This window comes from Chenopodium album, chromosome 20 (genome assembly GCF_948465745.1).
Source record: "Chenopodium album chromosome 20, dcCheAlbu1.1, whole genome shotgun sequence".
NCBI classification, from domain to species: Eukaryota; Viridiplantae; Streptophyta; class Magnoliopsida; order Caryophyllales; family Amaranthaceae; genus Chenopodium; species Chenopodium album.
Window position 1 is genome coordinate 31,752,421 of NC_137853.1, and position 67,440 is coordinate 31,819,860.

General features: G+C 35.0%; 3 protein-coding genes across 3 annotated transcripts; all 3 read right to left on the bottom strand.

The window, feature by feature from the left end:
- Nucleotides 1–20,788: 20,788 nt before the first annotated feature.
- Nucleotides 20,789–22,903, bottom strand: LOC145597031 (uncharacterized). The gene has a single exon (XM_081653212.1). It carries the CDS (start codon nt 22,901–22,903, stop codon nt 20,789–20,791), a length of 2,115 nt encoding a protein of 704 aa, XP_081509338.1.
- Nucleotides 22,904–26,323: 3,420 nt separating this feature from the next.
- On the bottom strand, nt 26,324–28,192 carry LOC145597032 (mitochondrial phosphate carrier protein 3, mitochondrial-like). Its single transcript, XM_081653213.1, has 6 exons — nt 27,857–28,192; nt 27,315–27,676; nt 27,156–27,199; nt 26,720–26,934; nt 26,477–26,601; nt 26,324–26,369 (listed from the first exon to the last, which is right to left on the bottom strand). Exons 1-6 carry the CDS (start codon nt 28,190–28,192, stop codon nt 26,324–26,326), a joined length of 1,128 nt encoding a protein of 375 aa, XP_081509339.1.
- A 1,256-nt stretch (nt 28,193–29,448) lies between these two features.
- Nucleotides 29,449–31,787, bottom strand: LOC145598014 (mitochondrial phosphate carrier protein 3, mitochondrial-like). Its single transcript, XM_081654300.1, has 6 exons — nt 31,452–31,787; nt 30,619–30,980; nt 30,479–30,522; nt 30,112–30,326; nt 29,851–29,975; nt 29,449–29,748 (listed from the first exon to the last, which is right to left on the bottom strand). The coding sequence occupies exons 1-6, from the start codon at nt 31,773–31,775 to the stop codon at nt 29,703–29,705; spliced, it is 1,116 nt and encodes a 371-aa protein (XP_081510426.1). The 5' UTR covers nt 31,776–31,787; the 3' UTR covers nt 29,449–29,702.
- Between the last annotated feature and the right edge of the window lie 35,653 nt (nt 31,788–67,440).

The following is a 67,440-nucleotide window of genomic DNA, read 5'->3' on the forward strand; positions in this document are numbered from 1 at the left end:
TTCACTGTTTTTACGATGTTATAATCCGTACTCTTTTGTATGTTTTAGTACTCCTTCCGTGTTTTTTTAAGTGATACACTTTTCATTTTCGGCCGTATTTTTTTAAGTTATACATTTCCTTTTTTGGCAAAACAATACATTAAAATATTATATCTCTCTCCTCTTATGCTACTTTTTTATTATATCTTTCCTCTTACATTCATTACTTTTCAATAAACTATTAACCCCACTATCTTTCTTTAACAATTTTTTAATACTCCACTACCCCACTTACCTCTTATTTTATTTAAGTCAATTAAATTGCCTAAAACTATGTGCCGGTCAAGATGTATCACTTAAAAAAACACGGAGGGAGTATATATTAATTATGAGCACACAATGAATTTATTAGCTCCATGCGTGAAAAGAAATGGGAATGTCGTTACTCATCATCTTGTTAGATTAGTGTCATTTAATATTAAACGAATATAGAGTAATTATTGTCCCCCCAACATTTTCCTATAGATACTTATGGAAAATTTGTTTGTAAATTTATATAAGCATTGATCAATTTCTTCAATAGAAAAAAATGTAGTTGCATAATTGAAAAACGAAAACTACTTATAAAAGTTACATATTTGAAAGTATTACATCATACGAATAAACTAATTCATATCTCAATTGTAACAACTTTTTATTTTTTATCGCATGCGTTAGTATGGATGGAGGGCTAAGGAGTATATAGGTGAGTTACTTGTAAAATGGGAAAGTAGAACGTCAAAGATAATAGAATAATTTATTTACCACCTAGTCTCCACTAAATAATTAAATATCCGTAGAAATTTCTAAAAAAGTTATTATTCCTATTATTAACCAAACAATTTTAGAAAAAATCTCATACTACCTTCGATTTCTTTTATATGCAACTTTGGAGTATTATTCAAGAGATATAAAATATTTCAAAGTTGCATATAAAAGAAATCGGAGGTAGTATATTTAATCATGCAACACAATTCCTATAAGTCAAAAAGTTTATGCATGGAAATTTCTACTTCTTTTGTAAACCAAATAAGCCCTCAAAGTGTAACAAGAACAGTCCATAAGAGAATGCATGAGAATGCATTATGAATTTATGATTGGATAGAATAAGTTCTAGGAAATTCTAGATTTACTTACAAGTCATACAATTCTAATTATGTACTCCTTAGGGAAAAAAAAAAAATCAAATCATGTATGCTAATCATATAGCATGGTGTCAAGTCACACGTACTGTCACAGTTTATTGACTGCACAGTTGTTATACACCTTTATTTTTAACATATTTGCACTAACAGTCAAATTTAAATAATGTCACTTTTTAATTTTTAATTTTGTCTTAACTTATCATCTTTTCTTAACTAATACGAATTAGTACTAATTAATGATTACATTAGAGGATAAAACAATAAAGTGTTCTCATCTAATCAAGTTATCACAACCATCTAATCTTGTATGGTATAAAACGATGAAACGATTAAGGTGACAAGTTCTAAATTTAATGAAGATTTTTTGTCCTGGATTATGTCACTGTTATATGTCACTGGGGTTAAGACTGGTAACTTGTATTTTGCGCAAGTTTATTAGTACGAGTAGTTAATAATGACATATCATAAAAGATCATCTTTGGAGTTGTGAGAGTAATTAAGAAGACCTCTGTTTTTTTTTTTTTTTTTTTTTAATATTTTTTATTTATTTATTTATTTTTTTTTATTTATTAAGTTTTTGGTTTAGTTTATGCTCTAACATGGTATTAAGAGCTAACGTCACACAAAGGTTATGAGTTCAAAACTCATGCATCCCTCCTTTCAAAGTGGAATGTTAAGCCATGGGTATGAAACATTCCCATTTCGAGCCTATTGGATTCTCATATGAGGGGCGTGATAGAATATATAAACCGATTTTGGATTTCAACCATCAACTTAGCATCATTTTGACTTATAAAGTATTTATATACTCTTTTGACTTAGTTTTTTCACATACTATTATTTAATGAATAAATGTTATTATTTATAAAATAAGTAAATACTACGAGTATTATATAATATTTCATTGGATTGGTTACAATGTCTATTTCTATTTTTATTTTTAGTGTTATTATTTTTACATTAATATATGTAAATTTTAACTTAATAGACAATAGAGATATTAATGATACGGTTACAGTTATGTCTCGACAAATATATATTGATCAAAGTAATGCAAATATTAATTAATATATTTAATCGTACCTAGTTGTCTTTAGATATACAAGTCAGTTTTATTTATCTCTTGCACATTTTTTAAAAAATTGAATATTAAAATCATTGTGGGATTGATTGATAAAAATTGAATGTAAAAAGTTCACCAAAAGTTTGATGTGAAATAAAACAAATGGAGTTTAATTTATTAAAATTGCATAATAATAATAATAAGGAAATTTTGAATTTTGGTACCTCGAAATCCGTCCATGTTCTGTTAAATTTTGAAAAAATACGAAATAGGTTTGGACAACCCAAATAAGGAGGAGGAGAGTTCAGTCCACAAACAAGGCCCAAGAAGATTCGTTCCACAAATGATGATAATAGGTTTAACTACTTTACGTTATAAAGTGGAACCATATCTTTTTATTCTCTAATGTGGGACACTTATAGGTGGGTTTACAATAAATTTCAATACAAATATCTCTTTTGCATTTTAAATATTCTTTCACTCGTTTTTTAAGAAGTATATTACTTGAAAATTTGGCACTAGCCAGCTACTATTTACCCCTTACGGCCTTAGGGCATCCACAATAGAACAAACCTCTTAAAGGTTTGTTCACTTGACACGTCATCATTACACAAACCTCTTCTCTAACAACCTTTCATCAACAATAGATAAATCTATTATGTAGGGGACCCACTATCAATACCACTCATTAAATTCATCCAAACCAATAGCAAAGAAAAAAAAAAAAAAAGCTTAAAATTTTTGCCAACTAAGCAAGTACAAACCTCTCCACAACAAACCTTAACCCACAACAAGAGGTTTGTTCACAAACCTTTAAATTGTTCCCACAAACCTCTTATTGCTATTGCCCTTACCTCTTGTAATTGTTCAGCTCAGTTGTACACTACTTGATACTAAATTAGAGAGGAATCATATAATTCATATTACACCCGCTAATTTATAGTTATGTATGAAACGAATTTGTGAATTGTGTTACTATTGTTTGTTTCAATTTTCCTTTTAGAAATGAGAAGCTAAAAAAACCAACAATTTTCTTTCATACCTATATTTATGAGGGAAAAACCACATGTCATCTCAAAAGCTAGATAATAATCAAAAAAATTTCAAGCATCAATAACTATAAACTAAAAGACACACCAAAAATGACACGAGTTATTTTCTGGTGTGTCTTTCAATTTTTGTTTTTTTTTTAAAAAAAAAAAAATCTATTTAGGAAACAAATCATATACATAAATAAAAGTTAAAAAAGATCCATAATATATATATTGATACCATAAATTTAAGTAAAATAAAATAATTCAAATTCTTAACATAATTTGTGACATTTATAATAATGATGTGTGCTACTTTTTTTTTTAAAATTTTTTTTTTAAAACCTATATATTTTTTTTTAAAACCTATATTACAACAATGATTTTTTTGTAACAATTTTTTGTATTTAACTATAGCTTGCCAAGAAAGATATAAAAAATATTTTAAGTCGGTTGATTATTAAGGAAAAATAAATACTATGTAAGAGAGATGAATAAGAGTGTTTAAAAACGAAATCTATTTACATTTTTTTTTGACACACTATTTACAAATGGATTACATATTGCTAAGATATTCATTTGGTTAATAAGAATAAAATAATATACATTTATTGGTGAATAAATATAAATATACACACCTAACATTCATTTTACGAAGTAATAACCTGACATATTTATTTTTAATAATTAAACATAGTATGTTAATTATAGAATAGTTATTGAAAATTACCGTGCATGGCACGGAACCTAACCTAGTGTATTTTAATTATACACCAACATTATTGGAAAAGATCGAAAATGTATTATTTCAAATCTACTTGTATAATCTATATATAACTCAAGATAATAAATTCCCATAAATATATTTGGCCTTATAAGGAATGGAATTATGAAAGGATTTTGGACTTATTATTAATAATTCATTTAATTTGTTTAAAAAACATTTTTGTGAATTATGTCACGTTTTTCATACGCATTTCATTTTCCCGGACCTTCAATAATTTATTTTACTAATTATAAAATGACCCAAAACAAATCTCAATAGCCAATTAGTAGAGTTGTTTATTGAAAATTACAAACCAATATGATTTTTTCTATGCCATCGATCGAGTTATGGTCTTATGGATAGTCGTGACTCACGAGTCATGAGTTAGCTACGAGTGGCAACCCTTTAATGGCAAAAGAGTGAACAGCTACTTTATTTGACTAGAATTTTTGCAAGTTTTAATCGGATTTAATTTGGTAGGGCACACCTAACGCCAACGCCAAGGCCATCCAAGCCATAATAATGTTGTGCTACTATTAACTAATGAATGACAACTCTATCCAGGGGTGACCGTGATTTGCCGGCCAAATCTTTCTCTTTGGACGTTTTGACCATGCTTATCGGATAGATTTATCACGCGGGACGGTTGGGTTGGGTTGGGTTCGGTCGAGTAATAGTTGGTTCGTGGAGGCGGATGCACGATCCACATGGTGCATCCGCTCCAAAATACAAAAACGCGGAATGAACATTTAGATATATACTAATGAACATGGTCATATAAAAGAACATAGTAGTCATTTATAATGTACATGGTCATATACATAAAAGAACATAATGTTCATTTATAATGTACATCAGTTTTTTATGCAACAAATTTGTATATATATATTTTTTTTTAAAAGAAATTTTGTATAATGAAATAGATAAATAGTACTATAATTAATATTTTTTACCATACATTAATTACAAATCATTTCAATTTTTTTTTACCAAAATTTCACTTTCTCTCTCCAAACAAAACTTCAAATCCATTTAAATTCCTCAAACCTCAAACAAAATTTCAAGAAATTCGAAATTTTGAGCCCAAAATTGTTCAAGATGACAAATAAAAACAAATGGTAAGACCAAATTCGACATTTATAATTGTTTATTTGACATTCATACTTGTTTATTTTGAGTTTGAGTGTTTGTTTTTTATAAATTTGATTGAAAATTGTAATATTTGATTTTATTGAAAATTAATTGCGATTTTGATATAATTTTGTTGTTGCAATGAGAAATAAAATGAAATTCTTGAAGAAGATCAATCGATTAATATATTTTGGAAGAAGAAAGAAAGCAAATAGACAAATTTAGAAAAAGTTGTAGATCTAAATAATACAATGTACATTAAAATACAGTAAAATGCTCTTTTTCATATACTTTTATGCATAATGCAAATAATACAATGTACATAAAACATGTAACCAACATTATAACATATATGTTCATTAGAATATAATACAATGTACATTATAATACAGTAAAAATGTAAAATGTACATTTTCACATACATACATGATCATTTATACCAAATGTACATTTACTATATGAATAATGTTCTTTAATAGTATCACGTTCTTTACTAAAATTACAAATGTTCTTTAGATTTACAAAAAAACATATAAAACTGGATGTTCTTTATAAAATAGCTATATGTTCTTTACAAAACAACTATATGTTCTTTACTGGATAGCTAAATGTTCATTCTGCCTTTTTTTAAAGAACATTGGATGCACCAAGCATGGTGCATCCGCCTCCACAAAAAAAATTTCAGTCGAGTCGGTGCTAGTTGAATCTGATTAATTTCAGGTTCAGGTCAAATAGTATAAGTACTCGATATAATTATTATTTTTTTGAACAAAATCAATTCATAATAAAATATAATCAAATAAAGGTTTCTATCATCAAAGCTACGATCGTTGAAAATATCTTGCACTGCAGTACATCTTACGCACACATCGCTGAAAATGAAGCCTTTTCGGAGAGTCATCAGCCTAACGATTGGTTGTAGCCGAAAGGATGATTATTATATGATTCGCTAAAACGCATTTGAGAATTCGACAACCGTTACGATCCCGAACAAATATTTACCAACAAACTGATAATAGGCCGGACAAAGGATGATTACTTTTTTTAAAAGTCCTTATGACACACAAATAAACCCCTGACGAAAAACAAACAATTGAACTAACAAAAACTAACGACTCCACCGTAGAGAGATGACGAATATCTACATTACTCGTGTAGATTTATTAAACCTAAAAAGCAATGCTAAAGAAAAACAAGATAAAAAGGGTCGGAAATAGTCTAAATTGTTGAATAAATTAAGCTATTTTCTACCTAAACAACCAAAATATTGTAAACCCTAGAAGAGAAGAGAAGAGAGGAGGAGACAACTAGATTTTAAGAGATTGTAATTTTCAATTTGATTTGTGGTTTTTTTTAGTACTCGATTTAGTTAAATTGATTGAATGGGTTGAATTTTGAGATTTTGAAAAGTTAACCTATTCTTATTTTCTTTTTTAGAGTGATACATATAAAAATATAAAAAAAATATATATAAAAAAATTAAGTCAATTAATTCTTATAAGTGGCACGTCACACTATTAGGCCTTGTTCTCTCTACCTTAAAAAAAATAATATTAAGTAAAAATAATTTCAGTTCATTAAAAATAAGTTTAGTTCAGCAAAATTAATCTCAGTTCAATAAAAATAATTTCAGTTTAGTAAAAATAAGTTCAGTTTAGTAAAATTCAGTTTTCTTAAAGAAGAATTATAATAGAAAATCAGTAAAAATAATTTCAGTTCAGCAAATATAATTTCAGTCAGTAAAATTAATTTAAGTTCAGTAAAAAGTAATTTAAGTTCAGAAAAAATAATTTCAGTTCTGTAAAAATATAATTTCAGTTTAGCAAAATTAAGGTGAAGAGAACGGGGCCTTAGTTTGGTGTGTAGCTACTTTACATATGAAACAATTAATTACGTATGAGGTTTTATTTTTATTTTTACAAAAAAAAAAAAAAAAAAATTACATAGAATTACATAGGAGGTTACAACAATGATCAAATGGAGGTTTATATTGAAAAAAAAAGGTAATCAACTTTTCCCCAATTATTGATACATTCGTTGATAGAAATTTGTGTGGGATCATAATGGTTGTCAGATTTTCAAATACATCATATTAAAGTGAATTAGATGTAAATCATCCTTATTACGGCTACAACATGCAAATTGTTAGACAATCTCATCTCCGAAAAGGTTGTTTATTCAAGCAATGTATACAAGGGATGTACTATAGTGCAAGATCTATTCAACAATCGTAGCTTTGATAAGGAAACCTTTAATTGATTCTATTTTATATGTATTTGTTAAATTTTAGATTCATTTGTAAATGCCCTATGACTTTTTATTAATGAATCGATTTAGCTAAAAAAAATGAAGATACTCTTATGAACAAAATAAGGTTATCTTATGAATAATGGGTTACTAATATAAATGACTGAAAGTTAATCTTGTTGGTTTAATTTTTGCATGTGATCACAACATCGTCACCACGACTTGGCCGCACACAAGGAGCTTGCTGCAACGGTACATGCGCGAAGTGTAGGTACATTATCTGTTACAAAGCTTGAGTAAGTAGTAAGGGCCTACATTTACTGAGCTGAACTGAACTGAACTGATTGGAGCTGACTGAACTGAACTGAACTGATGTGAAATGTGCTGAAATGAATATTTTATGAAAGAAGGAAATTAGGAGCTAAACTGAAATGAACTGAACTGATTGGAGCTGAACTAAACTGAACTGAACTGAAATTAAGTAAATGTGAACAAGCCCTAAGTCATGTGGAGTAATATCATTCTCATTTAACTACTGTTAAATCCTAAACAAACGATTTCTAGTTAGATCAAGAAGACCCATATAAAATCCAACAATAAATTTAGTAGATGATATTTTCCCATATTTTAGTAATGTTACTAATAATTTAGATTTATCATGTAATTTGATCGAGCTAAAAGTAGGTCGAACCAAGTTTTGCCCAAAACCTTCTATGTACGGGCGTGAATATGGGTTTTAGACTTTTAGGTCATAATTTTCCGGTGAAAATCATATATTTAAACCTCTTTTTTCTAAGTTATGTTTGAATTTGGGAGTGTAGAAACTAGGGTACCTAAGGAATAACATATCCACATATCATTCGCATAAGATATATTTTGAAAACTTGTATTAAATATATTAAACTTGCTTTGTTTAATTTTCATCTTAAATAATTATATGTATAATGTATTACTCGAATATCATCTACAATCTCCATTTGGTAGAAAGAGGGTGAAAGATGTGAACCATTATATTGATTGCCCTTTAAAGTACATAGCTTTTTTATTTAATTATTTTTCGACAAAAAACTCATCTTTTACCTTCTATATCCGATCCCTTTTTAATTCAAAAATATGCATACATAACTAACAAGTAATTAATCATCCTCTAAGATAGACTATCGTGTTTTCCATCTACGTATTCCATCCATGTAACCCTAGATACGTGACCCTAGATATCATAAATAAAACCTTGATTCGCATATTCCATCTATGTACCCCTAGAAATTGTCACAAATATATTAAAACTTTGATTTGCGCTGCTTAACTAACATACAATAATAATTAATAACAATAATTACTTAATTATGTACATTGTACCACCTTGGTTGGACGCATGAAGCATCAAATGTTCAATTGACATAGTACTACATTGTTAAACACGGCGATTATGAGGTTATGACAAGACTCGTTGTATACTTATAGAAAACACTTGTCGGGAAACCAAAGGCTCACAATATTTAGGGTACTAATATCGCATTAACAACGTTATTAACACTGAAATTTTCCCTAAAAGAAATAATTAATGAAGAAATTAAAACATTAAGAAAATCTTACCTACACCGATGCATGCATGCATAACATTATTTCTTCGATTTATAGTTTTCATAAAGTTAGCCGGTTAGGTATACATTGCTTCATTGGTGAAGCAATGTAAATTAATGTAGTGTCTACTTGAATGATGTGTACTTTGTTTTTTGTTTTATTTGGCCATCCAAATTGAAGGAATTCAAGTTTTAAATGTACAACGTATTTTCATTTATTAGTATTTTATTTTAGAAGGATATATATAAAAAAATTACTATTAACCGATTTGGTAGTATATAAATTTGAGATTGCAAAATTATTTTTTGTATAAATCACAATTAAAGTAAACGAAGTACAATTGTATGCATGATATGGTATAATTCGTTCAAAAGGAGAATGTAGTGTCACGTACATCTAAATTGTTTAGATAACAATATATAGTTTATAGATTAGCATATATTTAGGCCCTGTTCTCTCCACCCTAAAAAAAAAAAATTAAGTAAATTAACTTCAGTTCAGTAAATATAAGTTTTTTTTAAAGAAGAATTATAATAAAAAAATCAGTATAATTTCAGTTTAGCAAAAATAATTTCAGTTTAGTAAAATAAATTTAAGTTCAGTAAAAATAATTTATGTTCAGCAAATATTATTTTGTTTCAGTAAAAATTATATTAGTTCAACAAAAATAAGGTGAAGAGAACGGGACCGTACTTTAAAAAAGAAAATCTGAAAATGTATGCAAATTTGGAATTGCTTGATTAAATAAAGTATAATTTATAGAAAAGAGAGTTTAAAAACACTCAATATTTCTAGTAATTTTAGGTTTACCACTTTACCCTGTTTTTATAAGTATGGTTTGTTTTGCCCCCGATGAAGGGTTACATTGCTGCTTTCTAGAGTCGTCCATCTTATTGATGTTTTAAATTAGGATATATTGATGTTTTAAGTTACTAGCTAGCTATTGATTAAGTGGCTTAGGTCGTTTGCGCCATTGAGTGGCGCAAAAGCTTGACACACTTGTGCCACTACTGTACTGTGCCTTGTAGTGTTAATTAATTTAATGAATGGCACTGGGAAATCTTGTTACAGAATGGGTAGATGAAATTTGAACCTATAACTTTTTTGTCATTCTATTATCACATTAATTAAAAGACTATTTCAAGCAAAAGTTAAGCTGGTGGTCAGAAGTTATCTCAGTAGTACGTATTAGTTTTATACTCTATTAAACGATTGTGTATTGTCATTATTTCAATACACAACACAAACTCAACTTTACCTAATATATTGTATGTATATATCAGTATATCTGTATATTATGGTTTGTTAATTTATAGTACAAAATTCGTATATTCTCAATTCTGTTTTAGGGGGTTCTATATCTAGCAAGGGGTCCTTGAACCAGGTTATATTGGTAACAATAATGAATGAAAGGGATGTACGGATCAATAGATTTGATGCCAAAGATTTCGAATTTTGAAAGATGCGTATTGGAGATCATATCAATTATCTACACGTAAGATCATGAATCTAACCCTCTCCATTCTCTTGTTGGAAAGAAGTCAAATTTATGAAGAGTGATCGATCACTTAGCTTTGATATCCTAATCGTTAAGTGGTTTGGGTGTGATCCAAGTGACATTATCAAGAAACATTGCTTTCATTGTCAAGGGTGAGAAAACAACAACAAGATCGATTACAACCTATCAAATATGTTTATGTATAGTTGTATTAGTCTTTGAGTAACCCTCTAGATCTCTTGCGCTAACATTATCATCCATTTATGTCCCCAAAAGTTCCTAGCTACAACATGATGATAAATATAGGTTATAAGTGAAATCAATATACTAAGGGCCTGTTCAGATTAACTGAACTGAACTGAACTGAACTTATTGGAGCTGAAGTGAACTGAACTGAACTTATTGGAGCTGAAGTGAACTGAACTGAATATTCTATGAGACAAGGAAATTAAGAACTGAACTGAACTTATTGGAGCTGACTGAACTGAAAATAAACTGAAGAGAACATGCCTTAATTAACTCGATCTATTTTTTTTTTTCTATTCACTTTAGATTATTTTATTATCATACTATCTTTAACATCATATATACCTATAAAAACCCATAATAGATTCTCCTTTGCTTCATTTTTATACTCAATAATTACTCCCATTATTTTCACAAAAATTTTAACATTAACTTATTTACACTCACCCATTTTTTTACACCATATTATAAAAACAATCATGGGGCTCTAACAATTAGATTAACCTTTTGGTTTAATTAGTCTAGTATCAAAATCAATGCCACATCACATGCACAAATCTCATCCATACCATTGCATCTGTCTTGTAAAATACTATTATACTAGTATGTAGCCATATATATATTGAGGCGTATGTTGCATTTACACTTTCAAGCCGAAAGACCTTTTAGTAATTAAGGGTGTGTCATAATATAAGATATAAAACCAATCTTGAAGCCCTAAATAACCATCAACCAAAGTTATAAATTATTTGGTGAATTTGTCCTTTGACACATTTTAGAGACATCTCTTCTTTTTTTAATTTCTCACACCCACACAAACTTTTCAAAGGTTTTTAAATAACACATACTTACAATAAATGAGTGGAAAAATGAAATCGAGAGGTAATACATTGAACATACGAGTAAGATTTATGCACACTAAACTTTCACGCTATATATCTCTACAATTAATTATCGTAAAATTTTGAAATGTACATCAGTACATGTGTAACACACTAACATGCATGCAATATCAAATTATGAGTATATAACTTAATTAATTCTAGTTTTTCTACTAATATATAGTCCAAAACCAAATGTACTGGTTTATTTTAGCACAAAACTAAGTACTATACTTGCTGTATTATATATCCGAAACCTTAATGATACTGAAACTAATGAAACCAAAATAGAGTTACGAAAAGAGAAATTGAACACTTGCACCACAATTCAAGGACATACATCAATTTGAGAACAACTGGACAAGATTGATTATATGAGAAAGCTACTTTGATTAATTTGGCTACATTATCACTCTTCCAATACCATCACTATCTTTCAGATTAATACTCTTTAAGGACCACACCACATATGTAACCTTTGTACAACTCCTCCAGTTGTAAATATTATTTGTCGTACACTACGAAAACTATAAACTTCGTCCGTAGTCCCTTTGTTTTGAACTAATAGTCATATAGTGTACTCGCGCATTTATTGAATAGTTTTATTTAGTTTTGTAACAACTAGATCTGTACATATATGTAGTGTGTAAGCTTATAAGCAATGTAACATTCTAGTCCACAAACAAGGCTTTAGAGCTTCCATACTAAAACCAATTGGCAATAGTAGGAGGTACTCCTCTACCTTATAAAGTGAAATCCTAATCCAGTAGCGATTAAATACCCAGTTTAGAAGAGACCCGCAACCCGGGCTCTGATACCATGTTAAATTTCGAAATAATATAAAATGGGTCTGGGTAACCCGAACAAGGAGGAGAAGAGTTAGGTCCACAAACAAGGCTTTGGAGCTTCCATACTAAAACCAATTGGCAATAGTAGGAGGTACTCCTCTACCTTATAAAGTGAAACCATCTCTCCTCTTTCTCCAATGTGGGACACTTATAAGTGGGCTACAATGGAATTCAACACATTCTACGAGTGAAACAATTGTATGTGTTATGATCATAGTTGAAGAATGTACGTAGTTGTAAACAGAAAACTAGATAAGCTGACATTAATCTTTTTTACAATTAGAAGCATATCGTATGATTATGAGAAACATAATTTTGCGTGTATTCTCTATCATGTAGAATTTTAGTAAAGCGAATAAGTAGATATTATACTTTTTACTTTTGCTTGAGATTAATTAGTGGTCCATTTTTAGATTGGCTGGCATATTTTGGAAGGTTTTATGGTACTTGATTACATAATGTACGTACCTATATAGCGGCATGATCGTCTCAATTGGATCTTATGATTTTTGTTCTCTTCTTGTATAGGCACCAAAAAGCGGACAAAAATTGATTTAGCAAATACGTGACAAATGCTTTAAATTAAATGACGTTCACAAATATTTTCTTAAAATCTATGACATTGCTGAGGTTAAAAAAAAAAAAAAAAAAAGCCCATTATTTGATATAAGCAAAATCATACACCTAGAACCAAATGGTAATTGGAGTATTTCAATTGGATATGAAGTGATAGGCCTTTGCCTCGGATATATACCAGTTTATTATAACTGATAAACACAAGAGAGAAAATTATGCTATTAGAGCTCAAATTAAAGTGAGATTTCATTGTAAAATTAATTGGTAATAGGTGTCATAATGTACAAACCTTGTACATTAATCACCTTCGTTCTAAATTAAACATTGTTCCAATGTGGGAAGATTGTTATCTACACACGCATAAGAAATGCCTAACAATCACTCTCTTCACATGTGTGTTCTACATAATGTATACTTCTCTCCCTTAATTATATATACACCCTATATCTCAAGTCATGTGTGTTAGAATATGTCTTGAATTAGTTATCTCTTTCAAACGCTGTATGCTACAAGTATTTAATATAATTATGATACAATTTTATGTTTTGAGCCTATTTTTGGGCTTATTATGTTATTCTCTTAGAAGTACTATACATGGTCAAAGTCAATAAACTTCCTCTTAGCTTGCCGCTTGTGGACATAGCTAACACGTTATTAGTGTACCACAAACATGTGTGTGTTTTCTTTCGTTCTTCGCTTTAATCTTTTCACTACGTTACAACAATACTAAATTAGGCGACATCTAAAATATGGTTGAATTTGTTCTTCAGGAAACTACACTAACAAATGCATATCACACATAATCAATTAAATTGGAGAATGATGAGAAACAAAGAAAGGTATGCTACTTCGAATATTGTTATGTACTTGTATATATGTTCCTATGTTAGCATGTACCTTCGTTCCAATTTATACCTCTTTTGCAGCATTATCGTTGTTTATGCCAAATTTCGCCAAAGGGCGTCCTAAGGCTGGGACGTACGACGGCTAGAGTGATTTGCTAAATAGACGTGAATTGAAACAATAAAAGACAAGGTGTTTTGATGACGCAGAAAACCCAAATGCGGGAAAAACTGCGGGTGGGTGCAAGACCACCGATTCACTATGAAAAATAGATGATTACAATGTTGTGAGAGCTTTTGAATGTAAGTGCTAAGCAGTATGAGTGAGATGATCCTCAATGATACAAATATCGTCCTATTTATACTATAATCATGCTAGGGTAGCTAAGCTGGAGATATCCGTTGAAGATGCTTCAAACGTCCTCCGCAAAAATAGGAGACCGTTGCTTGACCTAGTCTCGAGACTATCTTCTTGTTGCCTTTGAATTATCTGGGAAAAATCCCATAAAAATAGGAGGAACAAACTGCTGAAGTGAATATATTACAGGACTTAGTCAAACCGATTTTCCAGGGAGATATACTGTCCTTCGCTGCTTCACTGTCTCTTTGGTCATGCGTCTTGTCGTGCGTCGAGACGAGTCTTAAAAATTAACCATAACAATTTGCCCCCAATTGTTGAGTTGATCGTGGGAAGATCAAGGAAACAATTAACTTCCTACTAACCCACTGAATTTGAAAACTGCCATAACTTCTCCCAACCACTTGCATAAATAACCGTGCCGATCTAATTTCTACACACTTCCCCCAAATTCTCATTCTCTCTCCTAAAAACTTCCAAATCAATTTCTTTAGTTCGTGCTGATTTTTCCGGCGGTTTTACTCGAATTCCGGCCACTTTCTCAGGTAACTTCCTCTTCTTGAACTTTGATTTCTTCTACATTCATAGTTATCGTATGACTAGGAAGCCCAATTTACTTTCAAGAACTAGATTTTCACTTAGGGTTTTAGAGAGGGGTGAAAGTAAAATTGTGGGAGATATGGCTGATACTGACGACCCTCCAAGTGACCTCGGCGAAGGCGATGTCCCAGCATTCATTGCTTTGGCTGGGCTCCCCGAGTGCGCTGTGATCCAAGTCCCTTCGGACGAGGAAAGACCAGAGGATTGCCCAAAAGACCATGTCGTGATGTACGAGTACCCTTTTAAGCTGGGGTACACTATTCAATTTGGCCGTCTGGCTAGATCTTTGATGGAGGTGTTTGATATCGGCCCTAGTCAAGTGATGCCGCAATTCTGGAGAGTGGCTCATACCCTAGAGAAGGTTACTGCAGATTGGGAGGACCCTTTTACTCTGTTCGACCTTGTTTTTGCGTACAAACTCTCTTTTTCTAAGACAAATAGGTGTACATTGGTTCTAAAGAGATGGCACCCTGCCTTGGTAGAACGAGCAGGGGTGAATGATCGTGGCTGGAAGTCACGCTATTTGTTTGTAGATAGGGAATCCCTGGGTGTAGAGGCTAGTTGGATGCGTTGTGGTTGGCGCGACGGAGGTATTGCTTATATCTTCTGTCGCTTGATTTTGCTCACTTCGTTTTGACGTGGCTCTTATGGCTTGTTTTGTCGCAGATATCGACATCTCAATGGTCTCACCAGGGAGGAGCAGTTTGAGGAAGGTAGAGGCTGTTCTGAGCATTCCTATTGCTAGACGGACCTTTGAAAAACCTGGTACTAAAAAGACAAGTGAAGGGGAAAAAATGGCTGCTGGTAAGGATGACTTACTTTGATTTTTCCTCTTGCTTTCTTGTTCTGTGCTGACTGCTTGGGTCATTCTGTTCCAGAGTCTCAATTAGGGAAGTCTGCCAAGATGTCGTACGAGGAGATGCTCGAACGTGCTGCAAGGAAGAAGAGAAAGCAGACTACTTCCAGCTTTGAGGACCGTGGTACTGGACGTCCCTCCTATCAAGACAATGCCCAGTCCTCCTCCCAACATCCCTAAGGCACCTAAAGATGCTGACTATGTGTTGCGCGTCCCTTCTGACTTTCTTACTGGAACGTCGATGTCCGCGTCCCTTTGGCCCACTGCGGAGAAGCTGTTGTTTCCTAGCGCGGAGATGTGTCTGGAGAAGATGACTCCTGCTCAGATTATCAGCGAGGCAGTGTCCCTTCAACTCAACGTAAGTCTTCTCTCCCTCTATTCTTTTCTTTCCTTTTTCTTAAGTGACATTCTTTGGTTTGGTACTTTCAGTCTCTGCAGAACTTGCTCGCAACTCGAGGGTACTTCATTTCTACTGAGAAGGAAATGGCTTCCCTTCGCTCTTCAGTTGGGGCGATAAGTAACGCGAGACGTGTTGCTGATGAGGAGGTGAAGAAGCAGAAGAAGCAGGTTGAGGAGAAGGACGCGCAGATTTCCAGTCTTAAGGTTGCTCTGGAGCTGAAGGAGAAGCGCGTCGCGGAGCTGGAGGAGTCTTTGGAGGAGAAAAAGAAGCAGGCTGCAGACTTGGAGGCTACTTTAGTTGAGGTTCGTGAAGATGCAGTGAACTCTAAGTGCCTTGATCAGCTGACGACTCGTGCTAAGCTGTTGAGGCATTTCCTGTCTAGTCGTCTAACTGTTGGGGCTGCTCAGGACGAGCTTAACAAGTTTCTGTCGTCCTTGGGGACTGAGGCTGATCTGATTTCGGCTAGTGAAGTCCCCGGGGACGACGCGAAGTCCACTGCTGATTCTAAGGAGGCTGACGAGGGGGCCAGGAACCTTGATGGCGCCTTTGCTGATGCTGTCCTCAACTTTGATCCTGAGGTCCCTGCTGAAGTCGACGCTGGAGTCGGAACTTCTGGGGCGATGGATGTCACAGCTGAGGATGCCTGACTTCTGCTTTCCCTGCCTTTTGTCTGTCTTTTGAACTTGTTTTTTTGTTGAACTTTCTGTTTTACTGATCGTCGTGGGACGATCAGGTCTGTACTTTTGGATTGCTATTGCTTTGTCTTTACTGGATGTCATGGGACAGTCAGTCTTTTGTTTCTCTGCAAAACAAACTTTAGATTTGTGTGCTAACAAATACTTCGTGTTTTATTTGCTTTTCTTGCGTTTGTTTGATCTTTGGATACAAGCTTACATCATTTTTTTGCAAAAAGAAATAAGTAAAAAGTGCTAAGTACAATGTTTCAATAAAATGGCCGTTATTTTGAAAAACCAAGTAAAAGTTTGTGCTTTTGATAGGCACTTTACATTTAATAGAAAAATTGAACGAAAGTTTCTCACTAGGTCGTTGAATAGTCTTGAGTGCTTGTATACATGGGAGGTATGTTGCCCCCAAATATCTGATGTCGTACGTTAGTTGGCCAACTCGACGTCGTTAGCGAGATATTTTGCTGCCATGGCTGTCTTGGGTCGTGACTGACTTCCTGTCGTGTCTTATCCAAGCTTCCAGGTTTTGACTGACCTGTCTGTCGTGTCTTTGCCCGGGACTGGCGTCTTGATGCCCTTGCGTTTTCTGCAAAACATGCGTTAGGACTGGCCGTTGGCGTTTTAGCCAACGGCCCTCCGATGCCTAAGTCAGAACACTTAATCTGAAATATGGAAATAAAATTAAACTTTCAAGACTTAAGATCGGGCGTTTGAGTACCTTAGCCTTTACCTAAAAGTGGTAAAGTTTGAGATGTATCGCGTTCCAGCTTCGAGGAACAACCTTACCTTCCTTAGTCATGAGCCTGTATGCTCCTTTGCCAGCGACGTCGAGGATTTGATATGGTCCTTCCCACGTCGGGCCTAGCTTTCCATCCGTTGGGTCTTTGGTGTTTTGGAAGACTTTCCTAAGTACCCAATCTCCGATTCTGAATACTTTGGCCTTCACGTTTTTATTGAAGCTTCGTGCGACAATTTGCTGTTGTGCCGCCATCCTTAGATAGGCTGCCTCTCTTAGTTCTTCAGTTGTGTCGAGGTTGGAAGACATCTCGATATTATTTTGATCGCCTGTCATGAGACCATACCTTGCAGTAGGAATTCGTACCTCAGATGGTAGGACTGCTTCACATCCGTAGACAAGTGAGAATGGCGTCTGTCCCGTAGACGTCCTTGGCGTCGTTCGGTTCGCCCAGAGAACTGACGGGAGCTCCTCGGCCCATTTTCCCTTGTCTTCTTTGAGTCTCTTCTTGAGTGATTGGATAATTGTCTTATTGCTTGACTCGGCTTGGCCATTTGCTTGCGGATATCTGGGAGTGGATGTGCATAATTTGATGTTCCACTTGTCGCAGAATCGTCTGGTTTTGTCACTTATGAACTGTGACCCGTTGTCACAGACGATCTCTGAGGGGATGCCAAACCTGCAGATGATATTACTCCATATAAATGAAATGACTTCTTTGTCGCGTACCTGAGTGAACGAATCTGCTTCGATCCACTTTGAGAAGTAGTCGGTGAGAGCGAGCATGAAGACTTTTTGTCCTGGGGCGACGGGAAGTTTCCCTACTATGTCCATTCCCCATTTCATGAAAGGCCAAGGGCACAACGTAGGGTGGAGCATCTCTGGCGGTTTGTGCGTTAGTCCTCCGAATCTTTGGCAGCTGTCACACTTTGCTACGTATGCTTCGGCGTCTTTCTTCAGAGTTGGCCAGAAATAGCCTACTCGGAGGACTTTGTTTGCTAAACTGCGACCTCCTGAATGGTTGCCGCACTCTCCGTCGTGCTGTTCCTGCAGGACATCCTGCTGTTCGTCGCCGACGAGGCATCTTTGCCAAAGACCTGTGGATGATATTTTGAACAGCACATCATGTTTAATTGCATATCTAGAAGCTTTATACCTGACTTTCCTTGCTTCTAATGGATCGTTTGGGAGGACGTCGTCCTTCAAGTACTTGATGATTGGGGTTGTCCAATTCGCGGTTGCGTCTATCGCCATAACGTCTGGTATTTGGGAGGTGTCGATTGACGGCTTCTGGAGATGGACCAGCGGGATGGTGCTGAAGGGCGACTTCCTGAGTGCGGAACCCAGGTTAGCTAGGGCGTCAGCTTGGGTGTTCTTATCTCTTGGAACTTGTTTGATTGTGAATGGGTTGAATTGTTTGGCTTTTCTTTTGGCGGCTTCTAGGTAGGCCATCATCTTTGAATCTTTGGCCGCAAACTCTCCGTTCAATTGGCTGACGATTAGTAACGAGTCGCTGTAGACATTTAGGCCTGTTGCTTTCAAATCTAGTGCGATGGTCATGCCTGTAATCAGTGCTTCGTACTCCGCCTCGTTGTTAGTTGCCTTGAAGTCACAGCTGATGGATTGTACTATCATGTCCCCTTGTGGTGATTTTAGCACGACGCCTAGGCCGGCGCCTCTTTGGTTTGACGAACCATCACAGAACATTGTCTAGACTGCCTCTTTCTGAGCGCTGTTGATTTCTTCCAGTTCTTGAGCTGCTAAGGGCTCCAATTCCGGGCTGAAATCTGCCACAAAATCTGCAAGTGCTTGGGACTTTATGGCCGTCCTTGGCTGGTACTTGATGTCGTACCCGCTTAGAGCGACGCTCCACTTGCCCAACCTGCCTGTCAAATCTGGGCTGCGCAACACAGACTTAAGTGGGAAATTAGTGCGTACCACCACTGGGTGGATTTCAAAATAATGTCGCAGTTTTTTAACAACAGTAGTTAAAGCAAGCACTAATTTTTCGAGGGCGGAATACCTGGTCTCTGCGTCTAGCAGAGACTTACTGACGTAGTATACAGGCAGTTGTTGGTTGTCGTCCTCTCTTGCCAGTACTGCGCTGACTGACGTCGTGCTGACGGCTAAATACAGTTGCAGGACTTCGTGCTTCTTTGGTTTGGATAGCAGGGGCGGTGATGTCATGTACTTTTTGAGTTCTTGTAGTGCCTCTTCATGTTTCTCTGTCCACGTGAATTCTTTGTTCTTCCTTAGAACGTCGTAGAAAGGGCGACATTTGTCGGACGATTTGCTTATGAATCTGTTGAGTGCTGCGACGCGCCCTGTCAGCTTTTGTACTTCCTTGACGTTCCTGGGGGATTGAATGTTGATAATGGCTTTGATCTGATCGGGGCTTGCTTCGATCCCCCTTTGAGTCACGATGTACCCTAAGAATTTTCCTGCGGACACTCCAAAAGAACACTTAGTAGGGTTAAGTTTCATACCATATTGTCTCAGGACATCGAAAGACTGCTTAAGGTGACTGATGTGATCCTCTGCTTTTTTGGATTTCACCAGCATGTCGTCGATGTACACTTCCATAGTGTCGCCCAATTGTTCTCTGAACATCTTGTTGACGAGTCTTTGGTACGTGGCTCCTGCGTTCTTAAGTCCAAATGGCATGACTTTGTAGCAGTAGATCCCTTTGTCCGTCATGAAGGCTGTCTTCTCTTGATCGTCTAGGTGCATCAAAATCTGGTTATACCCTGAATACGCGTCCATGAATGTGAGTAACTCATGGCCTGCTGTCGCGTCGACCATTGCGTCGATGTGTGGCAGGGGAAATGGATCCTTGGGACATGCTTTGTTTAAGTCGGTGAAGTCTATGCAGACTCTCCACTTCCCATTCTTCTTGCTGACTACTACGACGTTCGCTAACCAGTCGGGGTACTTGACTTCTCTTATCTTCCCTGTTTCGATTAGCTTCTGGACTTCGTCGTTGATTACCTGATTTCTCTCCGGGGCGAACTTGCGCCGCTTCTGCTTGATCGGCTTGTGATTGGGGTCGGCGTTCAGCTTGTGAGTAATCACATCGGGACTGATGCCTGTCATGTCTTCGTGCGACCAAGCAAAGCAATCTTTGTTAGTTTTAAGGAATTCAACCAGTTCGGATCTTATACCTGGGTCGAGTGATGCTCCGATCCGGACAGTCTGCTCTGGTTTGCTTGGGTCCAGCGCCACTTCATCGATTGATTGCTCGTCGGGCTCTGCTGACGCTGGTCCTTGCTGTAATTGCTATACCGTCCTCTTAGAGGGCTTTAATGTGGAGCTGTAGCATCTCCTGGCTTCTTGCCTTTCGCCCTTAATTACTTGCACTCCCCATCTTGTTGGAAACTTGATTACTTGATGGAATGTTGATGGGACGGCTTTCATCCTATGGATCCAAGGGCGACCAATGATGGCATTGTAGGCTGACGGACAATCGACGACGTTGAAGTTCGTTGAGAGGTTGACGCCCCCAGCAAAGGTTGGCAATACGATTTCTCCGCTCGTGCTGAGAGCTTCTCCGCTGAAACCTACGAGGACAGTTGATTTTCTGATGACGTCTCTGTCGTCGATCCCCATGTCTTCCAAGGTGCTTTTGAACGGAACATTGGCTGAACTTCCTCCGTCGACCAGTACTCTCTTTAGCAAGCAGTTGCCGATGGTCAGGGATATCACTAGGGAGTCATGATGTTCTTCTCGGTAGTCTCCCAAGTCGCAGTCGTCGAAGGCTAGGACCATTGCTTCTAGTGCTCTATCTTTGCTCGACTGGGCGTCCATGGGGACGGCTTCCTCTGGATTACATGTTCTTGCTATTTTCTTTGCTGCGGAATAGGTTAGTCCACATATATCAGATCCACCAGTAATAACATGAACTACCTTAGTGACCGTTGGTCCTTTTGGAGGATGTTGAGTTTCTTGCTGCTGCTGCTGAGGCTGCTGCGACGTTGTTGCTTTGTTGTTCGATTTGCCCTTTCCCAACAGCTCTTTGAGGTGACCTTTCTTCAAGAGGAAGGCTACTTCTTTCCTTAGGGCGTTGCAGTCTTCGGTGCGGTGGCCATGATCGCCATGATAATCGCACCATTTGGATTTGTCCTTTCCCTCGTCCGGCCTGTCGCTTTTCCTTGGCCAACGAGCGACATTTCCTAGAGAATGCAGGGCATTCACCACGCCCCCGATGTCGACGCAGAAGCCATATTCAGCAATGTCGGGGTGTGCGTCGGCATCTTGCTTCTGAGACCTGTCACCAGAACTTTGATCAACGTTAGTCTTAACATTATTCACTGAGTTTACCTGACCTGGCCTGTCATAGGGTCTACGACGCCAGTTTTTCTTGTCGCCGGGTCTCCTCGAGACTCTGTCGCTGCTGGGGAGTGGCGAAGGTCGGTAACCCTTTCTGATGGCGAGGTCGTCCTCCAGTCGCATCTGTGCTAGGGCGCGAGTCCGGACTTCTTCAAAGGTTGTGCATGGATACTTGGTCAGCTCTTTGTATAGCTCTGAGTCGTCCGTCAGTCCTCTCTTGAAAGCTTCTATGGCGGTACGGACGTCGTAGCCTTTGATACCGATCATCTCCTTATTGAACCTGCTAAAATAAGATTTGATAGACTCGCCGCTCGTTTGCACGACGCGGTAGAGGTCGCTGGTCTGCTTTTCAACCTTGCAACTGTTGTTGAATTTACTATAGAACCTGTTGCACAAAGTTTGAAAGTTAGCAATAGAACCACGCTTAATATCACACATCCATTCAAGGGCAGGTCCTGTAAGGGTAGCTCCGAAAGATTTGCACAGGACTGGCTCGAGCAGGTTGCAGGGGATGGAGTACTGCCACATCCGCTGCTTGTAATGGTTGACATGCTCCAACGGACAGGTGCTTCCATCATAGAGCGACGCTGGAGGAGGGATGTTGAGTCTTCTGGGGATGTCGGCCATCGCAATCTCTTCCACGAATGGCAATGCGGCGAAGCCATCTGCGTCTTCAGTGATTGTAGGCACGGGCGCTCCTGGCAGCCTTTTCAGCAGTCGAAGTAGCTTGGCGTTCTGGGCCTCTATCTTGCTCAACCTCTGGGACGTCGAATTTGGTCCGTCTTCCGCTTCTCGACCGCTGAGATCATCCTCTTCTTCACCTTCATCCTCATTTTCTTCACCGGAGTCCAAGTCCATCATAGTGGAGATGTTATCGGTGTTGTGGCGGTGACGGGGCTTGTTGCTGCGGACAGAATCCAGTTCCTTTCTGAGCGTCTCTGCGGTCCTTTGACTTTCTTCAGCGATCCTGGCGTTCTCTGCCTTCTGCTGTTCGAGCTCCTCTCGTGCCTTGCGGACCTGCTCCATGAGTTGCTCAATCGTCATGTTCTCTTCGGATGACACCATGTTGGCGGGATGTTTCGATAGGGGAATCGGTTGTTTCTGGAGATTTTCGAAGTTTATCTAGTCGTCGGCCCCACGGTGGGCGCCAAATTGTTTATGCCAAATTTCGCCAAATGGCGTCCTAAGGCTGGGACGTACGATGGCTAGAGTGATTTGCTAAATAGACGTGAATTGAAACAATAAAAGATAAGGTGTTTTGATGACGCAGAAAACCCAAATGCGGGAAAAACTGCGGGTGGGTGCAAGACCACCGATTCACTATGAAAAATAGATGATTACAATGTTGTGAGAGCTTTTGAATGTAAGTGCTAAGCAGTATGAATGAGATGATCCTCAATGATACAAATATCGTCCTATTTATACTATAATCATGCTAGGGTAGTTAAGCTGGAGATATCCGTTGAAGATGCTTCAAACGTCCTCCGCAAAAATAGGAGACCGTTGCTTGACCTAGTCTCGAGACTATCTTCTTGTTGCCTTTGAATTATTTGGGAAAAATCCCATAAAAATAGGAGGAACAAACTGCTGAAGTGAATATATTCCAGGACTTAGTCAAACCGATTTTCCAGGGAGATATACTGCCCTTCGCTGCTTCACTGTCTCTTTGGTCATGCGTCTTGTCGTGCGTCGAGACGAGTCTTAAAAATTAACCATAACAATCGTATGCTAATAAAGCAAGACCACCACTATATAAGGCTAAGGAGCTACTCAACTCATTGCCATATGGTTTTGAGGTGGAACTTCCTTGGTCTTATGAAGTGGTGGACTTGCACTCCCCCGTGACGGGTGCGGCCCAAACCCATATCTAACAGAAACCAAAAAATAAAAAGTGAAATTAGATTTCTAAGAACCAATTGGCATTTTTGTCTTCAAAGTCACTTTTACGCGTGAAATGGCAAATGGATTGTGAAATTTGCCTAAGAAATTGCAACAAAATAAATGATTGATTGACAAAATGACAAGGATATAATATACTTATACAACTTACTAAGAACCAAATACTAGGAAAGTGCGGGTGTTTTAGGAGGATGTGAGCTTTCTTTCGAGTAAAGGGATAATGTTTTAATTTGGTTTTGTTCTCTTTTTTGTGTTTTTTTAACTTATAAAGATATGCTCCATTTGTTCTAATTTGAATTAGTCACACACTCTCACACATATGGACTATATGGTTATGGTTATCTCTATTATAAATAAAGTCCTATCTATAATGCTTAATTGTACGTACCATTATCTGCATGTTTCGTAAACCGTCATAAATAGTGGGAATGGTTATGGAATTTTATGTAATTATTTTGCAAGGAAATCCTATATGTCCATTACCATGTCGACAAAACCTTACCTACAAACATGTGATTTTGTTCACAAATTTAAATTTTCTTTATCTTAATATTCGACCTCTATAATGGTAATCCATGGTAATAAAAATTTGTGGGGGAAAAAAAAAAACCCCCTAGTATTAACATAAAATGAAATAAAATTTCAATTTTGGTAAACGTTAAAGACTTTATAAATATCTTTGTGAATAAGATTTCATTTTTATTTTTTAGGTGAGTAGAGTCAAGGTGTAATTGACTCACCCAATATTTGATGTTAATGATCAAAGTTATAATCGGATTATTTCTTATTGGAGGTACGGAATTAGAAACTTGACAAATGACAAGTCTAGGTTCACACTCACACTAACGTTATCAGGTTCAGTTGTTTTACTTTGTTCGTATAAAAGGGAAATTACTAGCCTTGTACCACATACTTCTGTGCTTAATAACACTTCATTGTGCTATTTTTTGGTGTTATCCGGCAATGCACAAAACGTTTTCCGGGCAAATTTGCACGCTAATTTACTAAATTAGGGCCCATCTTATCTGGGAAGGATTTAACGGCCATAATATAAGTCAATTACTTTTCAAATGATTAAATAGCAATCACATCTTATGCACAAATAATCTTGGAATTCTTGTATAAATCCAATAAAATTTGATGAAAATCTATGGAAGATTACGATAGGCTGAAGAAAAGAACAAAATGAGAATTATAGATATCAAATCATTAGCCTTATTTTTTTATGATAATTTATATATTGATGAGTTTGATGTTTATATGTTTCACATTAGTCTTTTGTTTGAGAAAAAAGATTATTTATTTTTTTTTTTTTTTTTACAAGGAGAATAGATTATTATGTTCCACTAGTTTAACAAATGTTCTAATTTTTTTCATATTGGAACTTAATTATGAATTTACGATTTAAACAAAAGAAAAAAGTTTGTTTGGATGTCCAAATATGGTCAAGTTCATCCATATAAGTCTAATACTACATATGAGTTTTTTTGGTATGTCATCAATTTAAATCCAATCCACTCAAATTAAGACAATTATACATTCATCTTTTTGGGTCACGCTTACTTTAAAATTAAAATAAAAAAAAAATAAAATAAAATAAAAATAAAAATAAAATAAAAATAAAATAGAAGCTCATTGGAATTAAGCCTGGCCTCCTAAAGACATTTATATATGGCTATTAATACTAGCCACTAAAGTAATTAGTTTGCTTCAAATTGTTATTTGGGTAAGGGCCTGTTCACATTTACTTAATTTCAATTCAGCTCCAATCAGTTCAGTTCAGTTCAGCTCCAATCAGTTCAGTTCAGTTCAGCTCTTAATTTCCCTCTCTCATAAAATATTTATTTCAGCTCAATTCAGTTCAGTTCAGTTCAGCTCTAATCAGTTCAGTTCAGTTCAGCTCCAATCAGTTCAGTTCAGCTCAGTTCAGTAAATATGAACATGCCCTAACTCGCAAGTAATTAGTTTGTGTTAGTGGAGTTATAAAAGAGTGGGTTTAGTGGGCTAATGTTACTATATATGTTAGGAATGAGATTATCTTCTTTACTTTTAGCTTAGTATTGCCCTATATATATATGCTGTTTATAGTACAGGTAGGTTGTCAATAGATTGAATAAAGTTTAATTTATACTCCGATCCGAATTATTATTTCCCCTCTCTCATCTCTACTATACTCGTATTATTTTAACATGTAAGTGGATATTAATTACAAATTGAGCATTATTTATATCTACATTTCAACTTCATGGGGGTAACAACTATTTCCCAGTTTCAATTCCAGACTAATTTTAAGTATAACTCTATAATTATTGTACAAGTACTAAACACATACATAATTTGTTATAGAACCAAAAACTATACAAGATTAATCATCACAATAGATACTTAAATTTATTTATTTTTGATATCAATAAAAAAATCATGATAACTGATTCTCAAAAATCATGTATGCAACAATTAAAAAAGTGAACAAAATCATGTAAGAAAGTATACAAAATTGTCAAAATAGGTATCATTGTACAAAGATTTGAAGTAAAAATCATGAGATTATTGTCCTATCATATCCAATGTAGAAGACTACTCAGTTCACTCTTTGGGTTGAGTTGCAGGAGAAGCTCCACCAGTAGTTGGCCTATAAAGCATAGAAAATGAGAGATTATTAAGAGATGTTACAAATATATTTCAAAGAAACCGCGATTCAATTTGAGAAAACATCTAGAGATCGAATGTGTGACTTACAGGCCAACAGACACTTTAAAAGCATCATAGATACCCCATTGAGCACCAGTAAGGGTTCCAATCATGACTATACGAAGGGGAAGACCACGCGTAAATAAACCCATTAGTCCTAACTTGTTACCAGCCTGCACAGTTCAAAATGTGTTACTAGAATCATAGAAAACTTTTATACAAAATTAGCTAGAATGTCAATAGAGTAGTATGAAAAAAATAATGTAACAAGGATGAAATTTGGAAGCGTACATCAGCAACGGATGCACCCTTGGCATTGTTTAGGAAGGAAACTAAGTTGTCTGCAGGATGTGATACAACAGCACAAAATATTCCTGCAATATATCCACCAGCAAAGCTAACACCAAGCTGCATTGTCTTGCTACACTCGTCTTTAGGTGTTGGAATGGCGTGTTTGTACATGAGCTCTACAATGGTCTCAAATGATGCAAACTTCATCATTGTATCTGCAATCAAAACCAAGACAAATTCGACATTTGTCTCATCACTATCATACTACACCAATAACACCATATTACAACATGTATGAAAACTCTGTTGTTTAAGACTTGTTATAAAATATGTAGACAAAAAGTTCATTTTAATCATCTAAATAAGTCATCATATATAGAGACATGAGAGTTTATTAAGAAAAAATCGACAAAACCAGGAAAACAAGTGGACTTACAGGGAATCTGACGGCCCCATAGAGGAACTTGTCCTTTAAACAATCTGTAAGAAAAAAGTTCAATCTTGTACATAAGAAGTTATAGCTTAACTAGACATTATCTTAATTGTTGATGAAAAAAGGAAAGACCAACTTTGGTAAGTGAGAAACCATGCATACCCCAAAACACCTTCAGATTTGACAAACTTAGGCAGGCCATCAGACAGGCCACGAGCAAAGCCGGGCTGAGTTTGCACACAAACTTTCACAGCCTCGAAAGGGCAAAGAGCAACATCAGCAATCACCTCAGCAGATGCAGAGCCAGCCAAGATAATCAGAGTTTTGTATTTGGTTGCGTACTCAGGACCCGCGATATCTGAATAATACTTCTTGAAGAACTCATAGCCGCAGTACTTGAAAGCTCCTTGAGCACTATAACCAACAAAAGTTGGTGCCCAACCCTTGAACAAGCCTTTAATCCCTTGTTCTCTCATTAAAATTCCGAAACCAGAGTTAATGCTCTTATACTTTGCTGGATCAATCTGAAAAATATGGTAACTTTATTTTTGGTATTTTTCATGATAAGAGTAAATAACATATTTTTGGGTCTCAACCATCAACTTAAGCTTATAATTGAGTTGGTCCTTTAACATGGTATTAGAGCCAATGTGACACAAAGGTCACCAAATTCGATAAAAAATGTGCCTAAAATGAAAATTTACCTGCATATTACACTTGACAAGATCAAGGGGAGTAACAGCGGTATGAGTAAGGCCACAGCTAAGCATCCCACCAGCAGTACTAGCTGCATAGAATGCAGGTGAATACATCTTTATCTTCTCACTCGGAGCAGCAACCATGATGCTATTCTCTGACACTTCTCCATTTGTTGATATTGATGATGAAGGGAAAAAAAAGTTGTTCGACTTTAAGGAATCACAAGTTGCATGATCAAATTGAAGAGAACTGATAGACGAGGAGGAGGAGGATGATAACGAAGAGGTGTATAGGAAAGAGGGGATCATCGAGGAAAGGCTAGAGTTCTCAGAGATCACCATCTTTGTTACTGCACAAAGTGCCAAAAGTTGAATATAATGTAGGAAATCAGTTGTTAATGTACATGTATATAAGTTGAAGTAGTCTAAAAATTCAAAGGGAAGAATCATTTGTGCTTTTTGACCAAAAAAATTGAAAAACGTAAGCATGGAGGTGTACTTGAAGCATAATTTGTTTCGTAGAGATGTCATACATCTTTATGGAGTTTACTTTTCTAGAAAATTGGAAGGTCGTCAACTTTGGCCATTTCTAAAAGGTTGTTCTTATACACAGTATACGCGAAACATTCTTACCTGCTAAAATCGCCGTGTGTAGGATAAAATATACAATGGTTGTGTAAAATATCTGTTTAATTGAGAAAGCAATAGGGTAGTTAATCGATGATAAATGTAGAACACCTTGTTAGTTTTATCCTAATCATGCGTTTTGCAGAGTAATTTAAACTTAATTTGGCCTTCTTTGTAGACTTTTAAATCATCCCAAAGTATAATGTGTGCAATTAGTCATGAATCGAACAATGTACATGATACACCCAACAAAGGTAACAGACCAAACTTTAATGTCCTCGTAAATTTAAGAACTATTTGTCTGAGTTTCGTAGCTACTCTGCTATCTTCTTTTGCAATTTAGTATAAGCCTAACGTCTTTCTCTAATTAAAACACTGAGACTTTATTTTTTTTACTTGTGATATATTTCACTTGAAAGTTGACATGAATAATTCAAGTTTTGTTGTTTTTATTTCTTATCACTCATGTTACTCGTGTTTATCGAAATTCTTACAGGAATCTAGCTGCAAGAACTCATGGATGTGCCACTTTTAAGGTAAACATTCAAGCTACTACGTATAATATATTAATATCAAACTACTCTGCAGAAAAAAATAGATTATTGAGCTGTTCATATTAGTAGGTACTTGTGAATTAGCGTGGTCTGTATCTCCCTTAACTACTCTAAAAGTCACATAAACAAACGAGATAGACTTCATAATGATATTCAAGTCACTCTTTGTATTATGAACCCTGTTTTTCATTAGCAAGACTAATTACTCCGTATTGAGTTAGATTGTCATTATGTGTATGAACAAGTTTAAGCTGCAATTCGGTGTTATTGCTAGTTCGGTACTTCTCATGTTCTTTCGTCAGACCGAATTTCTAATATGTATATTGTAAATTTTCCAATATTGAAGACAGAAACCAATTTAACTATATAAATGGCAAATTGAGCACATTCAAACTATATCATAATATTGTGCACGTATTAAACAGATACAAAATTTATCATAAAACCAAAAAATCTACTCATACAAAAATCAATCATCATTATAGCTACTACAATTTATTTGTTTTTTATATCAATAAACGAGTCATGATCACCCTTTCACAAAGATGAACAAATTCGTGTAAGAATGTTGTATGTAATCTGTCAAAATAGGTATCAATGTACAATTATGAGAAGAATTATAGTTTCCGGTTTTCCGATCCACAATTGTCCAGTGTCGATGACCACTCAGTTCACTCTTTAGCTTCGGAAGCAGGAGAACCTCCACCAGTAGTTGGCCTATATAACACACAAAATGAGGGGTTAAGCGAAGTTACATATACAAACGTATTTCGAGGATGAGTCAATAAGATGAGAACACAGCCAGAGTATGTAACTTACAGGCCAACAGACACTTTAAAAGCATCATAGATACCCCATTGAGCACCAGTAAGGGTTCCAATCATGACTATACGAAGAGGAAGGCCACGCGTAAATAAACCTACTAGTCCTAACTTCTTCACAGCCTGCAGAATTTAAAATGTGTTAATGGAGGCATAAAACTTTATTCTATATACAGAATTTAGTTATTTAAAATGATTTTATAGAATTAACAAGCTAAGATACAGAATAATGTAACAAGGATGAAATTTGTTAACTTACATCAGCAACAGATGCGCCTTTGGCATTGTTGAGGAAGGAAACTAAGTTGTCTGCAGGATGTGATACAACAGCACAAAATATACCAGCAATATATCCACCAGCAAAACTAACACCAAGCTGCATTGTCTTGCTACACTCGTCTTTAGGTGTCGGAATGGCATGCTTGTACATTAGCTCCACAATGGTCTCAAATGATGCAAACTTCATCATTGTATCTGCAATCAAAACCAAGTCAAATTTTACCTTCCCATGACCACCATACTACACCTAAATAAGTCATACTTCGTATATATATAGTACATGAGACTGATGAGAGCTGAAGAAAAGAGATAACGAAAACCAATGGAAGGGAAACAAGTTCACTTACATGGAATCTGACGGCCCCAAAGAGGAACTTGTCCTTTGTACAATCTGTAAGAAAAAGTTCAATCTTATAGGTAAGAAGTTGTAGCTTGATAATATTGTAATTGTTGACAAAAATTAAGGAAAGGCCAATTGTTATTATACCCCTTTACACCTTCAGATTTGATAAACATAGGAAGGCCATCAGACAGGCCTCGAGCAAAGCCAGGTTGAGTCTGCACACGAACTTTCACAGCTTCGAAAGGGCAAAGAGCAACATCAGCAATCACCTCAGCAGATGCAGAGCCAGCCAAGTATATCAGAGTTTTGTATTTGGCTGCGTACTCAGGACCCGCGATATCTGAATAATACTTCTTGAAGAACTCATAGCCCCCCATTTTGAAAGCTCCTTGAGCACTGTAACCAAGAAAAGTTGGTGCCCAACCCTTAAACAAGCCCTTAATTCCTTGCTCTCTCATCAAAATTCCGAACCCAGAACTTATGTTTTTATACTTTGCTGGATCAATCTGAACAATCAGGTATCTTTTAAGTCTCCTTCATTAATGAGTTAGTGCATGCACAAACAAAAATAAAATGTACGTACTCCCTCCATCCCTATATGGAATGGTTGTGAGCTTGTGACGTGATTAAGCCATTAAGTCACCAGAATTCGGTGGAAGGTAGTAATTGGCAAATTTTCCGAGAAGAAAACATGAGACTCAAGTGCATAGATTAATTTTACATGAGGTGTGATTTGATCAACAATATAAGAGGTATTATGCTGAAGCTGACCTCAAACAGTCAAACCTCTTGCAAAAAATCCCAAGAAAAAGACTAAACAAAAACCCAACTTCTAAATTCACAACATAATAAAGTATTTGCATCTTAGGTTATATGATACATAAGTATATGTAAAAAAAACCAGAGGCATAATATCAATAGGAAACCATAAAACTCGAATCAGAACAACAAAAAAGATTATTAAAGTGAAAATTTACCTGCATATTACACTTGACAAGATCAAGTGGAGTAACAGCAGTATGAGTAAGACCACAGCTAAGCATTCCACCAGCAGTACAAGCTGCATAGAATGCCGGCGAATACATCTTTATCTTTTCGCTAGGAGCAGCAACCATGATGCTATTCTTTGACACTACTCCATTTGTTGATGGTGAAGGGAGAAGAAAGTTGTTAGACTTCGAGTAATCGTACGTGGCATGATCAAATTGATGAGAACTCAAAGACGAGGAGGAGGAAGACGAAGAGGAGTATAGGAAGGAGGGGATCATAGAGGATTGATTAGAGGTCTCAGACATCACCATCTTTGTTTTTGCACAAAGTGCACAGTTTTAGAAAATAATGTAAGAAATCAGCTGTAATAATATATATAACTCGGAATTGTATGAAAATTCAAAAGGGCGAGTTTTACATTAGAATTATATTTCGAAACGTGTTGAGATTCACTTGTACTTGTCAACCAAGAAAATTGGAAAACGTAAGCATGGAGACATAATCTTGTTTCATGGATGTCGTCTTTAAAGACTCCTACTTTTCTCCAATTTGGAAGGTCAACTTTGGCTTTCTCTAGAATGTTGCTTTTATACATGACTTCTGTTGACCCTTATGAGGTTTTGATGATGATGGTTGTAATTGAGCAAACTTCTGAGCAAACTTCCATTTAATAAGAATTTTCTAGTGTTGTGATATTATTTACAAGTTTAGTAAACTATGGGAGTTGAAATAGCAACTGAAACAAAGGAACTTTAGAAGATCCATGAGGACAAGTAAAGTCAGAAGAAGAGTTCCAAACATGGAACTTTAAGGAGTTTCCTAAGAGGAACTTCACAACGGGTTGTAACGACCTGCTGGTTCCGGTGTAATGCTGGGGCAAGACCTCAACAACCAAAGATCAGAGCAGAGCTCGAGATATCAACCGAAAAAGATGGACTTCATAACTTAGGTTGTATAAAAGATAAGTTTATTTTCTAGGTTGATGTAAACATATGTAATACTCCGTATTTTTATGTATTTTTATAAAGTAATTAGGTATGTATAAAATATATTTTAAGGGCTCAAGTATTTTAATGAAATATTTTAAAATGGTTAAACTATTTTAACTATAAGTTTTTATAAGAGTAAAATATATTTTGAGTCAAACATTTATTAATGATTGAGCCTTATTTAAAATACTAGATGAAACCCGTGCGATGCACGGTTTGTTTGAATTTTTTAAATATTTTTTTAATATATATATTCATGTGCTATAATTTGTTACATATTTAAATAAAATTACTGCTATCAAAAGATAATATTTTATATTTAATTAATTTAAACTGAGAAATATCATTCCCCAATTTTGCTTACGTGTCATTTAAATTATTTAACTATAAAAGAAATTAATAATCTCGTATTTAATTGGCTATCACTAAAATTTATTATCCTACATGGCGCGCTGAAAAAATTAAATCCTACGTGGCTCTCTAAAATTTCGTGTTTGGTATCATAAAACACGAAAAAAAAAAAGTGTTTTCGCTTTTCTATTGTTAGTTTTTAAATTATCACGATTTAATAAATTGGACTAATATTAAATTCATTTATATGATATGATTTTGAAAAAAAAAAATCAACAAAAAATCTATTACTCCGTAGAAAACTGCAATGATACCAACCCAAATTTTCAAATAAATTGATGTTTTAGCTGCAATTGCACAATGTGTAAGCAATATCACAATGTCGTGCCTACAAACTAGGCTATAAAATAGGCTAATAATTAGCAAAAGTCTTTGACTGGAATTAAACGAGGGAGTCACCAACTCACCTTAACTACGAGCTGAGCTGTACATTGACTAAACAGAATTTAAGTCATATACAAGAATATGTAATACGAGTAAAACATTTTTTCTTGTAAGACCCTATTCTCTTCACCTTAAAAAATTAATATTAAGTAAAACTAATTTGAATTTATTAAAATTAAGTTCAGTTCAGTAAAAATTATTTCAGTTCAGTAAAAATAAGTTCAGTTCAGTAAAATTCGGTTTTCTTAAAGAAGAACTATGATAGAAAATCAGTAAAAAATAACTTCAGTTCAGCAAAAATAATTTCAGTTCAGTAAAATTAATTTCAGTTCGGTAAAAATAATTTAAGTTCAGCAAATATAATTTTGTTTTTAAAAAAAAATAATTTCAGTTCAATAAAAAAAAAAAAGGTGAAGAAAACGGACCTAAGTAGTCAAGTATGGGGAAAATTAGGAATTCCACTTACTTGTGGTGAAATTAAACCACTCTGATAGACAAAACGCCTCCCAAAAAAAAAAAAAAAAAAGGGGGGGGGGGGTATATTAGACACTAGGTAGACTTTCATACTTTCCCATTTACTTCATTCATTTTAATTGCAATAATGTTGGAAATTTTATACTTATCAAATCATATGTATAACTGGTTCAAAATAAATACACATATTATAAAACTAAAATCTTAAATGTTAAAAGGTGGTACCTAAAAAGATATTTTCAAGACAAATTTAATTAATAAGATCCCGAATAGTTTTGTTTTTTTTCCCAACATATGTATAAACAGTGTCTTTTTGGTGCAGCAGGCCACATGGTGTTGCCTGCTGCCAAGTCAGCAAAAATAATGGGAGTTACTGGTATTGTCAGGGTTACTTGTATTTTTCAGGTGTTACTTGTATTTTTTTTTTTTTTTCAAGAGTTACTTGTATGATTATTTATTTAGGGGTTACTTATATTTTTTTTTCAAGAGTTACTTGTATGAATTACTTATTCAGGGGTTACTTGTATCATTCAGGGGTTACTTGTTTTATTTTTTTCAAGAGTTACTGATTACTTGTATTTTTTAGGGGTTACTTGTTTTTTTTAAGGGGTTACTTGTATGGATTACTTATTCAAGGGTCATTTGTATGATTAATTATTCAAGGGTTACTTATATGAGTTACGTTACTAGCTTATATAAGTGTTACTTGTATGCATGAGTTACTTGTATGAGTTACTTATTCAAGGTTACTTGTATGAGTTACTTGTTCAAGGGTTGCTTGTACGTATGCCCTATACCAAACCAGTAACACCCTACAAGTTATCCCGACCAAAATTAGTAACACCCTACAAGTAACCCCTGACCAAAACCAGTAACATCGTACAAGTAACTCTTGAAAAAAAAAATTGTATTCTGGGTTACTTGTTTCTGGAGTTACTTGTAGGTGTTACTTGTAGAATGTTACTTGTATTCTGGGGTTACTTGTATGGAACACTTGAATGGGTTGAGTAACCGCCCCAAACCAAAATCTCGTACCAAACTAATAACACCCTACAAGTAACCCCTGACCAAAACTAGTAACACCAATACAAGTAACCCCATAATACAAGTAATACCTACAAGTAACCTCTGACCAAAACCAGTAACACCCATACAAGTAACCCCGGAATAAAGGTAACACCTACAAGTAACCCCTGACAAAACCAGTAACACCCATACAAGTAACCCCAGAAACAAGTAACACCTATAGTAACACCATACAAGTAATCCCTGCCGCACCATGTGGCCAGCCGCATACAAAAATTTGTGATGCATAAATAACAAAAAAAAAAACAATCAAATGAGTGCACAATTAACAACAGGTACATACTTACATCAGTTAACTCTTAACTTGTAGAAAACAGTTACATCGCATCATGCATGCACACACCACTCACAAGTGCAACACTAATCTGTTCACCTTATTTTCACTTATTTCAGGTGTAATAAATTCAGTTAGGTTCTGTTCATGTCTAATAAATTCAGGTAAGTTCAGATAAATTCAGATCAGTTAAGATAAGGTGAGTATAATACACCCTAACAAGTAACATCTACTCCCTTGATACTATCCCCGTTACATATTATTTGCAACGATTTGACATAAAGTAGAGAGGGAAAATGTCTAATCGTTGCAAATAATATGTAACGGAGGTAGTATTATTTTTCAAGTGACCAATTGGGACTTTTTTCACTATGTATTTGATCTACTTTAATCTATATTTGTCAATTATATCCCTACCTTATAAAAAGTAAAAACATTCTCTTAGGAATAGTGTACTACCAATCTTACCCTCAAAACTATGTACAAAGTTATGTACAAAATGTGTATTTACTTTAATACCCTCATTAATATGTTTACTATCATTAATATATTTATTGTTTTTTTTATCATTAAACATATCATCAATTAATTTTGTTTTTGTTAACAAATAATTTGTAATGATTTTTTTTTAAAATAAAAAAATTCTAATGCTTTACACTTATATGATATTATTATTATTATTATTATTATTATTATTATTATTATTATTATTATTATTATTGTTTAAAAAGAAAAAATTTGTATGTATAATGAAACGGTTTATTACCAAGTGACTGTTTATTTTTACTTTTTCATAGTTGCTCTTCTTATTTCCGCAAAGTCTCTTGACTCTTGCGTACTTTGATTTGGAATAAAATCCTACTAACTTATCATCCCCACCCCCCCCCCCCCCAAAAAAAAAAAAAAAAAAAAAAAAAATCTTGTCGTTTTTTAATTGCAACTATTGTTAAGGTTTATTAGCTTTGTTTTGGTGTTTAGAGAGCCACAAGGGCGAATGATGAGAATCGATCCAAAGATCTCTTGGACCGGGAGGGGAGCTCTAACCACTTGTGTTATCCCTCACTATGTGGTTTATTAGCTTTTTAAGTCTACATATAAACAACATCCATCATAGAATTTGAATGGGATTCATATATTAAATAGTTTGGTGATATTTGAGCAGGCGTATGTTATCAAGAGGTATAAAGAACTAAATATCCTAAAATCAAGGGAAATCGGTGATAGAAAAAAATATTATTAATTATGAAGAGAATTTAAGATGAAAAATATAACTAATTGGCTATTGCTTTAGTATTGATATAGATATTAGATGGTCGTCGTAGAACATTAAAGAACTTGTTTACATATTATTACTCCACATGACCAAAGCTCACAAAAAAAATCCATTTGAAGAAAAACACGATAGAAATATACTAAGTACTATTGAAACATGCACAACAATTAAGAGTTCTAAACTAACAATGGCCACTTAAAATATGAAGGGATGGAAAACAATCAAATATTATATAATAATAATAATTTTGATATAACACTATTAAACTTTTGAGGATTTAAAAAATAATTGTCTTAAAAGATTTTGGTGACTTTCTTATAATTCTACAAATTCACCACATATGCACATAAATCAAATAGTCAGTATTAAAATTACTAGGTCTACCACCCTAACCAAAGGTGTAAATACACGCCAATACAAGTTCTTCGCAAGAGATAGCCCCTCCGCGCGCATCGCGCGCGTAGGATACCATAGTATAAGAAAAAAAATAAATGGTTTTGTGGATAACTGGATACTTGTTGATATGATGTTAATTAATATATTAATTATATTCAATCATTATAATCTATACTTATTGATAATAAAAAAAAATAATATTGGTAAAAGTTTTGCATCAACATATGCGCTAAGCTTTAATAAGGCACTTACAAAAATGAGAGAGAGTATCACAACTAGGAGAGGACCTTCTAAAGGGCGGGTAGGGGTCTGGCCCACTGTCCCCCCTAAGAATTTGACCCAAAAAATTTTAATCTAGAAAATTTAGTTGTTGGTACAATGGTGATTGAGGTTGTAAATAGTAAAAAGGAACCGTGTTTAATTTCCCGCAATAACAATTGGAAGGGAATTAAAACCTATTCATTCAAAATTGATCCTAAATTCGGATTAGCTCAAAGGATAAATAGGGTGGAACAAAAAAAAAAAAAAAGAACCATGTTGCAACAATATATTGCCAAACTAGACTTACACTATTATGCATCCACATCAAACTAAAAAAAATTGGAAAACTTTTGTATACACCCGGTTTACACTAATATTATTGTACATCGAACAGTATAAGGGTAACTTTTACCTAATTTTAGGGTAACTTTTTGCCTTTTTTTGGGTAAATTTAAACATAATACGATTTTTATATAAATAGACAACAATAAAAGTTTTATAATGGTAATTAAATTACATTGAATCACAAATAATTGATTTTAAGTCATTTAAAATGTGATTCTTTACTAATAAAGCGTAGATAATTTTTATTTGTATTGGTTACTTTAATTTTATGCATATTGGGGTAACTTTTATTCATTTTAGGGGTAACTTTTATTCATCTCAAAGGTAACTTTTGATCACTTTAACCTATCTTTAGGAAAATTTGTCAGAAAAAACCTTTTAAAGCATTCTTTGTTAAAAAAAAAACCACTACGATCACTTTTTTTGTTAAATGAAACCTGGGCGCTCTTTTCCGACATTGACCAAGATTTTCAGGCGTTGACTCCCTTATTTTCCTACTTGCTGCCCTTTGTTTTGTTAGTTGCACTCCCCCTTTTATTTCTTCTCCTAATTTTCACTCCAAACTGTTTCCTCTGTATTCTCTCTCTCCTCTCCTCTTCTCCATGAATGCTCTGCAACAATATCACATCAAATTGGGTTTCTCTCTCTCTCTCTCTCAGCTCGCCATTAATACTTGATCAATAAATTGAGGTAAGTGTAAAGTAATCACTTTTAAACTCAAAAAGCGCCCTAAAAAATTGGGGTTTTACTGTGTTCAAGACAAGCAAACTTGCTCAATATTTTTACTGTTTTCAATGGGTAAAGGACGAACGAAGACGACGCTTGGATGCAAATCAACGTTGCCCAATTACAAACCCATGTATGTTCTTCATTTGCTTAATTTGCGTTTAAATTGTTAGGATTTATCGCCAAAAATTGACATAAATCAAACATAATTAACCTAATTGTTGTTGATTGTTTGATAATTTTGAATTATGTTGGCTTAAATGATACATGCAAGCTTGTTTTGATTGCTCAAAATTTTTGATTGGAATTGTGAATTGTTGCCTTAGATTGTTGAATTTCTGGAATTTTGTTTTTGTTGGTGTGTTTGTCAGGTTTGGAGATTTGATGACTACAACTGTGAAACAAATTGATGATGAACCCTAATTTACTAATTAATTGATCTGATTTGGGGGGAAAAGATGCTCTAATTTGAAATTCAGTGATTTGGAGAGGGCTTTCCTAGACTATATAGGTGGGAAATAAGGGAGCTAAAAAAAGGAAGGATAATCAACCAACTATAGGCTGCAAGTAGGAAAATAAGGGAATCAACGCCTGAAAGTCTCGGTCAATGCCGGAAAAGAGGGCTCAGGTTTCATTCAACAAAAAAAGTGATCGTGGTGGTTTTTTTTAACAAAGAATGCTTTAAAAGGTTTTTTCTGACAAATTTTTCCTATCTTTATAATAGATGTACAATAATTATTGTACGCCTGATTTTTACTAAAGTTAGTGAAAAAAATTACTCCGTAATTCGTATAATTATAAAATACTCCTTTTTTTTAAACAAAAAAAGCCAGCTAATGGATGGGCTATTGCCTATTGAGTATTGACTCGGGGTGCCGATATTACGGGGCATCTGCATGCAATCATTTTTTAAAGGAGAAATAAATTAATACGATTGTATAGTAATTAAATATATACGGAGCATATTTATTGACTTAAATAAGCTGTCAATTAATAAATATAAAAAGAAATTAAATTTATAGTACATTTTTTTTGGTAAATAGCTTTTGGAGGGAAAAAAACAACACCAAAAGTGACATGTGTTATTCCCGGTGTCTGTTTTAATATTATGTTATTGATTGTAGTACTACCTTCGTTACAGGTTATGTGCAATGATTTGACATAAAGCAGATAAGGAATATGTCTAATCGTTGCACATAACCTGTAACAGAGAGTGAAAATTTTAAGGTATAGCAGCCTGTATAGCAGTTTTTTTAAAGAACATAAAACTGTTTTGTAAAGAACACATAGCTGTTTTGTAAATAACATCCAATTTTTATGGGTTTTTTTTTTTTTTTTTTGTTTTTTATATATCTAAAGAATATCTGTAATATTAATAAAGAACATGAAAATATTATGTAATGAACATTATTTATTATATTCACTATAATTTAAAAAAAAAAAAAATTCAAAGAACATTTCACAATAAGCAATTAACATTATATCACAAATAAAAGTACATTATGAAGGAGTTATGTCTTCGTCGTGTGCAATTACTAGATATATAATTGGATCAAATTATGGAGATAACTAAGTCCGGACATTTGGGTCGTCGTTTTGCCATAGCTAGAGGTACTTACGATCTTTGGACTAGTAAAATAGCCCAAAGTCCAGTTGGACGGATCCTATAAGGTCACACAAAGGGGCTAGATCGAGCATTAGAGGACGAGGCCCATCATGGGCCTCATCACTCTAGGTGGCCGGCCATATGGGGATTAGAAGAGGGTTTTGGGCTTCGAGCCCTAGTCTAATTATAATGAGATTATAAATAGACTAGGTGCCTAGGTTTGCAAGTAAGCAATCTACTGATCTTTTGATCAAACCCGAATTAGCAAACACGAAACCCAACCCCTCTCAAAGTCCTCTCTCTCACGGCTCTCTCCTCCTCCCCGGCGCACGGTGGTGTCTCGTGGTGGTGGTGGTTCGTGCGGTGGTCGGTTGTCCGAAAAGGTGGTGATCGCGGTTTTTCCTCGATCACTCGACCAATCTAGTATTGGTGGACGGCTCGTTCGAATCTCGTGGACTAAGTAGAGGAGCAACACTTGGGGCTCTATTCTCTCCCTGATTTGCCTGTCGAATAGCTTCGTGGAATTCACGCTTCAAAGGTATGATTATGTGTCTTGTGTGTTATGCATGCGATCCTTGGTTAGGTACTTTATTGAATATGATTCATATTATTTCCGCTGCGTAGTACCTATAAACTCCTACAGTGGTATCAGTTAGCCTCTTGCATGAACGCGCTAGATCATAATAATACGATTATTTGATGTCCACGTTAATTTTATAATCAATTAAGAGGGAGAAATTAATTTAATTATGGTTCAATTATTATATTTAATGGATTAAACTTTTGGAATCGATTAAATGTGATTTAATTATGCTCAAATAGCCATAAAAAGGACCGAATTTATGCCCTAATATGTTCGAAAATTTTGAACCCCTAACCCTAATTTCGAATTTTTGAAATTTATAGCCCTAAAATATGATTTTTGTGCTTGATTTTGATTTAATTCGATTTGTTTTATGTTTCATAATTTTAATTTGATTGATTTATGCATAAAAATGTTTTATGTATGATCATAGATTTAATTTTAAAAGTTAGAATTAAATTGGGATTAATTTTATGATGAACCCTAATTTTAAAGTTGAAAATGATTTAATTTTAATCTTATGGACTAATTTAATTTAATTAGGATAAATGTTGTTTTAATTAAATTGAAAACAAAAAAAAAAAAAAAATTTGGTCGGCAACCGCGGCTGGGTGGCGCAGCCACGGCGGCTGCCGACCAGGTGGCGGTCCAAGAGGGAGGGTAAGGGAGGGCGGCGGTCCATGGTGGCTGTGGGCAGCAGCGTGCAACTATTGCACGGCTGCCGCGGCTGCCACCGCTGGTGCTGCTGCTGCAAGGCAGTCAGCCACTGTGGCTAGCCTCGGTTGGCCACGCACGGTGGCCTGCAGCCCTGGCAGTAGCAGCTGCCACGTTGCTGCCCTTGCGGCAGTGGCTGCTGTCACGGCAGCCAGCCACCGTGGCTAGCTTCGGCTAGCCAACCACGGTGACCGGCGTTGGTGGTTGCGGCAATTTCAAAAAAAAATTTATGTATTTTGAAAATTATTTCAGGATAATTACGAATTATTTTGGGATAAAATCAGTTTTATTTTGGATAAGTTAAAATATTTTGAAAATATGATCTTTTATTTTAAAAGATAAAATTTGTTTTATTTGGATAAAATCTTTTATTTTAGGATAAAATCAAATATTCAAAAGTTGTTATATTTGATATTATCCATATTTAGTTTGTTATTTTGGTAATTATCCTAAATTAAAGTGGTTAATTTTGGATAAGATTGATTAGGATATTCTGAGCATATTCCAAAAGGATAATAATTGATTTAAATAATGTGATTATCCCATAATTAGATTAGGATGTAATTGATTTTAAAATTATTTGATTGGCTAGTAATTAGGATAGAATCTCCTAAATTAGTTAGGATAATCATGGAAGATTAAATATGATTTATTTTTCTAGATTAAAATATGATTTGATTCTATCTCATGACTAAATTAAATATATGATATTTTATGAACCGTCATGAATAATATATGATATTATCTAATTATGATTAAAATATAAGATATTTTAGGAAATGCGTTGACTTTATTATGAACAATCGATGTTGTAGTTTAGACAAGCATGTTGAGTGATTTATTATATGGCACTTTTCTAATATATGATATTATGTTGCTATATATAGACTAGTATGGCCCATAGATTCTTAAATACGATCTGCGCATCGTGATGTATTTTTGTAATCTATATACGGTCTGCGTACCGTTAAGTATTTTTATAACTTTTATTTAATGTAAATAGAATAGTTATTTAAATGGTGTTATCCCAAAAGAAGCCCATGAAGTGAAGGCCCAAAGGAGCAAGGTGGATGAAAATCCATGATGATTCAAGTGGAAGCATTTTCATTTCTAGTTTTCTTAGGACTAAGGGGCCATACTACGTCATGTTTATTTTATTGCATTAGTTGATTATGCATGTTTAGGTTTATTTATGTTGCTTGATGATGCGCTAGAGTTCACTAAATAATCACAACATAATAAATCTAGATCCCAGTAATATTGAGGCAGCTTTTCCAATTAAAAACCCGACGAAACCTTCAATCGTTTATGATGGGTCGGCCTCAGCATAGCGTCATAATATATCTTGGGGAAGTGGGGGTAGATCACGTTCTACACTTTTAATTGGTTATACTCAACAAGGTTACCTAAAGATCAGTTTAGAACCTTGAAGCTAAGGGTAATAATTAAACATGTGATGGTTAATTATTCAACCAAGAGTTACAAGAGTTGTAATCAGTAAAGAGTTTACTCACCTTGAAAATATAATGGTTGATGGCAGGGCCTCAGTCCGGTCAATTATTGCACAAATAAAGGATCTTGGAATCACTTAAAATTCAATTGGGATCATTTAATTATTGAATAAAGTGTTTTAAAGTTACCAAATGAATGCTTTTTATGGTACTTTAATTTATTAAACATAATTATTAAACTTTGCCTTATTTTGACATAGATGGGTAGCTGTAATAACAATGACAGCAACGTTTACAATTTGCGACCATTCCTTGAGAAGGATAGGTTGACAGGGGAAAACTTTTCCAACTGGGAAAGAATGCTAAGGCTTATTCTGAAATCTGAAGGTAAGGAGGATGTCATTGATACCCCATTACCAGGACCTTTGCCAGAAAATCCTACTGCAGCAGAGATTAAGAAGTACAAGGAAGCTCATGATAGAGCTATATCTATCACTTGCTTAATGATTGCTACCATGGAACCTAGTCTTCAAAAGCGTTTTGAGGACCAGGATGCCTACTCAATCATGGAAGAACTCAAAGCTTTGTTTAAGAAACAAGCTAGAGTTGAAAGGTATGAGCTTCATCGTGAGATTCTGGATTGTAGAATGGAGAAGGGTGCCACAGTTCATGATCATGTTTTCAAAATGATCGGCCTAATTCAAAGTATGGAGAAACTGGGGTACCCATATAGTGATGATTTGGCAACAGACATCATTCTCCACTCACTTCCAGAAAGTTTGAACCAGTTTATCATGAACTTTAACATGACTGCCAATGCAAAGACTATGAATCAATTGCATGCAATGCTGGTTAGTGCTGAGAAACAAATCCCTAAGGAACCTAAGAAGGAAGTTCTTATGATTCAAAAGAGAAAGGGGTTCAAGAAGAAGGGACAAAAGGCTAGTGCCAAGAGCAAGGGCAAGCAAGTTGCCAAGGCTCCTGAAAAGCCTAAGGCGAATCCAAAACCTAAGGCTGCAAGTGAAAGTGAATGCTTTTACTGCAAGAAGAAGGGGCATTGGAAACGCAATTGCCAGAAATACCTTGATTTCCTCAAGAAAAAGAATGGAGCATCAACCTCAGGTATTATGTTATAAACATTTTAACTTTCACTAAGGTATGTGATACCAAGTTGCAGTGCTTAAAATTGTGGTGTTGCGCAGGAACTGCAAACAAGTGAATCTAGCATGGAGATGGAGCTTGAAGGTGCACTAGGAGTATTTAAGTGGCCAGAGATAGCTTCATAGTTTTATTTTCTGATTAGTTTATCATGACATTTAGAACTATTTCCGTTTTTTTTTTTTATGAGACAATATTTCAGTTTTCTTGTTTTGAATACTGATTTGGTTTTACTTGGCTTGGACAAATGTTGATCCATGACCAAGGTAATAAATTGTTTTCATTTTGCTAGATATGAGTTAATTTTGGTTTTATGACATTGATATAAGTAGATCACAAAAGTAAATTTAGATGATTCAAAGTAAACTTACTTATAACAAAGTAAGGTTAGGTCACATAAACCATTTGCACATCCAAAGTTATGGATGGACTCTTACTCTTATATGATTATGAATCACTTAAGAATTAGAAGTCATGCTTGATAAGGTAAAATGACCAAGTTTCCTTTTAGTTGAAAGGGTAAAAGAGCTAAAATGACTTTATGGAACACAAACATATGATGTGAGTGTACCATAAATTCAAAGTTAGCAAGAGATTTAACTATTTCATTGTTTTTATTAACGATTTAAGTTAATATGTTGATAATTACTTAATGATATAAAGGTTGGAATCATTGAAATGTTCAAAATTCCAAAATGAAATGTAAAATCAAGTTTGAGATAAACAATTTAGCACCACAATATGATTGTTGTGATAAATATTTAACTCAAAACAAATGATCATCTAAAGGAATGGTTGAATTAGTTCACAATCCAGGAACATTACAATTAAAATATATGTATAAAGCAGGAATCAAACTTTGCTTGCCATGGTTCGATCCAAGATTTAATGATTTACAAATATCGTTTTGAGGATATGCATTAGAACAACAACAATTGCGAATTTACTAAACAGAAACTTAACCAAAGCTGTAGAAAGATGTTATAAGAGTTATGGATTGGAAATGTTCCAAAGTTATCTTTTCTAACATGATTGAAGGGTTATGAAATCTATGTAAAATGTTTACGAAGATGACATTATAGGCCCTAAATCAGAGGTATTATTCCTACAATCGCGTAGAAACAAAACGTTTGTTGCTCGCGATAGTGTCTTTATAGAAAGAAATGTCTTCCTACAAAGCCAAGTGGGAGTAAAGTTAGATCTCGATGAGATTCGAGACGAGCAACAAAAGGATGTGGATAACACTACATCAGAGACGAAGACGCATGAAATCAGCTAATTTGATAAAACATGTGTCGAAGCAAGCTAATTCAAGTAGCGAGACTTCTATCGTCCTACTAGAATGAAAGGCTTCAAAGAGTTGAAGAGAATAATTCTATTGTCGCTCATACCTATCGTAGGTTACTTAGAAGCAAAACAAACAGTTTGTTGGAATTCTGGTAAAAGGTGGATACTAAAATTTTCCTATTGGAATAGTTGGAATCCATACCTACAAACAAGCTTTGGACAAGTGCCAACTCAGGAAGTGGCTTAAAGCCAAGAAATCCAGAATGGACTCCATGTCTGTAAAGATGTGCTAGTCCATGATAGTCTTACAAATAGGATCAAACCTATTAGTTATGTAAGCCTATTCGGATTATTCTAGTTTTGGAAATCAAAATCACCTTCATGAAATGTTCTTGATAGATGGGATGTATATGATACAACCTAAGAGTTTTGAAATCCAGAAATTCCTAGAAAGTTTTACAAACTTCAGAAATTCATTTATGGATTGAAGTAAGCATTATTAGGGAGTTGGAGCATTTGTTTCGATTAGGAAATCAAACAGTTTGATTACCTTGGAAGAACGAAAGAATTCTTGTAGAGACAAGAAGTTTAGTGGGAGCAATTGGTCTTCTTAGTCTAGTATGTAGTTGATATACAGTTCATATGAAATGATATATCAATGCTTGAATGAGTCAAACAATGGTTAGAAAGATTGTTTCTATATGGGAGACTTAAGAGATGTTGAGTACATATTGGGAATCAAAATCCACAAAGTGAATCTTGAAGGATGACTGGACCTAATCAAGAGACTTATGTTGATAAGGTTCTTGACAAGTTCAAGATGCAAGATTCTAAGAGAGGATCTCTTCCCATGTCTCATGGTTTTACACTCAGTAAAACTCAGTGCTTTAAAAGCTAGTAGAGTTGAGTTGTAAAGGTAGTGTTGTAGGAGTTTATAGGTACTACGCAGCGGAAATAACATATATGAATCATATTCAATAAAGTACCTAATCCCAAGAATCGCATGCATAACACACAAGACACATAATCATACCTTTGAAGCGTGAATGCCACGAAGCTATTCGACAGGCAAATCAGGGAGAGAATAGAGCCCCAAGTGTTGCTCCTCTACTTAGTCCACGAGATTCGAACGACCGTCCACCAATACTAGATTGGTCGAGTGATTGAGGAAAACCGCGATCACCACCTTTTCGGACAACCGACCACCGCACGAACCACCACCACCACGAGACACCACCGTGCGCCGGGAGGAGGAGAGAGCCGTGAGAGAGGGAGTATGAGAGGGGGTTGGTTTCGTGTTTGCTAATTAGGGTTTGATCTAAATGATCAGTCAATTCCTTTCATGCAAACCTAGGCACCTAGTCTATTTATAATCTCATTATAATTAGACTAGGGCACGAAGCCCAATAGCCTCTCAAAGCCCCTACATGGCCGGCCACCTAGAGAGATGAGGCCCATGATGGGCCTCGTCCTCTAATGCTCGATCTAGCCCCTTTGTGTGACCTTATAGGATCCGTCCAATTGGGATTTGGCCTATTTTACTAGTCCAAAGATCGTAAGTACCTCTAGCTATGGCAAAACGACGACCCAAATGTCCGGACTTAATTATCTCCATAATTTGATCCAATTATATATCTAGTAATTGCACACGACGAAGACATAACTCCTTCAATCTCCCACTTGTCTAAGACAAGGGTGCAATGTTCAAATTCCTTAAGTCAATGTATATGTCGATTTGATAATATGATTGCATCACATGTCGAGATCATATTAATCTACAAATCGTTTCTTGAAATCTGAGTTAGAATTACAAAACCAAATGATTACTGAGTAATGCATTTGAACGCGGCCACGTATTTTCTGAATTCTCCCTCTTCAAGCGGCCATGACACATTTCCTAATTTAATAGGTAGACTCTATCCAATCTTGTGGCAACAAGCCTCCCACTCAACTTCTGAAATAACCAGGAAACACCCTTTATAATCTCCAGTTACGGGAAGACATTTGAATGTACCACAGTTATAACATCCATTGAATGAAATCAATGTTCCACTCATGTCAAAGGAATCCACTAATATATACGGAAGCTCTATACTTGAACTTCAAAGTAGGTCAATAGTTCAATCATGCATCATTCATGCATATCCAAGTGATTGATCGAGCATCACTATGCCCCTATAGCCCATGAAACCGAGCTATCCAATCAATCTTACATGCTAGTCCATTTATTGAAATCATTTATGTCCACTTTAACGATTTCGAACTAGGAACTTAAATAATATACGGATTTTGTTCACCTGTGGAGTTTCATACACCAGGTCTCTATCTGATAGATAACCTGATGAGCCCATCAATCCATAATTATTTTGGACATTTTATTTAATTTCAAAACCATAATTAAATAAGAGAAATAATAATTTCTGTTTTAAACATAATTCTGCAAATTGATGTATTTTCTCATGTAATATGTTTCCACAAACATACACAACTTAAAATTACATAATTTGCTTCAATCCAAGACTTTAATGTGACTTTCATACCTTTGTCTATGGAAGGGGTTTAGTGATTTCTCACTCATAATAAAACTTCGCAGAACGTGACCTTCCGCCGGTCAATGATCTCATAACTGAGGCGATATTTTATATCCATTTGTTTGGATTTGTAATGTGACCCTGGCTCCTTTGTTCTTGGGCAAAGGTAACCCTTTAGTCATATGACATTTTAATCCGAACTTCCTCTAAAACTATCCGACTATAGCTTAATACACATATTCTGACATTGAGCATGCAATAGTGCTTTGCTTTGAACTTTTCAAGCTCATTGTACTTCTCCATACTGACAAAATTGTGCGTCTAGATCAAAATCTAGAGTCATCTTGCCTGTTTGGAGAGAACTTGCATTCGTAAAGCTCTTGACAAACTTGTTTACCTTTAACACCATAAACTAGACAAATTCCTTTAGTGCTTCTCAAGTACTCAAGGATTTGTTCTTGGTAACTTTCCGTATGCTTATTCTGTATTTGCTTGAAACTTGCTACACATGCACAAGTCATATGTAACAACTTGCTTTGTACATTTCATGGTACATGTAATGGTCCCTTTTGCAAAAGCATTAGGTCCACTGCCTTTACAACTCAACTCAACTAGCTTTTAAGGCACTGAGTTTTACTGAGTGTAAAACCATGAGACATGGGAAGAGATCCTCTCTTAGAATCTTGCATCTTGAACTCGTCAAGAACCTTATCAACATAAGTCTCTTGATTAGGCCCAGTCATCCTTCAAGATTCACTTTGTGGATTTTGATTCCCAATATGTACTCAACATCTCCTAAGTCTCCCATATAGAAACAATCTTTCTAACCATTGCTTGACTTATTCAAGCATTGATATATCGTTTCATATGAACTGTATGTCAACTACATACTAGACTAAGAAGACCAATTGCTCCCACTAAACTTCTTGTTTCTACAAGATTCATTCTTCCAAGGTAATCAAACTGTTTGATTTCCTAATGAATATTTCAACTCCTTAATGCTTACTTCAATCCATAAATGAATTTCTGAAGTTTGCAAAACTTTCTAGGACTTTCTGGAATTCAAAAACTTAAGTTGTATCATATACATCCCATCCATCAAGAACATTTCATGAAGGTGATTTTGATTTCCATGACTAGAAATAATCCGAATAGGCTTACATGACTAATAGGTTTGACCCTATTTGTAAGACTATCATGGACTAGCACATCTTTACAGACATGGAGTCCATTCTGGATTTCTTGGCTTTAAGCCACTTCCTGAGTTGGCACTTGTCCAAAGCTTGCTTGTAGGTATGGATTCCAACCATTCCAATAGGAAAATTTTAGAATCCACCTTTTACTAGAATTCCAACAAACTGTTTGTTTTAATCCTAAGTAACCTACGATAGGTGTGAGCGACAATAGAATTATTCTCTTCAACTCATTGAAGCATTTCATTCTAGTAGGACGATAGAAGTCTCGCTAGTTGAATTAGCTTGCTTCGACACATGTTTTATCAAATTAGCTGATTTCATGCGCATTCGTCTCTAATGTAGTGTTATCTACATCCCTTTGTTGCTCGTCTTGAATCTCATCGAGATCTAACTTTACTCCCACTTGGCTTTGTAGGAAGACATTTCTTGCTATAAAGACACTATCGCGAGCAACAAACATTTTGTTTTACGCGATTGTAGGAATAATACCTCTGATTTAGGGTTTATTATGTCATCTTTGTAAACATTTTACATAAATTTCATATTCCCTCAATCCTGTTTAGAAAAGATTACTTTGGAACATTTCCAGTCTTTCTACTGCTTTGGTGAAGTTTCTGTTTAGTATATTCGCAATTGTTGTTGTTCTAATGCATATCCTCAAAACGATATTTGTAAATCATTAAATCTTGGATCGAACCATGGCAAGCAAAGTTTGATTCCTATTTTATACATACAATTTAATTGTAATGTTCCTGGATTGTGAACAAATTCAACAATTCCTTTAGATGATCATTTGTTTTGAGTTAAATATTTATTACAACAATCATATTGTGGTGCTAAATTGTTTATCTCAAACTTGATTTTACATTTCATTTTTGGAATTTTGAACATTTCAATGATTCCAACTTTTATTTCATTAAGTAATTATCGACATATTTACTTAAATCGTTAATAAGAGCAATGAAATAGTTAAATCCTTTTGCTATATCTTGAACTTATGGTACACACACATCATATGTTTGTGTTCCAAAAGGTCATTTTAGCTCTTTTACCCTTTCAACTAAAAGGTAACTTGGTCATTATACCTTATCAAGCATGACTTCTAATTCTTAAGTGATTCATAATCATATAAGAGTAAGAGTCCATCCATAACTTTGGATGTGCAAATGGTTTATGTGACCTAACTTTACTTTGTTATAAGTATGTTTGCTTTGAATCATCTAAATTTACTTTTGTGATCTACACATATCAATGTCATAAATAAAATTAACTCATATCTAGCAAAATGAAAACAATTTATTACCTTGGTCATGGATCAACATTTGTCCAAGCCAAGTAAAGCAAATCAGTATTCAAAACAAGAAAACCGAAATATTGTCTCATCAAAAACTGGAAATAGTTCTAAATATCATGATAAACTAATCAGAAATTAAAACTATGAAGCTATCTCTGGCCACTCAAATACTTCTAGTGCACCTTCAAGCTCCATCTCCATGCTAGCTTCACTTGCTTGCAGTTCCTGTGCAACATCATAATGTTAAGCACTGCAACTTGGTATCACATACCTTAGTGAAAGTTAAAATGATTATAACTTAATACCTGAGGTTGATGCTCCATTCTTCTTCTTGAGGAAATCAAGGTATTTCTGGCAATTGCGTTTCCAATGCCCCTTCTTCTTGCAGTAAAAGCATTCACTCTCACTTGCAACTTTGGGTTTTGGATTCGCCTTAGGCTTTTCAGGAGCCTTGGCAACTTGCTTGCCCTTGCTCTTGGCATTAGCCTTTTGCCCCTTCTTCTTGAACCCCTTTCCCTTTTGGATCATAAGAACTTCCTTCTTAGGTTCCTTAGGGATTTGTTTCTCAGCACTCACCAGCATTGCATGCAATTGACTCATAGTCTTTGCATTCGCAGTCATGTTAAAGTTCATGATAAACTGGTTGAAACTTTCTGGAAGTGAATGGAGAATGATGTCTGTTGCCAAATCATCACTAATTGGGTACCCCAGTTTCTCCATACTTTGAATTAGGCCGATCATTTTGAAAACATGATCATGAACTGTGGTACCCTTCTCCATTCTACAATCCATAATCTCACGATGAAGCTCATACCTTTCAACTCTATCTTGTTTCTTAAACAAAACTTTGAGCTCTTCCATGATTGAATAGGCATCCATGTCCTCAAAACGCTTTTGAAGACTAGGTTCCATGGTAGCAATCATTAAGCAAGTGATAGGCATAGCTCTATCATGAGCTTCCTTGTGCTTCTTGATATCTGCCGCAGTTGGATTTTCTGGCAGAGGTCCTGGTAACGGGGTATCAATGATATCCTCCTTGCCCTCAGATTTCAGAACAAGCCTTAGCATTCTTTCCCAGTTGGAAAAGTTTTCCCCTGTCAACCTATCCTTTTCAAGGAATGGTCGCAAATTGTAAACGTTGTTGTCATTGTTATTACGGCTACCCATCTATGTCAAAATAAGGCAAAGTTTAATAATTATGTTTAATAAATTAAAGTACCATAAAACATTCATTTGGTGACTTTAAAACACTTTATTCAATAATTAAATGATCCCAATTGAATTTTAAGTGATTCCAAGATCCTTTATTTGTGCAATAATTGACCGGACTGAGGCCCTGCCATCAACCATTACATTTTCAAGGTGAGTAAACTCTTTACTGATTACAACTCTTGTAACTCTTGGTTGAATAATTAACCATCACATGTTTAATTATTACCCTTAGCTTCAAGGTTCTAAACTGATCTTTAGGTAACCTTGTTGAATATAACCAATTAAAAGTGTAGATGTGCGGTCCTACCCCAACTTCCCCAAGATATATTATGATGCTCTGCTGAGGCCGACCCATCACAAACGATCAAGGTTTTCGTCGGGTTTTTAATTGGGAAAGCTGTATCAATATTTCTGGGATCTAGATTTATTATGTTGTGATTATTTAGTGAACTCTAGCGCATCATCAAACAACATAAATAAACCTAAACATGCATAATCTACTAATGCAATAAAATATGACATAGTATGGCCCCTTAGTCCTAAGAAAAACTAGAAATGAAAATGCTCCCACTTGAATCATCATGGATCTTCATCCACCTTGCTCCTTTGGGCCTTCACTTCATGGGCTTCTTTTGGGCTAACACCATTTAAATAACTATTCTATTTACATTAAATAAAAGTAGTGAAAATACTCAACGGTACGCAGACCGTATTTAGATTACAAAAATACATCACGATACGCAGATCGTATTTAAGAATCTATGGGCCATACTAGTCTATATATAGCAACATAATATCATATATTATAAAAGTGCCATATAATAAATCACTCAACATGCTTGTCTAAACTATAACATCTGATGATCATAATAAAGACAACGCATTTCCTAAAATATCTTATATTTTAATCATAATTAGATAATATCATATATTATTCATGACGGTTAATAAAATATCATATATTTAATTTAGTCATGAGATAGAATCAAATCATATTTTAATCTAGAAAGATAAATCATATTTAATCTTCCATGATTATCCTAACTAATTTAGGAGATTCTATCCTAATTACTAGCCAATCAAATAATTTTAAAATCAATTACATCCTAATCTAATTATGGGATAATCACATTATTTAAATCAATTATTATCCTTTTGGAATATGCTCAGAATATCCTCATCAATCTTATCCTTAATTAACCACTTTAATTTAGGATAATTATCAAAATAACAAACTAAATATGGATAATATCAAATATAACAACTTTTGAATATTTGATTTTATCCTAAAACAAAAGATTTTATCCAAATAAAACCAACTTTATCTTTTAAAATAAAAGATCATATTTTGAAAATATTTTAACTTATCCAAAATAAAACCGATTTTATCCCAAAATAATTCGCAATTATCCTGAAATAATTTTTTTTTTAAAACAGAATTTTTTTTTTTTTTGAAATTATCGCAACCACCAACGCCGGCCACCGTGGTTGGCTAGCCGAAGCTAGCCACGGTGGCTGGCTGCCGTGACAGCAGCCACTGCCGCAAAGGGCAGCAGCGTGGAGCTGCTTTGCTGGGGCTGCAGGCCACCGTGTGTGGCCAGCCGAGGCTAGCCACGGTGGCTGGCTGCCTTGCAGCAGCCACTGCCGCGCAAGGCAGCAGCAGCACCCAGCTGGCAGCCGCGGCAGCAGCCGTGCAACGGTTGCACGCTGCTGCCCACAGCCACCCTAGACCGCCGCCCTCCCTTCCCTCCCTCTTGGACGCCACCTGGTCGGCAGCCGCCGTGGCTGCGCCACCCAGCCGCGGTTGCCGGCCAAAATAAAATTTTTTGTGTTTTAATTTAATTAAAATAACATTTATCCTAATTAAATTAAATTAGTCCATAAGATTAAAATTAAATCATATTCAATTTTAAAATTAGGGTTCATCATAAAATTAATCCCAATTTAATTTTAACATTTAAAATTAAATCTATGATCATACATAAAACATTTTTGTGCATGAATCAAAACAATTAAAATTATGAAACAAAAAACAAATCGAATAAAACCAAAGTCAAGCACAAAAATCATATTTTAGGGCTTGAAATTTTCGAAATTTAGGGTTAGGGTTTTCGAAAATTTTCGAAATACTAGGGCATAATTCGGTCTCTTTATGGCTATTTGAGCATAATTAAATCGCATTTAACCGATTCCAAAAGTTTAATCACATTAAAATAATAATCGAACCATAATTAAATTAATTTCTCCCTCTTAATTGATTATAAAATTATCGTGGACATCAAATAATGGTATTATTATGATCTAGCGCGTTAATGCAAGAGGCTAACTGATACCACTGTAGGAGTTTATAGGTACTACGCAGCGGAAATAACATATATGAATCATATTCAATAAAGTACCTAATCCCAAGAATCGCATGCATAACACACAAGACACATAATCATACCTTTGAAGCGTGAATTCCACGAAGCTATTCGACGGGCAAATCAGGGAGAGAATAGAGCCCCAAGTGTTGCTCCTCTACTTAGTCCACGAGATTCGAACGAGCCGTCCACCAATACTAGATTGGTCGAGTGATTGAGGAAAACCGCGATCACCACCTTTTCGGACAACCGACCACCGCACGAACCACCACCACCACGAGACACCACCGTGCGCCGGGAGGAGGAGAGAGCCGTGAGAGAGGGAGTATGAGAGGGGGTTGGTTTCGTGTTTGCTAATTAGGGTTTGATCTAAATGATCAGTCAATTCCTTTCATGCAAACCTAGGCACCTAGTCTATTTATAATCTCATTATAATTAGACTAGGGCACGAAGCCCAATAGCCTCTCAAAGCCCCTACATGGCCGGCCACCTAGAGAGATGAGGCCCATGATGGGCCTCGTCCTCTAATGCTCGATCTAGCCCCTTTGTGTGACCTTATAGGATCCGTCCAATTGGGCTTTGGCCTATTTTACTAGTCCAAAGATCGTAAGTACCTCTAGCTATGGCAAAACGACGACCCAAATGTCCGGACTTAATTATCTCCATAATTTGATCCAATTATATATCTAGTAATTGCACACGACGAAGACATAACTCCTTCAAGTGTACCTTATGCTTTTGCAAAAGGGTCCATTACATGTGCCATGAAATGTACAAAGCAAGTTGTTACATATGACTTGTGCATGTGTAGCAAGTTTCAAGCAAATACAGAATAAGCATACGGAAAGTCACCAAGAACAAATCCTTGAGTGCTTGAGAAGCGTTAAAGGAATTTTTCTAGTTTATGGTGTTAAAGGTAAACAAGTTCGTTGTCAAAAGGTTTTACGGATGCAAGTTTTTCCAAACAGGCAAGATGGTTCTAGAAGTTGATCTAGATGCACAATTTTGTCAGTATGGAGAAGTACAGTGAGCTTGAAGAGTTTAAAGCAGAGCACTATTGCATGCTCAATGTCACAATATGTGTATTAAGCTATAGTCGTATAGTTTTAGAGGAAGTTCGGATTAAAATGTCATGTGACTAAACGGTCACCTTTGCCCAAGAATAAAGGAGTCAGGGTCACATCACAAATCCAAACAAATGGATATGAGATATCACCTCAGTTATGAGATCATTGACCAGCGGGAGGTCACGTTCTGCAAAGTTTTATTATGAGTGAGAAATCACTAAACCCCTTCCTTAGACTAAGGTATGAAAGTCATATTAAAGTCTTGGATTGAAGCAAATTATGTAATTTAAGTTGTGTATGTTTGAGAAAACATATTACATGAGAAATACATCAATTTGCAGAATTATGTTTAAAACAGAAATTATTATTTCTCTTATTTAATTATGGTTTGAAATTAAATAAAATGTCCAAAATAATTATGAATTGATGGGCTCACTAGGTTGATGACCTTTTGAATGAAACCCCACAGGTGAACAAAATTCATATATTATTTAAGTTCCTAGTTCGAGATCATTAAAGTGGACATAAATGATTTCAATGAATGGACTAGCATGTAAGATTGATTGGATGGCGCAGTTTCATGGGCTATAGGGGCATATTGATGCTCGGTCAATCACTTGGATATGCATGAATGATCCATGATCGAACTATTGACCTACTTTGAAGTTCAAGTATAGAGCTTCCGTATATATTAGTGGATTCCTTTGACATGAGTGGAACATTAATTTCATTCAATGGATGTTATGGCTGTGGTACACTCAAACGTCTGCCCGTAACTGGAGATTATAAAGGGTGTTTCCCGGTCATTTCAGAAGTTGAGTGGGAGGCTTGTTGCCACAAGATTGGATAGAGTCTACCTATTAAATTAGAAAATGTGTCATGGCCGCTTGAAGAGGGAGAATTCAGAAAATACGTGGCCGCGTTCAAATGCATTACTCAGTAATCATTTGGTTTTGTAATTCTAACTCAGATTTCAAGAAACGATTTGTAGATTAATATGATCTCGACATGTGATGCAATCATATTATCAAATCGACATATACATTGACTTAAGGAATTTGAATATTGCACCCTTGTCTCAGACAAGTGGGAGTTTGAAGGAGTTATGTCTTCGTCGTATGCAATTACTAGATATATAATTGGATCAAATTATGGAGATAATTAAGTCCGGACATTTGGGTCGTCGTTTTGCCATAGCTAGAGGTACTTACGATCTTTGGACTAGTAAAATAGCCCAAAGCCCAATTGGACGGATCCTATAAGGTCACACAAAGGGGCTAGATCGAGCATTAGAGGACGAGGCCCATCATGGGCCTCATCACTCTAGGTGGCCGGCCATATGGGGATTAGAAGAGGGTTTTGGGCTTCGAGCCCTAGTCTAATTATAATGAGATTATAAATAGACTAGGTGCCTAGGTTTGCAAGTAAGCAATCTACTGATCTTTTGATCAAACCCGAATTAGCAAACACGAAACCCAACCCCTCTCAAATTCCTCTCTCTCACGGCTCTCTCCTCCTCCCTGGCGCACGGTGGTGGTTCGTGCGGTGGTCGGTTGCCCGAAAAGGTGGTGATCGCGGTTTTTCCTCGATCACTCGACCAATCTAGTATTGGTGGACGGCTCGTTCGAATCTCGTGGACTAAGTAGAGGAGCAACACTTGGGGCTCTATTCTCTCCCTGATTTGCCTGTCGAATAGCTTCGTGGAATTCACGCTTCAAAGGTATGATTATGTGTCTTGTGTGTTATGCATGCGATCCTTGGTTAGGTACTTTATTGAATATGATTCATATTATTTCCGCTGCGTAGTACCTATAAACTCCTACACATTATACTGACATTCAAAGAACATGAACATATATTCTTTTCATTGTTTTTTTTTTTATATAAATATGCTCTTTTTACTTTAGATATATGTTCATTATATTTTAATAATATGTTCTTTTCACTACAACGGTATGTTCTTTACATGTGAATACTGAATAGTATATTCATTCTGCGAAACAGCTGTACGATGCAAGGTACTCACGCCTGTAGGAACCACACACTGGTAACGGAGGTAGTATTTAAAAAAGTTTCATGTTCATCATACAATTTAACGGGATACAATAACTCCATGTTTTTTTTTTTTTTTTGAGGAAAAAAAAAATGGAGTTATTGGATCCAAATTAATAACACTTTGACTCAAAAAAAAAAAAAAAAAAAAAAGGGACAACTCATATACCCAAGTACTTCATTTCTTATTTTTTGCCCCACTGTCAATTAAATTATGAGTCAAATTTTAAAAACTAGAACCATATATATTTTTGTCAATTTAGAAGAAACTATTTGAACTATAATTGTTTGTTGTGAATTATATAGAATTATAAAAGATTAGTACATTAAATATATATAGAAGTAATGTTAATACTAATTTAGCATATATATATAACCTAATAGAGTAAAAGTAACATTCATTTATGTGATTTAAAAAAACACGAAAGAATCACGAAATAGCCCTATAAAATGAAGGCAAAACAAATCAACAATCCAAATATAATCCAACAAAACAATAGTGCTTAATAGAAATAATAATGAGGAGTTCAAGTGTTAGCGTAATGATGGTGATGATGATGGTCCTAGTTGTTAACCAATTCCAACCCATTTACTCTCAAAATGATGATGCAGGAATAATGGTGAATCTAAAAAATTACATCTTTTTTTTTTTTTTTTTATGTCAATTGACGAAACAATTGTTGATGAAATAAGCCGTGAATATGATTTCATCAGACCTACATTCGATAATATTATTTTATAAAGTTCGTTGGATATTTTAATAAAATTTCTATGTTATAAAATAACTTTTTTTTTACACCTATATATTAGGTGGCACTTAAATATCAAATCTCAAACCTTATTCCTTGATTTTGTTTGTTTGGCGATTGAATTTTTTAATAATTCATATATTAGGTGGCACTTTTTTAAAATTTTTATATATTTAATTATGCATTCTTTACAAAAAAAAAAAAAAATACATATATTTTCAATTATACATATATGTATGGTATATTTTGGCTTATAAAAATAAAGGAAAAATTAACCAACCATAACATGCCACATCAGCATAGCATGTTATGGTGTCCTTTGAAAAATGACACAATAGAATAATTCATGAAATAGCCCTATAAATAGAATAATTCATGAAACAATTGATGAAATAAACCGTTTATATCGTTTCATCAGACCTACATTCGACAATGCTCATCGCTGCATTGACAGGCACAACTTAGTAGCTAAGTCGTGCCAACCAAACTCTACATAACCAGTTAGATCACAATATGATCGATCAATAACTAAGCTATAATTCCAAGTTCAAGGTGGCCGATGACCTTGTGAGCTCGAGCTCGAGCTCGAGCTCTCTATGTACGGGTTAATGGCTGTACGCGGATTGTATTGGTTCACCTTCATGATGAGGGTTCGAATTATTATTGCATATTTCTTATATAATACAGTTGTACACGTTAGTTGTACATGTTTTTTTTCTCAACTTTTGACTTTTGGTATTATTAATGCATATATATTCTCTATAGTGTACGTTAGCTGTACTCTAATTTCAATTAAAAGCAAGTTGAAAAATAGTTTACTGGCAATAATGGCGAGGGGTAAACACTTTAATTTCCTTTTGATCGACAACATCTTTATTAGTCGAAGCAGTGGAAGAAGAGAAAATACAAATTCATCTTTCTGATAAACAAAATTTGTTTATCTAATGGCATTTTCGTAAATAAATCAGCAAAAAATCTCAGTCAGCATGACATTCTCGTAAATAAGTTCACATTTATGGGACCCGCATATTAATAAAAGTTGTTAACTTATTTACAAAAATGTCATGCTAACTGGAGTGAATTGTTGATATATTTACGAAAATGTCATTAGATAAACAAATTTTGTTTATCACGAAAATGAATGGGGGCTCCCTCGTGGAAGAATGATTATTATCTTTATTATATAAGCTAAGGCGGTTACTTGTGGTGTCCCTCTGAAAAATAAGACACTAATACCCCTTTGGCTTATACTACAAGTAAATGAAATTATTCTATGTTTAAACTGTATATTTAATTGATTCAATTAAAAAACAATCACAACAATCAATTAAATGTCTGTACTTGATTCAAGGAAATTTTGACAATTACCACCTTCTATTATGTCCATTTTAGAAATTACCACCTTCTATTATTTTTTTTTTTAAATTAGCACCTTCTATTTTCAAAAACATCAAAAGTTACCACCTTCTTGCCTCCCAACTACCACATGACGTCATTTTGTGCCCACTCTTTCCTTTCCCTCCCTATTTCCCTCCCATTCATCATTTCTAACTCGATTCTCATCTTCCCTTTCACTTTTTTCCCCCAAAAAATCAAAAACACTTTAATTCACTCATCCAAATCAAAATTGACGAACAATTATTGGTGGTTTGGGGGAAAAAAGTGAAAGGGGAGATGAGAATCCAAATAGGAATGAGAAACGGGAGGGAAATAGGGAGGGAAGATAAAGGATGAGCCCAAAATGACATCATGTAGGAGTTGGGAGGTAAGAAGGTAACTTTTGATGTTTTTGAAAAGAGAAAGTGGTAATTTTCAAAAAAAAAAAAAAAAAAAAAAAAAAAAAGGTGATAATTGTTAAAATGGACATAATAGAAGGTGGTAATTGTCAAAATTTCCTTGATTCAATTAATGTCGTGATCTAATAATATATCATCTTCAATTACATAATACTCCCTCCATTTTTTAATACTTGCTCCATTTTCCTTTTTTGGCCGTTTTTAAATATTTGCTCCATTTCCTTTTTTGGAAAGCTTTTACAATATTTAATTCATTTCTCACACTTGGTGGACACAATATAATACTCTCTCTCCTCCTATTCTTCCACTATTTTTGCTTTTTACAATTTTTTATTTTCTCAACTACCCCATTACCTCCATATTTTATTACTTTCTCCAATTTCTCCTAAAACTCCGCGCATGGAGAAATGGAGCAAGTATTAAAAAACAAAGGGAGTAACTTACTAATTTCTCATTTCAATCAATTGAATCAAATCATCACAAATTCTAAAATTACGATAAAATTATTCACTCAATCAATCTCATCTATTTACACATCAATAAATTACCGTATCAAATCAAATAAATCTGCCAATAATTCATTTGTTTTACAAAAAATTTTGCATGCCCCCAGTTTACAATAATTTTATTGTATATCGAACATTTTGCGAAAAGTGACCTTTTTTTTTTTTACAAAAGTGACCCATATTTTCACAAAAGTACGACCTTTTTTTTCACAAAAGTGACCCCTTTTTTTTTATACAAAAGTGACCCCTTTTTTTCCACATAAGTGACCCTTTTTTTCATAAAAGTGACCCTTTTTTTTCACAAAATTGACCTTTTTCCCCAAAAACAGAGTATCAAAATCAACAAAAATAAACACAAACGCATGCAAAAGTATACTTGATTGATGTCGTTTGCTTAACGAACAATTAGCTTAGCTTGTTTATGAAATTGGGGCTTAAATAGGGAGCTCCTCCTTCTTTTTACTTGCTGGGTATGCTGAATGATGAATAAAGTATGTAAATATTGGTCAACTTTCAATTTAATTAAATCACCAAAGACACCTAACCATTGTTGAAAATTCAATTTTCAGATCGGAATCCCACCCACCCACCCAGCCAACCCAAAACCCCATTAACCCAAGCCAACCTCAAGACTATTCGAAAACCCACCAAACCCGACATTCGGTTCGACGCGAAATCGGGGCAGGGATTGGAGTTCCACGCGAATCAAGGGATGAAGGAGGTCAGCGACGCCGGAATCGGGGGATGGGGGTGGTGTAAAACCCTAGAAATTCCTTTTCCTTTAAATACCCATTTTACTCTTTAAAATACGATTTAGGAATATCTAAGACATTACCGCCACCGTGAAAACAGCTAAGGCAATTATCAAAGATACACAGCGGAAGACTAAAATTAAAAACCGTTTAAACAAGTCAACTCAAAAGTCAACCAAACGAAAGTAAAGTTTAAAACCAAAACGAACAAAGTCAAATAAAGTCAAACTACAACTTGGAACCATTAAAGGCCCTTATTCGAAACCGTTCCAAAACCAAACCTTTGCGTTAGTCCACACAGAATATGTCATAAATAAACAAAGCATAAAACACATCGTAAACTAATGGAAACTAGCATGATTCACTCTTCACTCATGCCCCGTCATGAATATGCTTCAATACCTGAAAAGTTTATCTCTACTTGTTCCCACTACTCTCCATTAAAAATGGGTCATCATAGGGCCAAGATAAAGACATGGCCAAACACACAAACACACACAATCAGCAAAGCTGAGTACATAAGTGTAATTAAACACACTAACATGCTTTAACATATCAACACACACTTACCTCAATGCACCTGTTTACAAGCACACACAACAATCAACAAGACACTTTAACTAGACACTAAATAATTCATTTAACATTGATTACGCATCGAACAGGTTTCCAACTATACCTCCCCCAAATAAATTGAGGTTAACTGACACGGGAGCTAACCATGCCAGCGACAAAACCACTCAAAGGTGGCGGAATTCCTGCACATAATAATAAATAAAAAGGAATGTACAGCGTCCTGTACTGCATTAGAAGTTATGGTTAAATATAAAACCCCATAATTCCCCCCATTGTTCATACTCAAGGTATATACATTCCAAGAGTTTTGGTGCGTAATCTCTTTCACTTTACGTTATTTACAAGTTATTGGACTTGGTGATGACTCTCAAAGCATAATAAATCAATCAACAATAACTATTCAATCAACCAAACATACCAATTTAATTTTTGAATAATTAGTGACCACATATTATTTAATGTTGAACCCTTTTTAATTCTACCTCAATGTCATAGACACCTTAAACGCATAAAGCGCCGAAAATCCTATCCCTCGGTGTTAAAAACACCTTAAGTGCACAAAGGCACCAACATACAGTACAATTTATTCCTCGTGTACATGGACACTTATATAGCTCCTTTCTCATGCTTAAAGCATCAATTAAAATTATTTGAACCATAATTAAATTCCTTTTAAATATTCCAAACATAATTAAACATGTAGTTTAATTAATCATGCATTCTAACATGCCTTAAATAAAAGTGTGGTTCAAACACAACATGCCAAAATATAATTTTCCAATCCATAAACCATCACAAATAATTCATGCTTCACATTTCAATCACCAACACTATTAATTCACAATTTCATACATAAACCTTAGCATGATACTACTTGTAATTGATTGAAATCAAGCCTAGCATGATTCTACATCATCAAAATATGCTAAGTACGCGAACGTACCTTGAGTACGATCTTAAAATCGCCACGACTAATAGAAATTGCTTACTACGAAGTCTCCTACACATTAAAATCATAATAGAATATTAAAATCCACTCTAAACAAATTTCCAGCAATATATACTTTTTTAAAACCCCTCATAATTTAATTAAAGTAAGCTGAAATTATATTTAAAACACCATAATTAAGTCTCAAATAATGGGTAATTAAAATTCCTTCAAGAAACATAATATTAAGTGTTCTACATAAAATTCCAGCACTTTATTTTAATTAAAACTTGCTGTAATTAAGCCTTAAAACACTTAAAACAAAGATCTAAACCAATATACATCACAACCCTTTAATAATTCATAAATCAAGAACCTAGGGTTTCAAAATTTGGGGCTTTTTAATTAAAATCAAATCTAAAAATTAATTAACATATTAATTTTAATCAAACATCAAAATCAAATCCCAAAACTCATAATTTACAATTAGATTTAAGTATAGATTAAATTAAATCAACAAATTTAAGTTTTTTTTTTATACATGCTCGAAAAAGGGGGAAAGAGGAGGCAGCCACCGGCTGCTGGCAGCGGCGGCCACCTGCTACCGGCGGCTGACGCTGTTGGCAGTGGCAGCCACCTGCTGCCGGTGGCTGGCAGCGGTGGGGGAAACAAAGAGCAGCCAAAAAAAAAGAAAGGGGAAGGGGAAAAGAAAAGGAAAGAAAAATAAGGAGGAGAGATAGAGAAGTTTACCTTGGGTTTTCTCCACTCTGGGCAAAGTTGATTTGCCTCATAAGTGGGATATTTATACCCCTTCTCAATCAATCCTTCTTTCCCTAAACTTCCGCTTTTAGTTTTTCCTAATCCCTTCCTAATAAAACTTGTTAAAATTAAACTTTCTTAAAATAAAGAAATTAAATAAATTTTCCTTTTATAAAAATATTAGTTAATATACCATAATTAAAATATTAAAATTATTTAAATACTTTATAAAAAAAAACATATTTTAAATAAAATACGTATAAAAATACGGGGTATTACAGGTGGTCAGCAAGGTCGAAATCGGGGGGGGGGAGGACGGATTCTTGGGAGAAGTTAAGGGAAATCGACGGTCGACGGCTGAGAGTGGCGACAAGATTATTGGTGGTTTGGCGGCAGTGGCGGAATTAGGGGGGCCTGGGTGGGCCATGGCCACTCCCTTGGCCCAAAAAATTGTTTAATGCTAAGCCCAAATATGTTTATATATATCTATAAAAAAATAATAAAAAAAAAGCTAAAAAAAAACCATGTATGTAACATATTTGTCGGCTATCACAAGAAAAAGGAAAGAATCTTTTATTACCCCCACTTTTTTGTACAATACTTCATTTCCTACTAATACTAATTTTATTTTATATATTTATTTATTTTGAGAAATACTAGTACTAAATATCAAAAACTGAAAAGTACTTCTATAATCTATACATATAGCCTATAGGGTTAGGTACTATGTAAACCATTAACGAAAAAAAAAACACTATGTAAACCATTAATTTTTACAATTGTTTTTTTTTTTTTTTTTTGGTGCTCACGAGGGGCAAACCCCCAAAAGAAAAACAAGAAAATAAAACTACGGGGGAATAGACCGTGGCATAGCCACACCTACAACATCATCATGTAAAATTCTCCCTAAAGCTAAAGGGGGGACTTGAATCAACTCCGTGGGGTTGTTCTGATTAACTCCTTGATTGGCTAGCCAATCTGCAGCTCTGTTAGCTTCCCTAAATGTGATGTACCTACACTTGCAATTTATCATCATCTAGCATCTGCTTACACTTCGAGATAATATGAGTAGCTTCCCCAACATACGTCTGACTGCCTTGTAGAGCTAGCACCAACACTTGACTATCCAATTGCACTTGAAGTTTCGCAGGTTGAAGTCTTGCTGCCAGCCCCAAACCATACTCTAAGGCCCAAAAGAATTGCATACACCCAAATTCAGAGAGAAAGCATAGGCTAGCTTACCCGTGGCATCTTGAACCAAACCACCTCCACCAGCCTAACCAGGAGCTCCTTTAGCTGCTCCATCTGTGTTTAGTACCAGCCAACCAACAAGGGGAGCCAACCAACGAACATAGGTTTCAACCCTTTGCCTCGACCCTGCATTCGAAGGACCCTCACCAAGTCTCTTCAAATTTAGCCAACAAGAAAGCCTTTATATCAATGGGATTTTCGTTACCTCGATCATGAGCAACATTATTCCTCCATCTCCAAGTCCACCATATGACCAAAGCAAAATAAGTCGGCCATATTTCCGGTGATAAATCACTTCTTTCTTGAATTTTAATATTACACACAATCCATTGCTTCAACGAGCCAACTTGAAATTGAGGGGAATTAGCAGGACCTCCAACTTGCTTCCAAATTTCCCTCGCCACTTTGCAATCCCTTAACATATGGAGCATAGTCTCATCTTGATCGGGACATGCTTTACACTTAGGATCATTTGTTAAATTTCTCTTGAAACGATTCTCATTAGTCATGAGTCTGTCATGCAACACGAGCCATAGCAAAACTTTAAATCTTTGTTGCACTCGAACATTCCAAACAAGCTCCCAACTTCCATCACTTGGCACCAAGTCCTCCCCTTTAATTATTTGCAAGGCAGATTTAATGGTGAACCTACCTTTAGCACTTCCTCCCCAGTAAAGCAAATCACCCATCGAAGGGTCATCTTGAACCTGGTGAGCAGCAATTTCTTGGAGTGTTTGCCCAGGTAGCAAGTCCTCGAATAATTCCCACTTCCAACCTGTATCTTTGTCCCAAAGTTCCTCTACTGTTGCCCCCTCTATTTCTTGCGGAATAGGAGCTATAGCAAGGCTTCTAAGATCACTAGAGCATGCCCACTTATGATCCCAAAACAAAGTTCGATTTCCATGACCAACAGCAACACGAGCTCCTATTCCTAGGATCTTCACATTATCCATTATACCTCGCCACACATTCGACATATTACTCTTTGCTTCAAACATATCAATATCACACCTACCCTTGCAATATTTAGCTCTTAACACACTCAACCACAAAGAATGGGGTTCCGTAAGCACCCTCCAACCAAGCTTTGTAAGGAAAGCAACATTCATATCTCTCGAGGACCTCATACCCAAGCGTCCTTGGTTTTTTTTCAATTACAAAGTTTCCCAAGAAAGTAAATGAATTTTACGTTGATCCTCATTGCCACCCCATATGAAGTGTCGTACTTTTATATCAATGTCATCATAAATACTCCTTGGAATTTTAGCCGATTGCAAAGCATATGAGCTTATAGTGGAGATAGAAGACTTTGCCAAAGTAATCCTCCCCGCAAGTGAAAGATATTTGGACTTCCAACTCGATAAACGCCTATCTACTTTCTCACATAAATAGGAAAAAGTGTCTCTAGTAACCCTGCTCGTGATTGTAGGCATGCCTAAATAATTGCCAAGATCATTTGTAATCTCCATTTGCAAAGGACTTGCTATGTCATTCTTTGGTGCTGCTGCCATATTTGGTGAGAAATAAATACGAGATTTTGCATTACTCACCTTCTGACCAGAAGCCGCACAAAATCTTGCCAAACACCCTTGAATAATTTTAGCTTTCTCGAGAGAAGCTTCTGCAAAAAGTATTAAATCGTCTGCAAAGCAAAGATTCGAGAGCTTAGGGCCATTCCTTACTAGCTCTAATAGGTTTCCAGTGATTATTGATGATTGACTCTTCAATAACTTGGTTTAGAAGCTCCATACACAACACAAATAAATAGGGAGAAAGGGGATCACCCTGACGAATTCCTCTTCCCGGTTTGAAAGCTTGAGTAGGCTCACCATTCCAAAGAACCTTCATTTCAGCTTAATTTCAATTCAATTCAGTTCAGCTTCTAATTTTCTTCTCTAATAAAATACTCCCTCTGTTTTTTTATATGCATCAGTTTGACCGGCACATTTGCCAAGACGCTACTTTGACCATAAATATCTTTAATTGTGTATTAGTAAAAATTGTAATAAAATTATATTATGAAACTAGACATTATGACGAATCTAATGATATATAATATAATGACATTTATTCTTTTTTTAGAGATGAAAAAATTAAGTCAACTATGGCATGTGAATAGTGCAATTGTCAAAGGGATGCATATAAAAAAAACGGAGGGAGTATTCATTTCAGCTCTATCTAGTTCAATTCAGTTCAGTTCAACTCCAAAGTTCAGTTCAGTTCAGTTCTAATTAGTTCAGTTCAGTTTGATAAATGCAAGCAAGCCCTAAATGAAGGTAGCATTTATCATTTATAAAAAAAAAGACAAAAGAAGCACCAAATAGGCCTATAAATAGAAGGTGATAGAGAACCAAAACATATCAACAATCCAAATAAGCCTACACTATATACATACCCTCTGCCAAACCAAATTATAAAAAAAATTAAATTCAATTAAATTAAATTAAAATAAAAAAAAATTAAAGGTCATAATAATGAGGAGTTCAAGTGTTACCATAATGATGGTCATGATTATGGTCCTTTTTTATATCCAATTCCAACCCATTTATTCTCAAAACGATGTAGTAAGCGAAAAGGATGAGGATTTCATCGTCTTTTGTCTAGAACCGCTGAATTCATGTTTAGTAGATTACTTACTGATGAGCTGACTCAGTTCACCTTTCAGATTGCCATCTTGGCAATTCTGTTATGAATTCTATTTCATAACAGAATTCTGTTACTAAATTCCTAAAATATTTCTAGAACTTCTTGCACAAGATACTTGTGATTGTACAGCTATATATATCCTGTAATACTTCTTCTACATTAGTTTATGACATAATAAAATTTGATTCATATTTTTCTCCAGATTTTCTCACTTTCTCCTTGATTCCATTTCTTCCGGAATTTAGTTTTCTCCAGTTCACATGGTATCAGAGCCAATAATTCTCTGATTTGATCATCTGATTTCTTTTCTTTTGATTTGATCATTTGATTTCTTCTTTCTTCTCTTGATTTACTCGATAATCGAGTAGATTTTATTCTTGATTTGCTGATTTTCGATCTGATTTGAGCACTGTTTGATTACGATATAGCTGGAGAATCAAATTCGATTCCGACTTCACAATCAATGAATTTCAATGATCCTTACTACATCTCTAATTCTAATCATCTAGGTATGCAGCTTGTGAATCTTCCTCTTACTACTTCGAATTTCTTGAATTGGAGTAGAGCTATGAAAATGGCTTTAATAGCTCGTAATAAGCTTGGATTTGTTATTGGAGCATTGAGTATGGCTAGTTCTGATTCTTCTGATTATCAAAAGTGGATAAGAAATGATTATATGATCATGTCTTGGATTCTGAATTCGATCGATAAATCTCTTGCTGGTAGTTTCATGTTTGTGAATTCCTCTCATGAATTGTGGAAGGAGATTTCTGAACGTTTTGGTCAGAGTAATGAACCTCATATTTTTGAGCTGAAGAGGAATTTGTTGCATATTCAGCAAAATGATGTCTCAATTGCTGAATATTATGGTCAAATGAAG

What these genes read in the sequence shown, in the direction of transcription:
- LOC145597031 (XM_081653212.1), bottom strand. Translation starts at nt 22,903, where the DNA reads ATGGTGTCATCCGAAGAGAACATGACGATTGAGCAACTCATGGAGCAG.
- LOC145597032 (XM_081653213.1), bottom strand. Translation starts at nt 28,192, where the DNA reads ATGGTGATCTCTGAGAACTCTAGCCTTTCCTCGATGATCCCCTCTTTC. An exon ending in AAATCTGAAGGTGTTTTGGG is followed by an intron (nt 27,200 to 27,314) that starts GTATGCATGGTT and finishes TTTTTCTTACAG; the next exon opens with ATTGTTTAAAGGACAAGTTC. An exon ending in TTTAAAGTGTCTGTTGGCCT is followed by an intron (nt 26,370 to 26,476) that starts GTAAGTCACACA and finishes TATGCTTTATAG; the next exon opens with GCCAACTACTGGTGGAGCTT.
- LOC145598014 (XM_081654300.1), bottom strand. Translation starts at nt 31,775, where the DNA reads ATGGTGATGTCTGAGACCTCTAATCAATCCTCTATGATCCCCTCCTTC. An exon ending in AAATCTGAAGGTGTAAAGGG is followed by an intron (nt 30,523 to 30,618) that starts GTATAATAACAA and finishes TTTTTCTTACAG; the next exon opens with ATTGTACAAAGGACAAGTTC. An exon ending in TTGGGGCCGTCAGATTCCAT is followed by an intron (nt 30,327 to 30,478) that starts GTAAGTGAACTT and finishes TTTTGATTGCAG; the next exon opens with ATACAATGATGAAGTTTGCA.